Source organism: Lynx rufus, unplaced genomic scaffold, assembly GCF_022079265.1.
Source record: "Lynx rufus isolate CCGP_SWC_20201006 ecotype Redwood Valley unplaced genomic scaffold, mLynRuf1.p SCAF_14, whole genome shotgun sequence".
NCBI lineage: Eukaryota > Metazoa > Chordata > Mammalia > Carnivora > Felidae > Lynx > Lynx rufus.
In genome coordinates, this window is record NW_025814828.1 from 65698107 (window position 1) to 65770195 (window position 72089).

General features: G+C 41.6%; 1 protein-coding gene across 1 annotated transcript; it reads right to left on the reverse strand.

Annotated features, from left to right (window-relative positions):
- Positions 1 to 7526: 7526 nt before the first annotated feature.
- Positions 7527 to 45047, reverse strand: NXF3 (nuclear RNA export factor 3). The gene is given in 22 exon segments (XM_047075808.1): positions 7527 to 7713; positions 8259 to 8331; positions 8803 to 8845; positions 8939 to 9054; positions 9169 to 9227; positions 9347 to 9454; positions 9593 to 9648; positions 9734 to 9802; positions 10153 to 10189; positions 11975 to 12078; positions 12479 to 12567; positions 12721 to 12790; positions 12917 to 12997; positions 13122 to 13226; positions 13319 to 13402; positions 14047 to 14200; positions 14414 to 14588; positions 15514 to 15595; positions 17548 to 17658; positions 43296 to 43346; positions 44762 to 44932; positions 45024 to 45047. Coding segments are annotated over 22 exon segments (2049 nt in total).
- Between the last annotated feature and the right edge of the window lie 27042 nt (positions 45048 to 72089).

Below are 72089 nucleotides of genomic sequence, written 5' to 3' on the forward strand. Positions count from 1 at the left end.
TTATTTATTTTTTTAATTTTATTTTTTATTTTTTAAAATTTACATCCAAATTAGTTAGCATATAGTGAAACAATGATTTCAGGAGTAAATTCCTTAATGCCCCTTACTCTTTAGCCCATCCCCCCTCCCACAACCCCTCCATCAACCCTCAGTTTTTTCTCCGTATTTATGAGTCTCTTCTGTTTTGTCCCCCTCCCTGTTTTTATATTATTTTTGTTTCCCTTCCCTTATGTTCATCTGTTTTTTCTCTTAAAGTCCTCATATGAGTGAAGTCATATGATTTTTGTCTTTCTGTGACTGACTAATTTCACTTAGCATAGCTATTAATTTTAATAACAATTTTTGATTGATATGTTTCCTTCTCTATTGATTTTTCTATATATCAAGGATATCAATACAATGTGAGTCATATATGAGTGCATTTTTTGCTTGCCAGGTTCTCTTGTGCTCTATAATGCTGTTTTTCCCTAAATGAATTGTTTTTAAATTTGAATAGATTTGTATGGCTAAGAATGAATGCTGTTCTCTGCCTAAAAATATTTGACTAATATTTTAGAGGCAAAGAACACTATCCCTAGGTATAACAGAATAAGAGAACATCCCTCACCTGGATAGGCACACAGAACTGGGGCAGACACACAACCTGGGCTTTAGAGAGAGGTCTAGGATTTGAGTGTCTACCCCACTGTTCTCCAGGAGTCACTGGCCTTCTCTGACTCTCATTTTCTTTCTCTGTATACCAGTGATCAAAATACCTTCCTCGAATAGATTTTGCAGTCATTCAACATAACATGCTATGTCACTATTTATTAAGAAGAGAATCAGGAATCCTGAGTAGGAAACTACACACCAGTTGGTCTTTAGGTGGGTATCAGCTTAACGTTGGCTTCTCAGCCCCAAGAAGGCCATCCACTCAGTCAGAAGTTAACTCAGACTAGAAAATAAACACAACAATGATAATGAAGATGAACATGACCACACAGGGTTTCTTGTCAAGGCTGTGTTTTCAGGATCCTGGATCAGTCTGTATGATGACCTCCTCTGGGATCTTGTGCTTGACCTGGAGGAAGTGAGGAAGGGGAGTTGGGAGATCAGCAGAGCCAGGAACCCTGAGTCTCATCACCAGGCCACCCAATTTCTGTTCACTTGGCTTGAATTCCTGAACCTTACCTTGGCTTAAACGAGAACCGGCATATTCCTAATAGAGGTCATGAAGTTACCTAGTGTGGAGAAAGCACAGGTGATACCTATCAAACCTAAAATGGAGACAGTACTATTTCCGAATCTATGCAAAAGAAACACGTCCCTACGTTTACCACAACATGGGCAATGCAACGAGACCTGTGGCACAGTGCTTGCTGGGAAAACTCCTAAAACTCAAATGTCTGTTGATAAAGGAAGAGGGTCAAATAACTTCAAGAAGGAGATTCTGGGAAGATGGCGGCGTAGGAGGACGCTGGGCTCACTGCGCGTCCTGCTGATCACTTAGATTCCACCTACACCTGCCTAAATAACCCAGAAAACCGCCAGAGGATTAGCAGAACAGAGTCACCGGACCCAAGTGCAGACGAGAGGCCCACGGAAGAGGGTAGGAAGGGCGGCGAGGCGGTGCGCGCTCCACGGACTGGCGGGAGGGAGCCGGGGCGGAGGGGCGGCTCGCCAGCCAAGCAGAGCCCCCGAGTCCGGCTTGCAAAAGCGGAGGGGCCTGACGGACTGTGTTCCCACAGCAAGCGCGACTTAGCGTCTGGGAGGTCATAAGTTAACAGCTCTGCTCGGAAAGCGGGAAGGCTGGAGGACAAAGGGAGGGTGAGCTGCGGAGCCCCCGGACGACAGAGCTCAGTTTGGCGGGGAACAAAGGCGCTAGCCAGCGCCATCTCCCCCGCCCATCCCCCAGCCAAAATCCCAAAGGGAACCGGCTCCAGCCAGGGAAATTGCTCGCTCCGCGCGAACACCCAACTCTGTGCTTCTGCGGAGCCAAACCTCCGGCAGCGATCTGACTCCCTCCGGCTGCAACAGGGCCCCTCCTGAAGTGGATCACCTAAGGAGAAGCGAGCTAAGCCTGCCCCCCCTGCCGCCGTGCACCTTGCCGTCCCACCCCAGCTAATACGCCAGATCCCCAGCATCACAAGCCTGGCAGTGTGCAAGTAGCCCAGAAGGGCCACGCCACCCCACAGTGAATCCCGCCCCTAGGAGAGGGGAAGAGAAGGCACACACCAGTCTGACTGTGGCCCCAGCGGTGGGCTGGGGGCAGACATCAGGTGGGACTGCGGCCCCGCCCACCAACTCCAGTTATACACCACAGCACAGGGGAAGTGCCCTGCAGGCCCTCACCACACCAGGGACTATCCAAAATGACCAAGCGGAAGAATTCCCCTCAGAAGAATCTCCAGGAAATAACAACAGCTAATGAGCTGATCAAAAAGGATTTAAATAATATAACAGAAAGTGAATTTAGAATAATAGTCATAAAATTAATCGCTGGGCTGGAAAACAGCATACAGGACAGCAGAGAATCTCTTGCTACAGACATCAGGGGACTAAGGAACAGTCACGAGGAGCTGAAAAACGCTTTAAAGGAAATGGAAAACAAAATGCAAACCACCACGGCTCGGATGGAAGAGGCAGAGGAGAGAATAGGTGAACTAGAAGATAAAGTTATGGAAAAAGAGGAAGCTGAGAAAAAGAGAGATAAAAAAACCCAGGAGTATGAGGGGAAAATTAGAGAACTAAGTGATACACTAAAAAGAAATAATATACGCATAATTGGTATCCCAGAGGAGGAAGAGAGAGGGAAAGGTGCTGAAGGGGTACTTGAAGAAATAATAGCTGAGAACTTCCCTGAACTGGGGAAGGAAAAAGGCATTGAAATCCAAGAGGCACAGAGAACTCCCTTCAGACGTAACTTGAATCGATCTTCTGCACGACATATCATAGTGAAACTGGCAAAATACAAGGATAAAGAGAAAATTCTGAAAGCAGCAAGGGGTAAACGTGCCCTCACATATAAAGGGAGACCTATAAGACTCGTGACTGATCTCTCTTTTGAAACTTGGCAGGCCAGAAAGAATTGGCACGAGATTTTCAGTGTGCTAGACAGAAAAAATATGCAGCCGAGAATCCTTTATCCAGCAAGTCTGTCATTTAGAATAGAAGGAGAGATAAAGGTCTTCCCAAACAAACAAAAACTGAAGGAATTTGTCACCACTAAACCAGCCCTACAAGAGATCCTAAGGGGGACCCTGTGAGACAAAGTACCAGAGACATCACTACAAGCATAAAACATACAGACATCACAATGACTCTAAACCCGTATCTTTCTATAATAACACTGAATGTAAATGGATTAAATGCGCCAACCAAAAGACATAGGGTATCAGAATGGATAAAAAAACAAGACCCATCTATTTGCTGTCTACAAGAGACTCATTTTAGACCTGAGGACACCTTTAGATTCAGAGTGAGGGGATGGAGAACTATTTATCATGCTACTGGAAGCCAAAAGAAAGCTGGAGTAGCCATACTTATATCAGAAAACTAGACTTTAAATTAAAGGCTGTAACAAGAGATGAACAAGGACATTATATAATAGTTACAGGGTCTATCCATCAGGAAGAGCTAACAATTATAAATGTCTATGCACCGAATACCGGAGCCCCCAAATATATAAAACAATTACTCATAAACAGAAGCAACCTTATTGATAAGAATGTGGTAATTGCTGGGGACTTTAACACCCCACTTACAGAAATGGATAGATCATCTAGACACACGGTCAATAAAGAAACAAGGGCCCTGAATGAGACATTGGATCAGATGGACTTGACAGATATATTTAGAACTCTGCATCCCAAAGCAACAGAATATACTTTCTTCTCGAGTGCACATGGAACATTCTCCAAGATAGATCATATACTGGGTCACAAAACAGCCCTTCATAAGTTTACAAGAATTGAAATTATACCATGCATACTTTCAGACCACAATGCTATGAAGCTTGAAATCAACCACAGGAAAAAGTCTGGAAAACCTCCAAAAGCATGGAGGTTAAAGAACACCCTACTCACGAATGAGTGGGTCAACCAGGCAATTAGAGAAGAAATCAAAAAATATATGGAAACAAACGAAAATGAAAATACAACAATCCAAACGCTTTGGGACGCAGCGAAGGCAGTCCTGAGAGGAAAATACATTGCAATCCAGGCCTATCTCAAGAAACAAGAAAAATCCCAAATACAAAATCTAACAGCACACCTAAAGGAAATAGAAGCAGAACAGCAAAGGCAGCCTAAACCCTGCAGAAGAAGAGAAATAATAAAGATCAGAGCAGAAATAAACAATATAGAATCTAAAAAAACTGTAGAGCAGATCAACGAAACCAAGAGTTGGTTTTTTGAAAAAATAAACAAAATTGACAAACCTCTAGCCAGGCTTCTCAAAAAGAAAAGGGAGATGACCCAAATAGATAAACTCATGAATGAAAATGGAATTATTACAACCAATCCCTCAGAGATACAAACAATTATCAGGGAATACTATGAAAAATTATATGCCAACAAATTGGACAACCTGGAAGAAATGGACAAATTCCTGAACACCCACACTCTTCCAAAACTCAATCAGGAGGAAATAGAAAGCTTGAACAGACCCATAACCAGCGAAGAAATTGAATCGGTTATCAAAAATCTCCCAACAAATAAGAGTCCAGGACCAGATGGCTTCCCAGGGGAGTTCTACCAGACGTTTAAAGCAGAGATAATACCTATCCTTCTCAAGCTATTCCAAGAAATAGAAAGGGAAGGAAAACTTCCAGACTCATTCTATGAAGCCAGTATTCCTTTGATTCCTAAACCAGACAGAGACCCAGTAAAAAAAGAGAACTACAGGCCAATATCCCTGATGAATATGGATGCCAAAATTCTCAATAAGATACTAGCAAATCGAATTCAACAGCATATAAAAAGCATTGTTCACCATGATCAAGTGGGATTCATTCCTGGGATGCAGGGCTGGTTCAACATTCGCAAATCAATCAACGTGATACATCACATTAACAAAAAAAAAGAGAAGAACCATATGATCCTGTCAATCGATGCAGAAAAGGCCTTTGACAAAATCCAGCACCCTTTCTTAATAAAAACCCTGGAGAAAGTCGGGATAGAAGGAACATACTTAAAGATCATAAAAGCCATTTATGAAAAGCCCACAGCTAACATCATCCTCAACGGGGAAAAACTGAGAGCTTTTTCCCTGAGATCAGGAACACGACAGGGATGCCCACTCTCACCGTTGTTGTTTAACATAGTGCTGGAAGTTCTAGCATCAGCAATCAGACAACAAAAGGAAATCAAAGGCATCAAAATTGGCAAAGATGAAGTCAAGCTTCCGCTTTTTGCAGATGACATGATATTATCCATGGAAAATCCGATAGACTCCACCAAAAGTCTGCTAGAACTGATACATGAATTCAGCAAAGTTGCAGGATACAAAATCAATGTACAGAAATCAGTTGCATTCTTATACACTAACAACGAAGCAACAGAAAGACAAATAAAGAAACTGATCCCATTCACAATTGCACCAAGAAGCATAAAATACCTAGGAATAAATCTAACCAAAGATGTAAAGGATCTGTATGCTGAAAACTATAGAAAGCTTATGAAGGTAATTGAAGAAGATTTAAAGAAATGGAAAGACATTCCCTGCTCATGGATTGGAAAAATAAATATTGTCAAAATGTCAATACTACCCAAAGCTATCTACACATTCAATGCAATCCCAATCAAAATTGCACCAGCATTCTTCTTGAAACTAGAACAAGCAATCCTAAAGTTCATATGGAACCACAAAAGGCCCCGAATAGCCAAAGGAATTTTGAAGAAGAAGACCAAAGCAGGAGGCATCACAATCCCAGACTTTAGCCTCTACTACAAAGCTGTCATCATCAAGACAGCATGGTATTGGCACAAAAACAGACACACAGACCAATGGAATAGAATAGAAACCCCAGAACTAGACCCACAAACATATGGCCAACTCATCTTTGACAAAGCAGGAAAGAACATCCAATGGAAAAAAGACAGCCTCTTTAACAAATGGTGCTGGGAGAACTGGACAGCAACATGCAGAAGGTTGAAACTAGACCACTTTCTCACACCATTTACAAAAATAAACTCAAAATGGATAAAGGACCTAAATGTGAGACAGGAAACCATCAGAACCTTAGAGGAGAAAGCAGGAAAAGACCTCTCTGACCTCAGACGTAGCAATCTCTTACTCGACACATCCCCAAAGGCAAGGGAATTAAAAGCAAAAGTGAATTACTGGGACCTTATGAAGATAAAAAGCTTCTGCACAGCAAAGGAAACAACCAACAAAACTAAAAGGCAACCAACGGAATGGGAAAAGATATTTGCAAATGACATATCGGACAAAGGTCTAGTATCTAAAATCTATAAAGAGCTCACCAAACTCCACACCCGAAAAACAAATAACCCAGTGAAGAAATGGGCAGAAAACATGAATAGACACTTCTCTAAAGAAGACATCCAGATGGCCAACAGGCACATGAAAAGATGTTCAGCGTCACTCCTTATCAGGGAAATACAAATCAAAACCACACTCAGGTATCACATCACGCCAGAGTGGCCAAAATGAACAAATCAGGAGACTATAGATGCTGGAGAGGATGTGGAGAAACGGGAACCCTCTTGCACTGTTGGTGGGAATGCAAATTGGTGCAGCCGCTCTGGAAAGCAGTGTGGAGGTTCCTCAGAAAATTAAAAATAGACCTACCCTATGACCCAGCAATAGCACTGCTAGGAATCTACCCAAGGGATACAGGAGTACTGATGCATTGGGGCACTTGTACCCCAATGTTCATAGCAGCACTCTCAACAATAGCCAAATTATGGAAAGAGCCTAAATGTCCATCAACTGATGAATGGATAAAGAAATTGTGGTTTATATACACAATGGAATACTACGTGGCAATGAGAAAAAATGAAATATGGCCTTTTGTAGCAACGTGGATGGAACTGGAGAGTGTGATGCTAAGTGAAATAAGCCATACAGAGAAAGACAGATACCATATGGTTTCACTCTTATGTGGATCCTGAGAAACTTAACAGGAACCCATGGGGGAGGGGAAGGAAAAAAAAAAAAAAGGACGTTAGAGTGGGAGAGAGCCAAAGCATAAGAGACTGTTAAAAACTGAGAACAAACTGAGGGTTGATGGGGGGTGGGAGGGAGGGGCGGGTGGGTGATGGGTATTGAGGAGGGCACCTTTTGGGATGAGCACTGGGTGTTGTATGGAAACCAATTTGTCAATAAACTTCATATAAAAAAAAATAACTTCAAGAAGTAATGCACATCTGGTCAAAACAACTGCCTATCTTCTGTGTTAAAACACATAAACGTTCAGGGTGATAATGAGTGAAATACATAAGCAATACTAATTACCAGCAAGTTCCCGTTATTAAATCCTCAGCCCCTCCCATCACCCTCCTAACCGCATGCACTCCCAGCACTCACTTCTGAGACCGTTGGAGGTTCATCCCAGACTGTGTGGTGAAAGACTGAACCATTCCCTGCTGCTTCTGGGAAAAGGTGTTCGAGTAGCTGCAGGAGGGAGTGGGAACTGGGATAGAGAATGTGCTCATGGTATTCTTAGGGCTGATGATATTCACAAGCAGAGTATCATTCATGATGCATAGACTGGAGGAAAAATGGGACCTTAGACAACTGTACAGATTGACAAACTGACATCGCAACAATGATCTTGCTCCCACTGCCACTTAGCCATCAGATTCTTTCCATATCCCTGCTGTATCTCCCATCCATGTTTCTTATATAGTACCTCTACTTCTTCACCCCTCACAGAGCCAATATTTGGCAAGATACTTGAAACAATATGAAGACATTAAACCATTTGACCCTAAACCACGGGCAAGTTTACATCAATACTTACCAGGCACATATGACAAAGAGTTGACAGTCTAATCTCAATTTCCAGAGTAAGAAAGTGTGTCACAAAAAGATAATGTGTGATTTGGCAAAGGTCACAAAAATAGTGAGTGTTGGGAACAGGAAAAAAAATCTGATTACAGAACTCACACTCTTAATCACTAGGAGAGATGATTCCTGGGATGAACCTATTGCCTTTTCACAAAATTCAGAATATGCCAAAGATTGTAACACCTGATTTCCACAGAACTGAACTCATACTGAACTGGGTGATCCACCCACAACAAAGCATTCACCTGTAATTGTTGACAGGGTTAGCAATGAAGGTCCGGGTGAAGGCACGAACAGAATCCTGAGACATTCCTTCCACTTCAACAACAAAAGCAAATAACACCACCCCTTAGCATTCCACATGCTTTACACACTCACACAGCATTCCCAGTCATGGTCTGACTTGATATTCATTCGTGCTGGAGGGGACAATTTTTCTCTGGGAGTCAGAGTGTTCTGAATGGGGAAGGCAATCTGTTCCCCATGACAGGGATCCGACTATGTGCTGGGACCAATGAATACCCCTCAAAACTTACAGGTTCAGAGCCCAAGTTCACAGAGTAAGGATCTAGGGTGAGAGCTATCAAATTCCACAGACTGTGTCCCTAATGCCCAAGCTGTGTGGGGTAGACAGGCATATACCTGGTTCAGACCAGGGTGGTTTGAGGACAGAGTGAGGACAGGAGAACACAACAGGAATCAGGGAAGCTGGGAGAGTTCTGAGAGGGAGCCCAACCACCAGGGAAGGGGCAGTGGGGCAGCTGAGGAGGAGGTTCTACACACACTCACCTTCCTTGAACACTCCATTGACAGAGAAGCAGAGCATCAAGTCCTAAAAGGGAAGAGCCCAGGTGCTAAGTCACCTACACTTCCTACCCACCTGTGGCTTTCTGAGGGCTACCCTTGGGAGGAAGCAGGTGCTCACCATCTGGAACCATATGTCCACCACAAAGGAGCTGAGGTCATGCTGAGTTTTGGGCAGCACACAGAGGGAGTGCACAATGTCATGTTTTGTATGCTTCAGCAGCTGAACACGCAGGTCTATGGGGGGGGGCGGAGAAGCAAGTGAAGATCAGGGGTTGCCACACCCTGGGTCCTATGATTAGCCCCTCACATCTCCTTCCCCTGCCCAATCTTCCCCTATCACACACGCACAGGGGTCCTGGACCTTCTTCATGTTCCTGCTTTCCTTGAGGTACTCGCACAAGCTGCTTCTAGGGAGAGAAAGAGGAACAGGGAGTGGTGGTCTGGCCAGTGTGCATGCTTCCTGAGCTACCCTGTGTCTGCTGGGAGCCACAAAGCCCATGAACAGAGTCTGAGCTGTGCCACTCACGGGGCTGGCTCCTTGGGGTTGAAGGGAATGGTCAGGGAGAAGCAGGCCTCATCGTGGTAAGCACTGAGGAGACCCTGACGGTCTCCAGAGTCATAGATCAAGTAGTACCTGTGGGGAAACAATGAGGACAGTCTCTATCTGGGGTCTGGACCTCAAATGAGACTTCAAGACACAGTCAGCAGTCCTGAGCTTGAGTGGCCTCACCATCCTAGCCCTCCACTTTCCCAGGTTCCCAGGAGTACTTACTGCTGCAGGAATTGCAGGACCAGACTCTTCAGTGCATCAGATCCAAAGAAGCTTCCCTGAAATCACAACAGCCCTCAGGACCACAGATGATATCCCTTCCTCACACACCACCCAAAACCTGGCTTGATCTGCCCTCCTCACCTTGCAGGTTGGTAACCTCTTGTGGGCTGCAATACCAACGCTGGTTGGTGAAGGTGACTCCTGGCCATCCTGGGGAAAGGAAGAGGAAGTGAGTGTTGCTGACCAGGAGTGGATTATGGACAATCAGGAAAGGGATGGGCCCAGGAGAGGGTGAGGCTCAGAGGTCAGATATGAAAGGGACATGGAGATTACATGGGCAAGGCTACATTTGGGATCACTGTCTTGGGGTGCTTGATGCCTGTGGAGAACGTGGCTGAAGGAGATCCGGAGCCCTTGTTGGGTTTCCACATAGATCTGCACATCCATGAGGTTTAAGGGTCACGAAAATTGTAACTTCTTCAAGACCTAAATGGCCTCTGGGCAGGTTTGGGGTGACATCAGTGCCAGTAGAGGACTCAATGATCAAAGAATACACCTACCAGGCATAATAACTTGGAAAACAGTTCCAGGATGGAGCTGCAGAAATCCAGATAAAACAGAAAAGTCAGTGAAAGTTTGCAGGTGTCCATCATGGGAGCAAGCACACTTACACCTGACACATGGCCAGTACGTCCCACCTACACTGCAGTGCCCCAGGCTTGCAGGGCCCTTGGCACCTCCCTTGTGGACTGACTTAGAGGAAAAGCACACACTCTCTCTCCCCATCCCTTCTCATTCCTTTCTTCTGCCTGACCCCCTCCTCCCTCCCTTTCCCCCTGGGTGGCTCCCACCTAGATCATCCTGACTCCCATCTCCAGATTCACCAGAAGCAACATTTGGATCCCAGGGTCCAGGGCTGCCTTCCCCTCCCTGCCTCCCTTCTTTCCTCTAGGCCCGCACTGAATACTCCAGAGAGAAGAGGGAATGGGGTGATAGCCCAGGGTTCTGGTACCTCACTAGGGGCCCAGCATTCTGCAGGACCATGACACCCCCAGGGATGGCCCAGAATGCTGGGGCACGGAGGTGAGTGAGGCATGACCCAGGAGACAGGGAGGGAGAGGAATGGGGATGAGGACAGAAGGAGTGAAGGAAGGAGGGGAGAGGTGAGAGAGACAGGGGAGTAGAGACAAAGGAGGAAGAGAAAGCAAAGGGAAAAGAAAGAAGCTTTACCATGGTGGTGGGGCCAAGGAGGAAGAGAAAAGAAGGGGGAAATGTCTCCCCAGCTGCAGCGCATTCCTTCATTTGCCCTGGCTGGCCCTGGCATCCAAGGTAGGAATGGAAAATATGCAGGTGTTGGGCTGGGGGCCCATTGGATGCTGGTTGAAACTTTGTCACCTGTGTGAGCTCAGTCTGAGCTGGGCATGGGGAATGGGGCAGCCACAGGGGCAGAAGACCTTCCCCAGAAGGAGTAGAGTATCAATCCCCAGGTCAACATGGGGCTGAAGGTCTGTGGTCCCCCCTCTTATGATCACCACCTTCCCTCCTGATGGCCCCAGTGCACCTGTGCCTGTCCCAGTCGGTTCCTTCCCTGAGGCATTATACCCGTTGCCAGGCTACCCAGGGCTCCACTGAAGGAACAGTCTGGATGATGTGACATGTGGGGGTGGGGTGGGAAGGGGGTGGTGCCTCTGAGAGGCCTGTCCTTCATCTCCTCAAGCTCCTCTCCTCTCTGCCTTCCATTCCTGCCTGAGGAAGCCCTCTGCTCCCTGGCAGTCTCCCACTTCTGGCCCCCTGACTCAGGGAACCCTGGTTTCTCTCAAGGAGGGCCCAGCTCCTGGCATTGGGTCAGAGGAACAGATGTCATGATGGCAGCCCCCCAGGACCTCAGCCCTCAGCGTGGGCAGGAAAGCCACCATGGCTGCCTGGAATTGACGGGAGGAGGGGGGATACATCTGGTTCAAGGAAAGGAGGGTCCCTCTCAGAACAAGGGAAGGAATCCCTGTCTCAGCAGGGAGGCAGGACTGCCTGTCTCAGCATGAGGCCCTGGCCTGGATGGAGGACCCTTGTGAGTCCAGGTCACAGCATGTGGCGCACAGCAGTCACTCTGGTCCTAGTGAGGAAGGGGGGCCCTGATTCATGGATCACACTTTGGGGAGGGCATGCTAGAGAAGGCTGGGTGTAGATAGCCAGCAAACAGACCTCAGACCAAACAGGTGAGAGGATCAGAGGAAGGAACGGAGACCCCTAAGCACAGGCGACGGACAGAGAGAGAAGAGCATAGGGCCTCTGTTCCTCGCAGAGGAACAGGGATGCTGTCCCCTCCAAGCAGGCACCGTCAGGCATAGTTCAGAGTCCCACAGGGTGACGGAGAGTATAACTGACCTTATGTTGGTTGACTTATCGGGAAAGGTGGTGCACAGGGGACTTCTGTTTGCACTCATGTCTTCTCGCTGCAGTCTTTTGCCCTTGTCCAACTCCCCTGCAGACTTCAGGGGAGTAATTATTGGAAGGAAACGCAAGAATCAGAGAAAGATGTCCAGGATGACCCTGCACCCCCGGCCCTTTCTTTTTCCAACAAATCCACTTCCCTGACTCTCGCCACCACCCCATGAGCACTCTCACCTTCTTTTTAAAGAAAGATCTGGGTACCACACCTTACCTCACTGTTGGAGAGGTTCAAGTCCTCGATGCTGGAGGCATTCTGCATACTGTTGGATAGGCCATCCATCTGGTAGGGTTTCTTGTCGCTCAGGTTCGAGGGCAAAAGCTATGATGAGGAAAGTGTTAGAGTGAGGACCCCAACAGGGGTTATCTGAGACCAATCTGCCTCTTCTACCTAATCTCCCACCTTTGCCATCAATCCCAGCACTGGGCCTGAGTTCTCACCTTGAACATGTTCTTTTCATGAGTCTGCCGGGAGGCAGCCATGCTGTTTCTAGGATTTGGTACCATTTCAATATCTCGGGTGACCATGTCTCCGAGAAGCCGAGGGGAGGGAATCACAAGGCTGAGACAGACCCGGCTGGTTACAGCTTCAGGTTAACCTCCCCACATTACCATCCCCAAGTCTCCTTTCCAGACAGGCTTCTCTGATCTTACCTGCCCTAGAACTACTTCTGTAGACATACCAGGGGCAAAGCGGACTCTCTGGATGTTAAGAGATTGTTAGGAGACTACATATCTTTTGTTTGTGGTCAACTGCAGAGTTAGAGATGGGGTCAGTGGCTCTGAGTCTGAGGTAGAGACGGGGGATGGAGGCAATAGGTGTGGGAAGAAGATATGGGTCTGGATATAGATTCACAGCTGGTCTCGGGTCTGCATTACCTTTATCTGATCCACATTTTCTGGCTTCAGCTCCTTCTGCACAGACTGGGGTGCATCAGAGGGGTGGACAAAGATAGATATCTGTAGGGAACCCAAGAGGGGCTGAGTAAGCACCAGGAAATCTGATCCTTGGGATCAAGCAAGACCTTGCCCCTGTCCTGCCATCTTGCCCCTAACTAGCCCTGGCCATGCCCTTGACACACACCATTTCATTATTCTCATTCCAGATCTTGCCGTTGACACTCTTCAATGCGAAGGCAATGCCGGCATTCTCAACAAAGAACTGGGCCTGCATTTTCTCATAGTGAAACTGTAGGGTGAATGGCAAAAGAAACAATATGAGACCCAAGCCACTGCTCATTTGCCCTGTTTCTTCTCATCTGCCTCACTGTCTTCTCTTACTTCCACTGGGGTGAAGGGGACACTGCATTGCTTCTGAATCAGATTCAGCAGCCACTTCTCATCATATCTGATGCCAAATGGAATCTAAGAGTAAGAAATGGGAGAAGAAATGGGAGAAGAGATTGACACAATGGAACCCAAAGTTAAGATAAAACTCAAGCATGTCTTCCTTTCACACCTTTTGTGTGTGTGGGGGGGGAGGGTTCTTCAAAATAATTTCTTATGATAGGACAATATCCATTATTGTGAACTTTTGTACCAGTCATGGATTTCCTAAATAACCTTTCTTTCCATTCAAACACTTTCTTCAGATAATCAACTTAAGATGTTTAACATGAACTTCCTTATATAAAGTTCCAAGTGATCCTTGCTCAAGGAAGGGTGCCTTAGCCTGTCTGTCCAACAGAGACCCCGGAGACTCGACCCCCTCCCACACTCAGCTTGAGCTAAACTGAGACTTCCAGGGTGGAGCTGCTACTTCTCCTTGGCTGTAGTTTCCTTTGTTCTTAGACAACCTACCCAATTCTCCCTTTAGTCAATCTGTTCCCTTTACATTGCTTCTCTGAGTCTGCCCTTACCTGATCTAAGATGCTAACTCTTAGTAATAAAAAGATGGATTACCCACTCCTCTCCCCCAGAAAGGTACCTAGCATCTCTATATGAGTCCAACATAATTCCCTCTGTTCACCTCCTTCTGCACATTGGGTTCATTTTGCCAGGACACTCACTGTGATCTTGAACCAGCTCCTGGAGGTCTCATCCTGCTTCTCCCCCTCCATTCTTGTCTCTGGACGCTTTTGCTCTCCCTCCATGTTAGCTTGCGTTTGGTCTTGTATCTGAAAACTGCCTCTCCAATGACAGGATGGAATGGCATAGGGAGCACTGTGGGGAAGTGGAGAGAAGGAAGTAATCCACACATGCTTGGAAAGTCTTCTATTACACATTCGCCCCACTGTACAATAAAGTTTGCTCAACCATTAACCTGATTCCATCATCCTGCACTCTTCCAGGTTGAAGAAGAGAACGGCATATTCAGCTACAGGGCTATGTATTCCACTGGCTGGTACATTTCAGCTATGGTGACTGGTCACTTACTATCTTCCTCGGGTGCTCATGCGACTGTCATTTGTTGCTGGATCTCCATCTTGCTGCTGGTGGGATGAAGAATCAATGCCAGAACGGACATGCCCAGACCAATTGTTATGCCTCCGTCGGTAAATACCCGAGCATCTTGCTCTTCTTTGTAAGGAGTTACCTGTGTTATTATGCCCTGAAATTGAGAATAACACATCACTGGTTCCAATATCACAAAAGGTTCTGGGGAAACATCATGGCTAATGAAGAAATATCACTGACTTTATCGTCTAAAATGAAATGCAGCACAGTGCTAAAAAGTTTGAAAGACTTCCCTGGGGCTCCACTTCCCGGGAGATGAGAAGTGGGGAGCATGCACAGCCAAGAAGAAAAAAAAAAGCACAGAGGAAAGGGTTTGGGCCTAGGGTTTAACCTGTGATGTTAGCCCTTGCTCTGCCCTTTGCAGGCTAGGTGACCAGGGACAAGTTGCTTATCATCTCTAACTCACAATTCCCTTCTCTGCCCTAGGGGGATAACAAAATCCATGCTGGAAGTTTGGTGTTATGGTTCACAGGTCAAAGGTGAGTTCCCACCTGAAAAAGGAATTAGAGAAGTGAAAGTTACATCTGATGAAAATATCCAGAAAAACCTAGAGAGACATACTATGGAGAATACCAAAAGAGAGGGGGAGAGAATTAAAGGAGATGTCCCCAGAATGAAGGAGAGGGAAATGTGGAGAAGTGGCATTTGATGGGATCTCGCTTGAGAAGTTTCCCAAAGTAACAGGATAATCAAGTCAGTATAACAATACTAATAGGAGACAAAGTATGCTTTAAGAAAAAACATTCCTAGAGAAAAGATGTACATTTCACAGTGATGTTAATGTAGCACAAACTGAGAAAATTTGTGACTGGAGGAGTCAAACTAAAAGAAATATTAAAGGTTCTCCTTCAGGCAGAAGAAATAGGATCCCAGATGGAGGCACACAGTTGCAGGAAAGAAAGACTAATGGCATTTGTGAATATGTAGGCAAGTCTAAATGAGTATTGACTATATGGCACCATGACACTAATTTCTTCTAGGGGTTTAAATATACATAGAATTAAAATTCATGGCAATACATCGGGAGGGGGTGAGAGGAATCAAAGTGTCCCAAAGTTCCTTCATTGTCTGAAGAGCTTTGAAGAAGTAATTCACATCACACTGTGAAAAGGAAAACAAAAATTACATTATAGTCAGAAAGGTAAACACTAAAAGAATGGCTAAGGATGTTTAATTGTCTGGCCAAATGAGGTAACAATCTAATACTAAAAACAAACAAGCAAACAAACAAACAAACAAAAAAACAGTATTAAGTCATTCCAAAGAAAGGAGAGGAAAAGGGCAGGCAAACCATAAGATACTCTTAAATACTGATGGCGGGTGGGGGAGAGGGGAAAGTGGGTGATGGGCACTGAGGAGGGCACCTGTTGGGATGAACACTGGGTGTTGTATGGAAACCAACTTGACAACAAATTATATAAAAAATTAAAATAAATTAAATAAAATATTGACATAAAAATACATGTGCAGTCAATATGGCATACAGAAACCAAGTTATATATATATATATATATATATATATATATATATATATATATATATTTACATTAAAAGTTTCAGACTGGAGGGGCGCCTGGGTGGCTTGGTCGGTTAAGCGTCCGACTTTGGCTCAGGTCATGATCTCACGATCCGTGAGTTCGAGCCCCGCATCGGGCTCTGTGCTGACAGCTCAGAGCCTGGAGCCTGTTTCAGATTCTGTGTCTCCCTCTCTCTCTGCCCCTCTCCTGTTCATGCTCTGTCTCTCTCTTGTCTCAGAAATAAAATAAAAAAACGTTAAAAAATTTAAAAAAAAGTTTCAGACTGGATATTCCAAACAGAAACACAGATATTATGAGACTGGAAGGAAAACATTCCATCAAATGCTCCTTAAAAGAAACATCTGCAAAATTTAATGATCTAGAAAATTTGGAAAAAAAAAACACTTGGCAAAATGTATAGCATTTACTTACTGACCTCCCAAAAGCTGGTGTAACCATATTACTAAAAAGAAAGGTATTTTTTTCAAGAAAAAAAATTACTAGATTAAAGAGGAGGTTTCATTATAATAAAAGGTTCAATGCAATAAGAAGCCATCAATACAAAATCCTAAATTTGTGTGCGTGTCTTAACACAGAGTAAAAATGTGCAGAGCAAACAGTGACAGTAAAAATATAAATGGATAAATTCACGATTACAGCAGGAATATTAACACACCTCCTTGAGTAACATATAAAATGGCAGACATACAAAGCATAAGAGACTCTTAAAAACTGAGTACAGAGGGTTGATGGGGGGTGGGAGGGAGGGGAGGGTGGGTGATTGGTATTGAGGAGGGCACCTTTTGGGATGAGCACTGGGTGTTGTATGGAAACCAATTTGACAATAAATTTCATATATTGAAAAAAATAATAAAAATAAAAAAATAAAATGGCAGACATAAATTCCACTAGGTGGAGAATATTTTAAAATCAGAATAAAGCAAATTAATAAATGTACTTAATTGACATAGAACAGTGCACATAACCATTACACGTGGAACATTCCAGAATAAGTCATGTGCTGGGCTATAAAGCAAGCCTCAAGAAACTTCTATGGAGGTAATACAATCTACCCTGAATAGACGATGTAAGAGTTAAGGGTAATAGTGTGTTCTCTGCCACTCCTTCACCTGTAGTAGGCATCCAAAGAATATTCATTTACAGCAACCCCCCACTCCCTTGCCTCGCACGTGGCCAACCTAGGAGCCCCTCCCCACTCTCCAAACTGTGGACTCTCCAAACCGTGAGGACCACATAAAATCAGATCTATCCCTTCAATCAGTGAAAAAAAATCCACCTGAGCCATAACCACTTCCATAGGAGGGGAGTTTTTCCATGTGGAACCGGGATGGGAATGTCAGGGCACACCTGGCACATTTCCTCAAGAGATTAGAGAAGAGTGAGCCTGGGCCCTCATCACCCCTTCTCTAAAAGGGGGTTGGCTGGGTGTCCTGTGGGGTGGGGTGGGGGAAGGGACCCAGCAACCCTTGTAACTTCTGGGGATCTGAGACCAAGTCCTCATGCTGGCCAACTCACCCATGGTGTGGCCTGAAGGCAGTGACCTGTCACCAATGTCCTCACAGGCTGCTTATGAAGAGAACCTGTGGAATCTGCAGCTGGAGGTTTAGAGAAGATCAAGGAAAGCTGCTGAGGACGAAGAGAGCAGGCCCCAAATGACTTTGTCAGCCTCACACAAACAAGATGGAGTCCTTACAGGAAGTCCCCTCCTCAAAGCCATGGAGAAGAGAGCCCCGGGCACCAGAGGTGATTACTGTGATTACTGCCCCCTGAGTTTGCTATCAGCCTATCAGGGAACTGTTTCTAACTGAACCAGCCCTGCAGAAAAGGCCAACTAGAGTCAGGGGGCGTGGGACCCAGGCACTTGCAGCTACAAACACAGGGAACTCTGTATGCCAGCCTCTGTATTCACTTATAATACATCCTGTTCCCTCATTCTGCAAACCCAGAGAACTCTGAGTGCCAGCTGTAGGCCAGCCTCTGTACTTGCTACATTGCATCTTATCTCTCATGTGGTCCTCACAACGGGACTCTGAGATCACAGTCACAGGCTTTGCAAGGTTACTGAGACTTAATGAGGTGTTGGAGTTTTCCTGGAGTCATTCAGATGCTACCTGGAGAAACAGAGACTGCAACTGAGCTCCATGGAATGGGGGTGACATGTAAATGCATAGGTAGCCTAACTAAATTCTTGCTGCAATATGTGGGATTTGCTAAAGTTGGAGCAAGGTAACAGAATGTTTTGAAACTAATCACATGGCTGGCATTATCTCCCGTGCATCCCAGAGAGATAATAACAAACAAGCAAACAAACCACCGATCCCCCATCCCCCCAAAACAACAGCAAAAACCAACACACACACACACACACACACACACACACACACACACACCAGATCTGGAAACTATAAAGGAAAAAAAAACAACAACAGAGTTTCGTGGGTCACTGTAATGAGAGTAGAATGAAATATAGTCAGTGTAGGTAGATGCCCCTTTAGTGGTCAGAGTGAGAATTGTAGCTCTGAATGTCTCAGACCAGAGGGCTTTGCAAGGGGGAAGGAAGGAAGGAGGCACCTGGGCTCCAGTATATCAGCCAGGAATTTCTGGAATTTCTACTTCTTTCTGGAATTTTCTACTCTGTGCCCACAATCCCTTCCTAGATCTCCATGCCCTGAGAGAGAAACTTCAGTCCCTGAGAGAGGTGAGGAAAAATCTCCACATATGAGAGTGTGAACACTTGGGTTTAGGGAAGTGTAAGACAGAAACACACATACATACACAGATAAACTGTCAAGTCAAAGGGTGAAGTTTGTTATTTGCTTATTAAACACTATCATGTGAACATTTTCATAACGTGGTAAATATATATGAACTTTTCTTGTGAATTGGTTATTATATATTTTCAAGTGTTTCTCTCAACAAATTTGCCTAATCACAAAATGTTAAACATTAAAAATGTATACATAGAAAATGGAAATCATTCTGCACCTTCCATCTATATATGATCCCCGCGCCCCAAATAACTGATATCCAAGATGGCTTATGTAAATAGTTTGCTACACATTATCCAGATGTGTTTCTCTTTAAGTAATGTGTATACCTACCTTAAAATATCTGTGTAGTTATGTGGTTATAGATACACACTTTTTAAAATTTGCCAACACGTAAATAATGTTCTGCAAATTGATTTTTTCACTTACTTACTATACCATCTCCAGATTGCCATTTCTTCAGTTAATGTGGTGTGGCATCTTTCCAGATGTCTGGAGAAACATTTTGCTTTTTACATAAATTATTTGTTGTCATTTGTCCCTTTCTCCACCAATAGACAAAAGCCCTTTATTTTCTTCCCTGGTAGCACAAATTCTGCAATATTGTTGGCAAATATTTACCCCATCTTTTCAAACTTTTAATTTTTTTCTTTCGATAGTGCAGAAATTGCTTTAATTTTCATGGGGTTTCTTCACTTAAAAATAATACAGCTATGACAGAAAACAAAACAAGAAATACTTAAGGTTACATCGAATAATAGTCTAGTGGGAATTCTTGATCCAAAGCCTTGAAGGCTTCAGGGCACAGTGGAATAAAGCTTCAGACCGACTTCTACGTCTGCAAATAATGGGGATAATAACTGAGTACTTGTTAGGTTGTAGGAGATACCATGTGAAGTGCCTCTGGCTTAAAATAATTCTGTAAATGATCATTTCCTTCCCTTGGTGGAGGTTACTTTTCCTCTGCTTCTGGTTGGGCCACACACACCACCCCTAGGACAGTGCTATCCATGTGGCCACGCCTATCCAGGCCTCTAGGCCTGAGGAATGGGATTTCATCTCCACCATCATCTTCAAGGCAAAGACATTGGGGAGAGGGTTGTTCCAGTACCCTGTTGGGTACCATAACATGAACACCTGGGAAATTCAAAACCAACTATGTGACCCAAGGAAAGCTTTTAACTCTGTTACAAAATTAATTGGACAAATTAAAGGGATGTTAAAGAAAAAAACAAACAAACAAACAACTCTTCTATCCCAAATAAGAATGTCACGTATAAAGAGATGCATATTACTGGGAAAATACATGGAATATGTTTTAAAGGCAAATGTTTAATATTCTGTTATATAATAAATCTGATCAGTAAAAGAGTGTTATTAAAGTCTATTGAAATAATTCATGGCCAACAGGCACATGAAAAGATGTTCAGCGTCGCTCCTTATCAGGGAAATACAAATCAAAACCACACTCAGGTATCACCTCATGCCAGTCAGAGTGGCCAAAATGAACAAATCAGGAGACTATAGATGCTGGAGAGGATGCGGAGAAACGGGAACCCTCTTGCACTGTTGGTGGGAATGCAAATTGGTGCAGCCGCTCTGGAAAGCAGTGTGGAGGTTCCTCAGAAAATTAAAAATAGACCTACCCTATGACCCAGCAATAGCACTGCTAGGAATTTACCCAAGGGATACAGGAGTACTGATGCATAGGGGCACTTGTACCCCAATGTTCATAGCAGCACTCTCAACAATAGCCAAATTATGGAAAGAGCCTAAATGTCCATCAACTGATGAATGGATAAAGAAAGTGTGGTTTATATACACAATGGAATACTACGTGGCAATGAGAAAAAATGAAATATGGCCTTTTGTAGCAACGTGGATGGAACTGGAGAGCGTGATGCTAAGTGAAATAAGCCATACAGAGAAAGACAGATACCATATGGTTTCACTCTTATGTGGATCCTGAGAAACTTAACAGGAACCCATGGGGGAGGGGAAGGAAAAAAAAAAAAAGAGGTTAGAGTGGGAGAGAGCCAAAGCATAAGCGACTGTTAAAAACTGAGAACAAACTGAGGGTTGATGGGGGGTGGGAGGGAGGGGAGGGTGGGTGATGGGTATTGAGGAGGGCACCTTTTGGGATGAGCACTGGGTGTTGTATGGAAACCAATTTGTCAATAAATTTCATATATAAAAAAATAAAAAAAAATAAAGTCTATTGAAATAATTCAAATAAGAACTATACATTACAAACTTATAAGATTTAAACATGTGTAAAACAATTATATATGCATGTATGTTTGTGTGTACATATATTTCCATATATATATATATACATATTGTGAGCAAAATTTGGGAGAATATATATGTTCATGTAAATGTACTTGCATAGTACTATGCACAGGGAAGTATATCTGGGGAATATAAACTAAATTACCAAGGATATACATCTTGTTATGTAACAAGATAAAGAGAATATACAAAAAAAATTACTCAAATACACATTTCTGCACTGCATTTGATTTTGAAATAAGCACATTAACTTGAAATCCAAAAATAACTGATATAAGAACTTATGTCATTGTAGTATATAGCTGTTTGGAAAATTCATTACAAAAATCATATGTATGTATGTTGCCTACCTGTGTATATCTCTATCTATCTATCTATCTATCTATATTATTTTTTTCCCACATTATGTTTGTCTCTCAATCACACACACATATGGGTTTCCTGTCATAGTTGAGAGGGGAGAGCTGGAGAAAAGTTCTTGCTACTGGGTTTAATGTACATGGGCTCTGAGTCACCCTTAAGGCTTCATTTTCCACAGAATCTTCCAGAAGTTTCCCTCTGACCAGGACCTTCCTCCCTTTCCCCTTCCAAGGCTCTCTGCTAAGTGATGATCAACCTGCCTCTCTAGATATGTTCAGATGGTCAGATGGCACAGACTTCCAATTTCTGAATTTTCTCCAGTGAAAAATATTAAAAGTTATATTTTGTGTGGCGAGTGATGAAACAGTATGTAAAATGAAATCATGCTCCAACTGCTTTACCTAACCATCTTTTTCTTCTGCATGGTTTTGCAGAGAAAAATCATAGTACAATATCACACACCTCTTAGAGGGCTGGTGGATGTTATAGGTCTTAGGTGGGAGCAGAGAGGGCAGAGGGGGTTCAAGAACTTTCTAGAATTGTCTTGTTAAGTATTACAAAGTTTTGCTCAGCATGCCAAACTGCTGTGTAAAGGATTTCCACACTGGACCCCCCAAAGCGATGAACCAGGTTATAAGGTATTTCCTTCTTGCTCTATCTGGTTAGTCTCCACCCTCTCCTCTCCTGCTGGCTAATGCTTCCTTAGCCTCCAATCTCAGCTTAAGCATTCGCTTCCTGTGAGAAGTCTCAGACACACCCTTCTTGTTTGATTACCATTAGTCATGTAGTAACCCCATCACCTTTACCATCATGGGATACACCTTTCATGTGAAAGGGGACAAAAGACCGTGAGCTCAAACGTTCCCATGGGCTGTGGCTTCACACAGCGGACTGAAGATTCTGAAGTTTTTCCAAGTATTTTACCTTGAAGATTTGCCACAAGTTTGCCTCTTCTACTTTTGAGGGGAATGTCCAGGACACAAGTCAGTTCAGAAATTGAACTGTAGAGTTATCCCACAGACAACAACTAGGGCATGTACTTCAGAGAAGCTGTTGAGGCTGCAGACTGATGCTTCCTTCTCTAAAAGATCCAATAAGAGTACTGTAATGGCAATCTGTAATTTTGAGGAGGCATGGATTTGCATGACACAGAACAAATGAAACTTCCAGAGGTAGAACTGCCAAGTTAGAAAGTTGTTGTTCATGGTGGTGGTGATATATATTTATATCTATCTATATCTATCTATCTATCTATCTATCTATTTATATTTAATTGAAACATAATTAACATACAGCATTATATTAGATTCATGTTTATAATATAATGATTCAACAGTTCTGTACAGTACTCAGTGCTCATCACAATAAGTGAGGTCTTAATGCTCTTTATCTATTTCACCCATCCCTTCACCCACCTCCTCTCTGGTAACCACCAATTTTTTCTCTGTATTTATGAGTGTTTGTTTTGTTTGGTTTTGTTTTGTGGTCTGATTCTTTCTTTTTTCTTCTTCTTCATTCGTTTGTTTTGTTTCTTAAATTCCACATATGAGTGAAATACTATGTTATTTGTCTTTCTCTGACTGACTTATTTCACTTAACATTTACCCTCTCGGTCCATCCATATTGCTGCAAATGGCAACATATCATTATTTTTAACGGCTGAGTAATGTTCCATCACACACCTACACACACATAAACATGCATACACGTATATATAAGCCCCATATATGTCTACACCATATATATATGTATATATATACACACACACACGTATATGTATACATATACATATGTATACATGTATATGTATATGCATATGTATACATATATATGTGTGTGTGTATGTGTGTGTGTGTGTGTGTGTGTGTGCGTGTATATATATATATATATATATATAGGATCACATGGCAATTCCATTTTAAATTTTCTGAGGAAGCTCCATACTGTTTTCCACAGTGGCTACACCAATCTGCATTCCCACCAAAAGTGCACCTTTATCCTCCACATCCTTGCCAGCAAGTTTGGAAAGTTTTTAAAGAATTTGCTTTGTGGAATGCTCTGAAATATATTTCATAGTATTTAAATGAATTTCAGAAATCAGAAAAGGCATTAAAGAAGGAAGCAAAAATTTCCATTAACCCCTGGGGAGATGGCATCTTTCTTTATATTCTCATTAATGGTGTGTATAATATGACACTGGCTGATATTTTAATCTACATAATAACATTTAATCCCTTTGACATAACCACAAAGTCCACATGGTGATTCCTTCTTTACAGATGAGGAAACTGAGCCTCGGATTCCAGGCACAGCTGAGGCTGAAGCGTTTGTGTAACCTTCACTGCCCTGTGATTTCAATAAATCCTGGCAAAGACCCTATGAGGAAGAGAATCCTCACTCCTTGAATGGGGAAGCTGGGACTTGGGATCTCAACATCCCACACTGCCACATGTCATGCTTCTACTCATTGGATGAGCCCAGACTGGAAACCAGGTCTTCTGAAGCAAAAGCCTTTACTCTTCCTACTGCTTCACCTGGCCTTGCCTTAATTATTGGATGTAATTTTATAGGCTTTGTTTATGAACATAATGGAAATTCCCCCTCAGTTTAGACAGTGTGGAAAATGCATGAAAGGATGGAGGAGGACATGCAAATAATTAGTAACACCACAGAACACTCACAAACCTAGTAAACTTTTAAGGTTCCCTTTTGGATACCTGAAAACTATTCAAAAATCTAGCTTCAATTTACTGTGACTATTTGAGACAATTCTTTGTTTTTATTTCTGTTGTTTATCACCTGGATATCTATCACCCAGATGTTGCTTTTAACAGAGAAGGAAAGCTGTATATCATTTCTCAATGAAAACAAGTTAACAATTGTAAGAATGCCATTGTCAATCCCTGGAGGAAATATGTGTTTCTCAAAACGGATTTGTTTTCTCCCAATTAAAGAGATACCATATGGTTTCACTCTTATGTGGATCCTGAGAAACTTAACAGAAACCCATGGGGGAGGGGAAGGAAAAAAAAAAAAAGAGGTTAGAGTGGGAGAGAGCCAAAGCATAGGAGACTGTTAAAAACTGAGGACAAACTGAGGGTTGATGGGGGGTGGGAGTGAGGGGAGGGTGGGTGATGGGTATTGAGGAGGGCACCTTTTGGGATGAGCACTGGGTGTTGTATGGAAACCAATTTGACAATAAATTTCATATATTGAAAAAAAATAAATAAAAATTCATTAAAATACTCAAAAAAAGAAAAAAAAAGAGTTTCATTTTTAATAATTACAATTAAAATCTGCATTATGACATGTTTGCTAATATGTAACGCAAACTACGGAGTTTGATGTTAAAATGAAGATGCCTTCATACACATACATGGGTACTTTGTTTTTTTTTATTTTTTTATTTTTTTTTATTTTTATATATATGAAATTTATTGACAATTTGGTTTCCATACAACACCCAGTGCTCATCCCAAAAGGTGCCCTCCTCAATACCCATCAAACCATCAAAACCTTAGAGGAGAAAGCAGGAAAAGACCTCTCTGACCTCAGCCGTAGCAATCTCTTACTCGACACATCCCCAAAGGCAAGGGAATTAAAAGCAAAAGTGAATTACTGGGACCTTATGAAGATAAAAAGCTTCTGCACAGCAAAGGAAACAACCAACAAAACTAAAAGGCAACCAACGGAATGGGAAAAGATATTTGCAAATGACATATCGGACAAAGGGCTAGTATCTAAAATGCCTGGGTACTTTGAATGAAACCCTTGAACTTGACTAATTTGGCGGCACACCAAAATCCAGTTTAAGTACCATCCATTACTTTCTCAAAACAAATATGGCCAATACAAAGCAGTCCTTGACCTCCCATCGAGTCAATCCATTTTCAGTAGCTGGGAAAAGAAACTATTTGGCAGAAGGCACAAGCACAGCTGTTTGTTAAAACTGCAGAGGTGAAGGTCCATAGTGGAAGGGAAATTGACTTTCTACTGGTGAAAGTACCATGTACCCATTATACAGTATATGGAGCGCTAAAATCAACATGAGAAGAAAATGGTTGAAAACCTCAAACATGACAAGCTCTCCCCCTGTAGAAATCCTAGGAGGTATGTGTGATAATGCATTGCTGTGAGCATAGACAGCCACACCTCACTTACTCCAAACTGGGCCTCACCTTTCACTGGCTACCACAGTCTAGGATCTGCCTGTTGTCTCACTTCCTTGTGTGAAAATGCCTCCCCCCGCCCCCCGACAAATTTAGTCTTTTCTTCTGTGCTGGCCTCATCTTTAAGAGAGGGTAGAGCCAGATCTCACTGGTTATACACCTGTGCACAGGAGTGAGGCAGATCTAGATTTGAGCCCTGTTTCCATTACCTCTTAGCACAGTGGCACCCAAGTTTGCTCACTATGCACTCAAATGAAAAAATATGTATAATACAATATATATTAAATATTATATATTTGATTTATTATATAATATTTAATATATAGTGTATATATTTATTTATAATATATAAATATATTTAATTTAATTTATTATATAACATTTATTATATATATTATATTATATTATATTATAGAGAAGGAGTGCAAGAGAAAGAACCTTTGTATCTGTATAACTGGTGTGGTCATCCTCACTGGCTCCGTCTACACCTGGTTTTGTCCACACCAGAAATCTCTGTCTCTCTCATTGAGAATATAAGTCTCTCAATTTTTTCTTGCTGCCTACACAACCATTCTCCATCACGAAATCACCTGACACTTACAGCTGGGTTATATTGTTCTCATGTTGAACATCACCCATCAAAAAGAACACCAATATCAGACTAAGCCACTCTGTGACCATGATGAAATGAGATAAAAAAAAAATAAAAAACAAGATCACAGTGAATAAAGTAAAGTTGCAGGATGCACATTCCGCAATTAGTTGCACGTCTATACACTAACAGTGAACCATATGAAAAAGACATCAAGAAAACAATCCCATTTACCATAGCATCAAAAGCATTAAAGTACTTATGAATCAATTTAATCGAGAAAGTGAAATATCTATATGCCAAAAACTATAAGACATTGATGAGAGAAACTGAAGAAGACACAAATAAATGGAATGATACCCCACGTTCATGAATGGAAAGAATTAGTATTGTTAAAATATCCATACTACCCCCAAAATAGTCTATAGACTCAATGCAATCTCTATCAAGATACCAATGCCATTTTCCACACAAACAGAACAAAAAAGGCCTTAAGTTCATATGGAATCACAAAAGACCCAGAATAGCTAAAGCAATTTGAGAAAGAAGAACAAAGCTGGAGGCATCACACCTCCTGATTTGAAAGTGTATTACAAAGCCATCATAATCAAATGGTATGATATTGGCATAAAATATACACATGGACCAATGGAACAGAACAGAGAGCCCATAAATAAACCCGTGAATAAATGGTCAACTAATATCTCATAAGAAAGCCAAGAATATTCAATGGAGAAAGGATAGGCAGTTCAAGAAACGGTGCTGGGAAAACTGGACACTCACATACAAAAGAATGGAATTGGACCCCTATCTTATACCATTCACAAAATTCACTGAAAATGGATCAAAGATTTAAATATAAGTCCTGGGACCATAAAACTCCCAGAAGAAAATACAGGGGGAAAACTCCTTGACAATGTTCTTGGTAATGATTTTTTTTGCAAATGACACAAAGGCACAAAAGCAGCAAAAGGAAAAATCCACAAGTAGGGCCACATCAATCAACAATTAAAAGGCAACCTGTGGAGTGGGAGAAAATATTTGCAAACCATATATCTGATAAGGGGCTCTCATCCAAAATACATAAGGAACTTACACAACTCAATAACGTAAAAGTAATAACCTGATCAAAAAATGGGCAAAGGACCTGAATAGACATTATTCAAAAGATGATATATAAAGGGCCAACAGGTATATGAAAAGGTGCTCAACATCATTAACCATCAAGGAAATCAAATCAAAACCACAATAAGATATCATCTCACACCTGTCAGAATGGCTACAATCGAAAACAGGAGAAACAAAAAGTGTTGGCAAGGATGTGCAGAAAAGGGAACCCTCTTGCACTGTTGATAGGAATGCAAGCCGGCTCAGCCACTCTGGAAAAGAGTTAAAAAGTTAAAAATAGAACTGTCCTAAGATCCAGTAATAGCATCACAGGGTATCAACCCTAAAAATACCAAAACACGAATTTGAAGGGATACATGCACCCCTATGTTTATAGCAGCTTTATTTACAATAGCCAAATTATGAAAGCAGCCCAAATGTCCATCAATAGATGAATGGATAAAGAAGGTGTGTGTGTGTGTGTGTGTGTGTGTGTGTGTGTGTGTGTGTATGCATATATTTTTCATCCATAAAAAAAGAACAAAGTCTTTCTATTTGCAATGGCATGGATGGAGCTAGTGAGTATAATACTAAGTGAAATAAATCAGTCAGAGAAATACAGATACCAAATCATCTCACTCATATGTGGAATTTAAAAAACAAAATAAATGAGCAAAGGGAGAGAGAGCAAGAGTGTGTGTGAGTGTGTGTGAGTGTGTGTGTGTGTGAGAGAGAGAGAGAGAGAGAGAGAGAGAATCAGACACTTAACCATGGAGAACAAACTGATGGTTACCAGGGGAAGTGGTGGTGAGTGGAGGGATGAGTAAAATAGGAGATAGGGATTAAAGGGTGCACTTGTTGTGGTGAGCACTAGGTGATGTATGGAGTTTTGGAATCACTATGTCATGCATCTGAAACTGACAGAACACCAGGTTAACTATACTGGAATTAGAATAAAAACTTAATAAAAAAAAAAAAGGAACTACACTGTGTATAAACCATCTCTCAAGCAACATCTTCTTTATTAAGATAGAAATTAAACTTATGTGTAGGAGCATACGGGAATAGCTGTGTAGGAGCATATGGGAATAGAAACTATACTGTGTATAATGCGTCAACCCAACAACTTTCTGTAAGATAGAAGTGCTTTTCAACATAGGTGTAGAGGCATTTGGGAAAAGCTGTGTGATTAACTACTTGAAAATATACCGAGTATAAACTGCCCTTCAAAACACACACACACACACACACACACACACACACACACGATGAGATTTCGCCTCATGCCTGTTAAGATGGCTATTATTAAAAACACAAGAGATAACCGGTGGTGACAAAGATGTGGAGAAAAGGACATCCTTGTGCTCTGTTGAAGGAAATGAAACTTGGTACAGCCACTGTGGAAGACAGTATGGGAGTTCCTCGAAAAGTTTAAAATAGAACTACCATAAGATTCAGCAATTCCTCCTCTGGGTATATATCTGAAGGAAGTGATATCACAATCTTGAAAAGATGTCTGCATCTGCATGCACACTGCAGCATTATTCGCAACAGCCACAACATGGAATCAAACCAATTGTCCATCAATGGATGAATGGATACAGAAAATGTGATGTATATATACACAATGGAATATAACTCATAAGAAAGAAGGAACTCCTGCCATTTGCAACAGCATGGGCGAAACTTTAAGGCATTCTGATAAGTGAAATAAGACAAAGACAACTACTGTATGATCTCACTTGTACATGGAATCTAAAAAAGCCAAATCTGTAGAAACAGAGAGACGAATGGTGGTTGCCAGGGGCTGGAGGTGGGGAGAATGGGTGATGGTAGCCAAAGGGTACAAACTTCCAGTTTTAAGATTAATAGGTTCTGGAGACCTAATGTACAGCCTGCTGACTACGGTTCCCAATACCGTACTGTATACATGGAAGTTGCTAAGAGAGTAGATTTTCAATGTTCTCACCACACGCACACACAAAATGATAACTATGTGAGATGACGTGTGTGCCAACTAACCTTATTGTGGGAATCATTTTGTAATATGCACATATATCAAATTGTCACGTTGTACACCTTAAACTCGCACAACGTTATGTCGATTATATCTCAATAAAGCTGGGGGTAAAAACAACACAAAATCACCATGCGAACCACAAAAATGACCAAGCACCCTCTTCTCCTGGTTAAAATAAGTAACCAATGCTTCTTTACCGATTACAGCTTTAATCTTGCTCTATGCTTCTCTCCTTTCAGATAAAATTTATCACTGTACCCAATTAAAGAATCACTCCCACTTCCTGACAGCATTCAATATGGACCAGCTCCCCACTTCCTTGAACCTCCTCCACAATCACTGAACACAAGTCCAAATCTTATAATACTTCATTCCTTTTTTAATGAATATAAATTATTGTCAAATTGGCTTACATAAAACACCCAGTGCTCATCCCGACAAGTGCCGTCCTCAATGCCCATCACCCATTTTCCCCTCTCCCCCACCCCCCCATCCACCCTCAGTTTGTTCTCCGTATTTAAGAGTCTCTTGTGGTTTGCCTCCCTCCCTCTCTGTTTGTAACTAATTTTCCCATTTCCCTTCCCCCATGGCCTTCTGTTAAGTTTCTCAGGATCCACATATGAGTGAAAACATATGATATCTCTCCTTCTCTGACTGACTTATTTCACTCAGCATAATGCCTTCTAGTTCCATCCACGTTGCTGCACGTGTCATAAGTTCATTCTTTCTCATTTCCAAGTAGTATTCCACTGTATATATAAGCCACATCTTTATCCATTCATCAGTTGATGGACATTTAGGCTCTTCCCATGATTTGGCTATAGTTGAGAGCACTGCTATAAACATTGAGGTACACATACCCCCATGCATCAGCACTCCTGTATCCCTTGGGCAAATTCCTAGTAGTACAATTGATGGGTCACAGGGTAGTTCTATATTTAGTTTTTTGAGGAACCTCCACACTGTTTTCCAGAGCGACTGCACCAGTTTGCATTCCCACCAACAGTGCAAGAGGGTTCCCGTTTCTCCACATCCTCGCCAGCATCGGCAGTTTCCTGATTTGTTCATTTTACCCACTCTGACCGGCGTGAGGTGGCAACACAGTGTGGCTTTGATTTGTATTTCCCTGATGATGAGTGACACTGAGCATCTTTTCATGTGTTTGCTGGCCATCTGGATGTCTTCTTTGGAAAAGTGTCTATTCATGTCTTCTGCCCATTTCTTCACTGCGTTATTTGTTTTTCGGGGTGTGGAGTTTGGTGAGTTCTTTATAGATTTTGGATACTAGCCCATTTTTATCTTATTATTATTATTTTTTTTTTAAAGTTACATCCAAATTAGTATACAGTGAAACAATGATTTCAGGAGTAGATTCCTTAATGCCCCTTTAGCCCATCCCCCTCCCACAACCCCTCCAGCAACCCTCAGTTCTCCATATTTATGTATACTAGCCCTTTATCTGATATGTCATTTGCAAATATCTTTTCCCATTCCATCGGTTGCCTTTCAGTTTTGTTGACTGTTTCCTTTGCAGCGCAGAAGCTTTTTATCTTGATGAGGTCCCAATAGTTCATTTGTGCTTTTAATTCCCTTGCCTTTGGAGATGCGTCGAGTAAGAAATTGCTGTGGCGGAGGTCAAAGAGGTTGTTGCCAGCTTTCTCCTCTGGGGTTTTGATGGTTTCCTGTCTCGCATTCAGGTCTTTCATCTTTTTGAGTTTACTTTTGTGTATGGTGTAAGAAAGTGTTCGAGTTTCACTCCTCTGCATATTGCTGTCCAGTTCCGCCAGCACCATTTGCTAAAGAGACTGTCTTTTTTCCATTGGATACTCTTCCCTGCTTTGTCAAAAATTAGTTGGCCAAACACTTGTGGATCCAATTTTGCGTTCTCTATTCTGTTCCATTGGTCTATGTGTCTGTTTTTGTGCCAATACCATACTGTCTGAATGATTTCAGCTTTGGAGTAGAGGCTAACGTCTGGGATTGTGATGCCTCCCGCTTTGGTCTTCTTCTTCAACATTACGTTGGCTATTTGGGGTCTTTTGTGGTTCCATAAAAATTTTGGGATTGCTTGTTCTACCTTTGAGAAGAATGCCAGTGAAATTTTGATTGGGATTGCATTGAATGTGTAGATTGCTTTGGGTAGTATTGACATTTTGACAATATTTATTCTTCCAATCCATGAACATGGAATGTTTTTCCATTTCTTTGTGTCTTCTTCAATTTCCTTCATAAGCTTTCTACAGTTTTCCACGTACAGAACTTTTACATGTTTGGTTACGTTTATTCCTAGGTATGTTAAGGTTCTCGGTGCAATTGTAAATGGGATCAGTTTCTTTATTTCTCTTTCTGTTGCTTCATTATTGGTGTATAAAAATGCAACCATTTTCTGTACATTGATTTTGTATGCTGTGACTTTCCTGAATTCATGTATCAGTTCTAGCAGGCTTTTGGTGGAATCTGTCTGGCTTTCCACGTAGAGTATCATGTCATCTGCGAAAAGTGAAAGTTTGACTTCATTGTCGCCCATTTTGGTGCCCTTGATTTCATTTTGTTGTCTGATTGCTGATGCTAGGACTTCCAACACTATGTTAAACAACAGCGGTGAGAGTGGCCATCCCTGTCGTGTTCCTGATCTCAGGGGAAAAGCTCTCAGTTTTTTCCCACTGAGGATGATATTAGCTGCGGGCTCTTCTTTTTCTTTGTCTTTTTTAATTTTTTTAATGTTTTATTTATGTTTAAGACAGAGAGAGACAGAGCATGAGTGGGGATGGGGCAGAGAGAGAGGGAGACACAGAATCCGATGCAGGCTCCAGGCTCCCAGCTGTCAGCACAGAGCCTGACATGGGGCTCGAACTCACGACCCGTGAGATCATGACCTGAGCCAAAGTCGGATGCTCAACCGAGTGAGCCACCCAGGCGCCCCAGCTGTGGGCTTTTCATAAACGGCTTTTATGAAGTTTAAGTACGTTCCTTCTATCCCGACTTTCTCGAGGATTTTTATTAAGAAAGGATGTTGTATTTTGTCAAATGATTTTTCTGCATCTATTGACAGCATCATACAGTTCGTATCCTTTCTTTTATTAATGTGATATACCACATTGATTGTTTTTGCGAATATTGAACCAGCCCCGCAGCCCAGGAATGAATTCCACTTGATCATGGTGAATAATCCTTTTATATGCTGTTGAATTCGATTTGCTAGTATCTTGTTGAGAATTTTTGCATCCATGTTCATCAGGGATATTGGCCTGTATTTCTCCTTTTTTTGTGGGGTCTTTGTCTGGTTTGGGAATCAAGGTAATGCTAGCTTCATAAAATGAGTCCACAAGTTTTCCTTCTGTTTCTATTTTTTTGGAACAGCTTGAGAAGGATTGGTACTAACTCTGCTTTACATGTCTGGTAGAATTCCCCCGGGAAGCCATCTGGCTCAAGACTCTTATTTGTTGGGAGATTTTTGATAACTGATTCAATTTCTTCACAACTTATGGGTCTGTTCAAACTTTCTATTTCTTCCTGTTTGAGTTTTGCTAGTGTGAGGGTGTCTAGAAAATTGTCCGTTTCTTCCAGGTTGTCCTGTTTGTTGGCATATAGTTTTTCATAGTATTCTCTGGTGATTCCTTCTACATCTGAGGAATTGGTTGTGATAAATACATTTTCATTGGTGATTTTATCTATTTGGGTCCTCTTTTCTTTTTGAGAAATATGGCCAAGGGTTTGTCTTTTTTTATTTTTTTTCAAAAAACTAACTCTACTTTCATTGTTCTGTTCTACTGTGGTTTTTTTTCAATTCTATATTGTTTATTTCTGCTCTGCTCTTGATTATTTCTCTTCTTCTGCTGGGTTTGGGGCTTCTCTGTTGTTCTGCGTCTAGTTCCTTTAGGTGTGCTGTCAGATTTTGTATTTGGAATTATTCTTGTTTCTTGAGATAGGCCTGGATGGCAAATTTTTCTCTTAGGAGTGTCTTCACTGTACCCCAAAGGGTTTGGATTGTTGTCTTTACATTTTCATTTGTTTCCATATGTTTTTTTTTTAATTCCTGCTTTAATTGCCTCGTTGACCCATTTGCATTTGGAGATTTTCCAAACTTTTTCTTGTGTTTGATTTCAAGTTTCATAGCATTGTGATCTGAAAGTGTGCATGGTATGATCTGAATTATCTTATATTTATTGTGGGTTGTTTTGTGACCCAGTATGTGATCTATCGTGGAGAATGTTCCATGTGCACTCGAGAAGAAAGTATATTCTGCTGCTTTAGAAAGAAAAGTTCTGAATATATCTGTCAAGTCCATCCGGTCCAGTGTATCATTCAGGGCCATTGTTTCTTTACTGATTCTCCGTCTAGATGATCTGCCCATTGTTGTAAGTGCAGTGTTACAGTCCCCTGCAACTACCACATTCTTACCAATAAGGTTGCTTATGTTTGTGATTAATTGTTTTATATATTTGGGTGCTTTTGTATCTGGTGCATAAACATCTATAATTGTTAGCTCTACTTGATGGATAGACCCTGTAATTATTATATAATGCCCATCTTCATCTCTTGTTACAGCCTTTAATTTAAAGTCTAGTTTGCCTGATGTAAGTATGGCTACTCCAGCTTTCTTTTGACTTCCAGTAGCACGATATATGGTTCTCCATCCCCTCACTTTCAATCTGTAGGTGTCCTCACGTCTAAAATGGGTCTCTCGGAGACAGAAAATTGATGGGTCTTGGGTTTTTTTTTATACATTCTGATAACTTATGTCTTTTGATTAAAGCATTGAGTCCATTTACATTCAGTGTTATTATTGTAAGATATGAGTTTAGTTAGAGTCGTCTTGTTGTCTCTAGGTTTCATGCTTGTAGTGATGTCTCTGGTACTTTGTGGTCTTTGCAACACTCACAGAGTCCCCTTTAGGATGTCTTGTAGGGCTGGTTTAGTGGTGATGAATTCTTTCAGTTTTTGTTTGTTTGGTAATACCTTTATCTCTCCTTCTATTCTGAATGACTGACTTGATGGATAAAGGAGTCTTGGCTGCAGTTTTTTTATTTTCTTCTTTTCATCACATTGAAAATTTCGGGCCACTCCTTTATGGCCTGCCAAGTTTCAGTAGATGGGTCTGCTACAACCCTTATGTGTCTACCCTTGTAGGTTAAGGCCCGTTTATCCATAGCTGTTTTCAGAATTCTCTATCTTTGTAGTTTGCCAGTTTCGCTATGATATGTCATGCAGAAGATTGGTTCAAGTTACTTCTGAAGGGAGTTCTCTGTGCCTCCTGGATTTCAATGTCTTTTTCCTTCCCCAGATTGGGGAAGTTCCCAGCTATGATTTGTTCAAGCACACCTGTGGTCCCCTTCTTCTTCTTCTTCTTCTTCTTCTTCTTCTCCTTCTCCTTCTCCTTCTCCTTCTCCTCCTCCTCCTCCTCCTCCTCCTCCTCCTCCTCCTTCTTCTGGAATTCCTATGATACGGATATTGTTTTCTTTCATTGAATCACTTAACTCTCTAATTCTCCCCTCATGATCCAGAATTTTTTTTCTCTCTCTCTTTCTCAACTTCCTCTTTTCCATAATTTTATCTCCTATTTCACCTATTCTCTCTGCCTCTTCAATTCTCCCTGTCACCACCTCTAGTTTATTTTGCACCTCATTTACAGCACTTTTTAACCCACTCTGACTATTTTTTAGTTCCCTGATCTCTGCAGCAATAGATTCTCTGCAGTCTTCTATGCTTTTTTTTTCAAGTCCAGCAATTAATCTTATGAGTATTATTCTAAGTTCTTGTTAAGTTATATTGTTTATGTCTGTTTTGAGCAATTATTTAGCTGTCATTTCTTCCTGGAATTTCTTTTGAGGGGAATTCTACTGTTTCATCATTTTGGCTAGTTTTCTGTCCCTCATGTGTTTTAAAAGTTTTTTATGTGCCCTGCACCTGCAAGCACTATTATATTAAAGAGGGGTCATACACTGCCCAGGGCCTGGCCATTCAGGATGCGTTTTGTGGAGAGTGTTATTTGCTGTCTGTTGTTGCGACTTTGGTTACTTTATCTCCCTACTCGTAGTGATGTTTTGAACCCTCCCTTAGGTGTGCTTTTATTTGTTCATTGAAGTAGAGGTGGAAAGGAAAACAAACAAACAGAAAGCTGAAACATGCGCGCACACACACACACACAAAACCCAAAAACAAAACAAAACAAAACAAAAAACCATGAAACACCAGCTACAAGTAAACAACAGGGTGGAGGCAGTGCTGATGGAAGAGGACTTATCCCATATAAAGAGAGAAATGACATGGGCGGGGAAAAAGAAAAAAATAATAAAAATTGACCAGACATAAAAACTATACAGCTTAATCCAGAGAGAGAGAAAGGAAAATAAAAAAGAGGCGGGGAAAAAAGAAAAGAAAATAACGTTGTCCAGACAGAGAAATGACAGGGCTTAATCCAGAGAGAGAGAAAGGAGATGTGGAACATGTATCAAGAGAATGGATTAAATATGTCTGCTTAAACCAAATCAACAGCCAGAGTAACCAGACTAGAGGAGGGAAGAGATAAGAAGGAGAAAAGGAAGGAAGAATATATCTATATAATAAAAATTGTCTGAGAATTAAATCAGACAATGCAACAGTGCTGGTCTGGGGGAGGGGCTGTCTGGTTCGTCAGCATCAATCCCGCTCCAGTAGATATGCAGTTACCAGGCGAGGAGGGTCATGGTTTGGTGTAGGCCTGTCCCACCTCCACTGTGGGCCCTGCTCTCCAATCCCTGAGAGCCTGCCTTAGTGGTGGTGGGGAGGAAAATGGCGACACCCCAGTCTCTCCTCCATGGACCAGGTGTCGCAATCCACTCTGAGCCATCCTCACTGTGCCACAGGCACCAATGAAGCAGTTTGTCTAGTTCTGCCGAGTCCCGTGCCCTGGCGCTTGGCTGTGATTCAACCTCTCACTCTGCCTGCCCTGGTACCAGGGAAGCACTGCTCTGCACTGCCCGATATGCGGTCTCTGGCTGGAGGATGCAAGCGGGCTTTGTCCTGTCCCACAGCACTCCAGGGAGGGGATCGCTTTTTCCTACTGCGGACCGCACCCCTGACCTCGCCACTGAGCCCAGGGCTGGCTTCCCTCCATCCCAGGTGTGCTATTGGAGCAGCCGGCCCCAGTCAGGAGAAAACCCCTCGGTTAGAGATTGAATCTTTCTCCATCCCGGTCCATGGTTTTTCTCTTGTCCAGATACAGTCCTATGCTTCCCTAGCCTCTCTTTCTCTTCTCTTTGTCTCTCCGCAGAAGGGGATCTCTCCCCTCCGTTCATTTTATCTCTCCCAGTTTGCAATCATGCACCTAAGGCCCATCAGGTTGTCCCAGTGGGTCCCTGGATGTGACTGTCTCTTTGTCTCCCGGACTCTCAGAGTTCAAAGTCCTTTAGCTTCAACACTGCTTTCTTTGAGAGACAAGGGACTTCCCAATCCCCCTACTTCTCCGCCATGTTGGTCCTTCCTCTCTCCTTATAATATTTCATTCCTAGTGTTCTCTTATTGAGACACCCCATGGGTGTCCATGGTGTGCCTTCTGCCTCACTGCAATGAGTAACAAGCCCAACTTTGTTTGGTTACAGATGTGTTTCCGGTGGTCTTTTGGCTAGAGAACATTGACTGTGGAGTGGTCTTGAATTGGTTGGCCACCCCAAGGGGGGCAATGCAGATTATTCTTAAAGTCCTATCACTCTTTGTTTCCACAGTATCTGGTCTCCAGGCTGGTCAACTATCTGTGAAGAGCAGAGTCCATTGTAGATGCCTGTACCAAGGAGTATGTGGAATGTCTATGATATGGTATAGAGTGTGAGGTGGGAAGACTGTTTATGGCAGAGGGTAGCAGATGGGAGTCTGGACACGAAGGTCCAGCAGCAGCTGCTCTATTCTTTTCCCTATGCTGAGGCACACTCGGCTTACAGATAGGGTGGCAGAGAGGCTGGGGCTGTGGAATTCCATGTGGGCTCAGCTTATGAAATCATAAAAGAGGCGTTATTTCCCATATGTACTTCTCTTCCTGCCCATCAATTACAAAGACATCAAGTACCTGGACCACTTCCAATGAGGTGCACTTCTCACAAAGGCTGCTGGTGGGGATGGGTGGTGGGACCCCTCCTCCCTGTCCCCCATCAGGGCCCAGGAGCCTCTGTGAGGAAGGAGGGGCCTAGAAGCAGGTGCAGAAACTCCAGGGAGAGTGGCCTGATGGTGTCCTTTTCCATACCTCATCTCCAACTAACTTGTGTGCCAATGTGTTACTCTCTGCTCCCAATACTTTGTCCCAGAAGTGATCTCTGACTGATCAGATACCCTTAACCCTGGGAGCCCTGCCTGTGGTCCCCACCCCCAGTCCCAGTTCATAACTGCTACTTATCTTCCCAAAACATGGATTCCATTGATCCCACAAGACTTCTCATAAGCCTTTAGTGGTATCATGCCTTTAATGACCTCAAAATCCCCCTCCATTCACAGCCCCGTGTCATACCACCATCTTATAACTCTTGTGCTGAAGAAAGCCAGTGGTTGGATGTGAACACTTCACCCCCTCAATGGCCATATCCAAAGGTGGGAACCTCATACCTAGAGCAGACAAGGTTAGACACTGTCCCCACCCCTTCAAAATAAAATAAAGTACGAAGAAGTGATGCCTGGCTGTTCTTAGCACCCTAGCCTGCATCAAAAAAGGTGGTGGTGAGGTAATGGTAGGGGGACATGCTTCTAACCAAGTATCTCCTAGGTCAGGCAAGGCTTGGATCTCACCAAGACTTCCTGGAAGGTCATGTAATATCACAAGGAAACAAATACATAATGATGCTGCAATTGCTCCTTAAACCAGGATGGCCTCAACCCCTTGGAGTGTCCAATCAGTTACCTCTGAGCCACGTCTTCTCACCTGGGAGCCCCCACTCTTCACCAAGTCAGGCTGGACTTCCCATCCCCTCCCTTCCACCCAGCCCCCATTAGTCGTGCTCACTGTTCCAGGCACAGCTCATCTTTGGGGGAGTCTCTGACGACTCCAGTGAGCTCTTCCTCCTCTGTACACATTAAGAAGATTCTACAGAGGTTAGCTCCACAAAGACCTGGACCATGTGAAACCATTACCATGATCTCTGCAACCCCTGGGCCACTGGAGGTGTGAGGAGTGACAGATGCTCAGTGAACACCCATGTGACAATGTAGGACATGCAGGGGAAGGAACTCACCCTGGGATGGCTCAGGCACTGAGACCCAAGAAGAGCTGCTGACCCACATTCCAGTATCCCTCCCAGCAGATCCCCAGTCACCTCTTCCTGGGTATAAAGATCTTCCCAGACACTCAGGTCATGTGCAGTCCTGATGCGAACATAGAGAGTAACAAATGAGGATAGGAAAAACATAATTGTTACATGGAGAGAATAAGGACTTTGTGCCAGCACATCTCCATTACACTGCATGTCACAGAGATGGCACTGAAATACCTATGTCAAGTGGATGGATATGTGCGGTTTCCTTCTTCTTACAGTCTCAAATACTTGCCAAAATGTGGTGATGCTATTAAGGTAAGAAACCCCATCGCAATCAAAGATTGGAGCAGTTGGGATGGGAAGACAGCAAATATTGGCATTGTGGATGATATGCCAAGGCTCATGCTGGGATCTTGAAGGTGGTTTCCCCTTGAACTCCTCACAATGCTCCCTTAAGGTAGAAACCAGGATTTCCATTCACACACCAGAAAGGTGAGGCTCAATGAGGTTACTTATGTTTCTAGGTTCACACAGCTTTTTAGAGATAGAGCCAATATCATCTAGCCTGTTTGCCTGACTCCAAGGCCCATCTTTAGAATCAGGAACACAACCTGCCCCTTCAGATGTGTGATATGGGCAAGGAGAACTGACAGGTGCCCCTGGTGAGTGTACAGCCACTCTGGGGGGCAATATGGCAACACCCACTAAGTGTGTGGGAAAGCTGAAAGCGGCCAGCTTGCAACATGAAGCACATGTATTAACCAACAAAGAGATGGATATAGGACCGCTACAGAGAACTCACTGAAAAAATGTACACGCACAAAAACATTGTTGAATTCCAAAGCCACAACCACCAGTGAAATTCATAGAATAATTAATATGAATAACAATAGATGGGAAAGGAAGCTAAAGACGTGTATGTGTAACATACTATAATTTTGAAGAACATGTGAATAGGAATATGTATATATATAATATACACATATATAATGTATATATATACTATACACATATATAATCTGTACATGCAAGTTAAATCTCTACCTACAAATAACCATCTCTGGAGAGTATGTACCCTTCTATTGACAGAGGCCCCTTTCGGTCAGAGGATGGGGATTAGAAAATGACAGATACCAAGTAACGTTAATTTATAAATACACATTCACATATTGTTTGAAATGTTACATCAGGAAAATCATCAATGTAATAATGTGGAGACAAGGAATTTAGAAATGGATTGACAAAGGAAAAAGTACATATGTACTTACTATTTTTGAAACATGTACAAAATAGAGTGCTCGTGGGAGGGAAAGCAAGTTCAAAACTAATTGCTTGGACATGGTAGATTGTGTGTGTGTGTGTGTGTGTGTGTGTGTGTGTTTCTATGGCTGAAACACAATATTCTGCGAGTCTGTGTTTTTATGTCGCAAGCTCTATCATCCCATACACATGCTCAAAGTGCAGCTTTCTCTCCAACTCAGACAGGGATGGGCTTTCTGTTTTGAGACTTACAGATAACAAAAAGTGATGGATGCAGAGGGACTTCTGCCAGTGGGTAGAAACTTCCAGAAGGCTCTTTTTAATTTGTTTTAATGTTTATTTTTGAGAGAGAGAGAGAGACAGAGTTGGAGCAGGGGGAGGGGTAGAGAGCAAGGGCAACACAGAATACGAAACAGGCTCCAGGTTCTGAGCTCTCAGCACAGAGCCTGATGTGGGGCTCAAACTCACGAACCACGAAGTCATGACCTGAGCCAAAGTCAGACACCTAACTGACTGAGCCACCCAGGGGCCCCTGGAAGGCTCTTTCTGGTCCCACCAAACCCAGGTCCTTTTCTGCTTCCTTCCCACCACTCTGGCTGTGTCCCCATCCAAGATTTTTAGAACTGCAATTCTCGATGTGACCAGCAAAGGGGCATCTGTCTCCATTGTGCTTTTTGCTTTCTTTAATATTAAAATTCCTAATTTTTGAAAGGAGAAAAAAAGATGTGTTATTCATTAGAATAATTCATGAAACAGTATGGAGAGCATGCCACCAATTCTGTTTGGAAAAAGTCCTGTGTATGTGGAAAGACTAAACACAAGCTTTATTTAGTGTTTTGACCCCATATCTGTATTTGGCTCATTAATCTATCCCATTTACTCACTGTCTTCCCTCATCAGTGTCACCTAACATGTCCACACTGTGGAACGAGCCCCTCTGGGAGAGCAGGCTGCTCCAGAACCCAGGACCCCACCCCTGGAAGGGCTTCCCAGACCTATTCCCACCCCCTTCTCATCTTCCCCTCTCCAGGATGCTGTGGACACAGCTGACCAGAGCAGTGTCTCTGAGTCCTGCTGTGGTCTCAGAGGGAGACTGTTGCATAGAAGCAGAGCCTGAGAGTCAAATATATCCCCTGGAAGGAGCAGCAGTCCCGGTTAATGCTGGTGATATTAGGAAAGTGGATAAAGACAATCGCTCTTACAAACACCCTCAAAGGCAGCCCACCTCCTCTCCCTGCCAAGGCCCCACATCCTATGGACCCAGCCTGTATGTCTAGCCCTTGTGTGCCAAGCCCTCTGTGCCCTGAGCAAACTGCACCATTGACCAATCCCTCCATATTCCAATCACTCCAGTGTCTAAGGGGTTATATTTGCATGGGCCTTGTTTTATGCACACACAGGGTGGGGTTACATCTTCAGAACCACCCCGTAAGGGAGTATTGTCAGTCCCCCCTTTTTGGTGATGAAACTGTGTCTTCAAACCAGTAAAACCTGGCACTGGCCTTTGTGTCTTTTTTTATTTTTTTTAATTTCTTTATATTTGACATATACATAAAAACTACATGTATTTAGGGTGTGCAAACTGATGTTTTGGTATATGTGTGCATTGTGAAATGATTACCACAATAAAACTAGTTAACCTATCCATCTACCCCCATATTTACCACTCTTTCTGCGTGTTTGGTGATTACACTTGAGATCTACTCTCTTAGCAAATGTCAAGTATACAATACATTATTGTTAGTTATAGTCGCCATGCTGTACATCAGATCTCTAGAACTTATTCATCTTGTAACTGAAAGTTTGTACCCTTTGGTCAATATCTCCCCTTCTTCCCATTTCCAGACCCTGGTAACCACCATTCTACTCTCTATTACTAAGACTTTGACTTTTTTTTTAAAGGTTTCCACAGGTAAGTGAGTGTGTATATATATTTGTATATATATATGTATGTGTGTATGTGTACACACACACACACACACACACACACACACACACACACAGTGGAATACTATTCAACCTTAAGATAAGAAGGAAATCTTGCCTGTCCTTTGAAGGGCAAGGAGTGCAGTGCTTCATGAGGAGAACACAGAGCTGGGATTCAGCAAACCTAAGCTCTAGTTCAAGTTTATGAAACATGTAAATGGCTCAAAATGCCTCAGTCCAACATCTCGCTCAGCCAAAGTTGATGATCTTCATTCTCATTTTACCAAAGAAGTGGGTGCTTCTTTCTTTAGGAGACAGCCACCAATGGGGCGCCTGGGTGGCTCAGTCATTTAAGCACCCTACTCTTGGTTTTGGCTCAGGCCATGATCCCATGGTTCATGAGACTGAGTCCCACGTCAGGCTCTGGGCTGACAGTGGGGAGCCTGCTTGGGATTCTCTCTCTCCCTCTCTTTCTGCCCCTTCCCCACTCGCATGTGCATGCTCTCTCTGTCTCTCTCTCTCTTTATCAAAAACAAACATTTTAAAAAGAGAGAGAGACACCTACCAAACAATACAACATTCCTACATCCATGCTAAACCAGTATTTTTATTATGCTCTAGCTCTGTTTTATAAACTAGAAATAGGAGTAGAATTGTATCCTGTCATTATCTTATCTCTGAAATTAATTGTGTGATTTTATTCTCTTACTAGAATTACATATTAGATTTTCTTTTACTTTTATTAGTGTAGAGGAGATGCCAAGATTAGATTAATGTGTTGAGGAGTATTACTACATGAATAGGCAAGTCTAATTGGAAAGAGATGAGCAATAAACGTTAGTTGCCCATAGGGGGGAAACAGAGAGAGACAGAGAAAAAGGGAGAAACCTATGCCGACGTAGCTTTCTGTCCTGTCCCTCTCTCACCTGGAGGACGCTGTCCTGGCCACAGGTAGCGGGGTCTCAAAAGTAGCTCTGACTGTCTATGTTCTTCAAAGGAGTCTGCCCTCCCAACAACACCCCTTCCACACCATGTGAGGCCCTACACTCACATACCAGGAGCTGCCTACAGAACTAGGTTCCAAGGCCCACAAACATGGAAGTATCATCCCCACACAGGGATTTCTCATGCCTCTGAGAAAGGAGCATGTGCCACCCCTATTATTAGGCATCACATTCATAACTGGCCAACCTGATCGAGGGCCCCTGATTTGCACTCATTTCTTCCATCAGCATCCTATATGCTAAGGGTTTCCTTAACAGCTAACACCTCCCTAGCATTCCTCCCTCTCCTTAATGCCCAAGACGCACATGCCCTTAGAGCGTCATGGAACACATCTTTGTCCACACAAAATAGCTCAGGGAATGAGAGAAGTAGAGGCAGACCCTGGCTCCACGCTGGGGTCACCATCCCCAGTTGATGGTATCTTTTTACAAGTAGGGCATCATCAGTCATTTGCGATCTCTTCTCTTGATCCGTGAAGTTTGGGGTCAGGGATTAAAATCAACACACCATGTCCACTTAAGTAAGGAATTTTGTGTCCTCTCAGTTTACCTGCGGGTTAACATCAAAGAAGCATGCATTCTCTTTGAGCTCCTGGAGATACTGCAGAGGGACAAGAGCTGTGATTCTGTAAGTTTGACAACCCTCTCAGAAGACTCTCCCATGAGGCATGTCTAGGGAATATGAAAAGATTGGATGAGCAAGAAAAACAAAAGCTAGTAATACCTGGCCTTGCTGGAATGAAGGGGAAAAGTCATTCCCACAGGTTGTTGGTGCCAAATGATGCTTTATTTGTTTTCTGGGGCCCATTTGGTCATGGCTTAATAACCTAAGTGGCCTTTGATACAAAAGCCCGATTTCCACCTTTTAGGGAGATTCAGAGAAGGGTTAAGGAAAGAATCAGCAAGGTGATTCTGAAGCACCCAAGTTAAGGGGCCCTGGCTGAGAGGGCAGGACAAGTTGCCTCAGGAGTTCCCGGCTCCAGGGAGGAAAGACAGCTAATCTTTACAGAGGAAACTGCTTACAAGGCTCTGACTCCTGTTTTTCATTCAGTGGCTGGGTTAAATCTCAGGATAACCCTGGTAGTGAGGTATGGCTATCCTTCCTTCATGGGTGTGTGTGACTCCAAAGCACAGACACACATGGCGAGGAGGTTATGCCTCTTTCTCCAGATCTCTGCAAAGAGTGGGTCTTACCACATTATTAATATTAATCCCTAATGTAATATCACCCCGTTAGAATATTAGAATGCTTTCATTTTTCCCTATCTCACTTCTCTTTTAATGACATATTTTTCATACACATTCCTAAGTGTTTAGCTAATGGTCCCATTTTATGCCTCATAGTATGTCCTACAATAATTCTAGAGTTTGACAAGCAAACCTGCTCAGTGAGTTTCTGTTTATGCAGCATCCTGTTTAGATGGAAATTGGTTGTAACAGGATAATGAGAACTCCATATACTGCTGGGGGAGAGCTAATTTGGTTCTTTGCAACTTCTTTGCAGAGACATTAGGCAGCTTCTGTCAGAGAGGAAAGTGGGGTCCCATCAGCAGCCCCACTCTTATTTCTGACCTGCAGAGAACTTGGGAACCTGTGCCCGAGGAAGCATGTGTAAGAAGGGCCATGGAAACATGGCTGGTCATATCAAAACAGCCCCACCGTCACCTTATTAGAGAAATCTCAGAAACACTGTTTTCAGAGAAAAGAGGATGCCAAAGGGCACTTACACCACGATAACACTTATATGTTTGTAGCTGAAACATGCACACAATTATATATGTGCAGTATTCTCTCACAAAAATTCTCTGAGGATGGCATCATTATACTCATTTGACAGATGATAAACTCAGACTCATCACAAAGGAAAGTCCATCTTCCAGAGTCACCTAGGCAGGAACAGGAATGAGATTCTACCTCTTACACTCCCCAAAAGACAACCAACAGTCTCCTTGATAGATGAAAACCTTCTAGGGCTTGAAAACTTGCAGTTTTACACATTTCCAGTATTGTGCCCACGTGGATACACACTCCCCAGCCCTTCTCTTTGAAGAAGCTGATGGTGAAGCTGATGGAATTCCGGTGCATGGTCCCGTAGGGTGTAATGGGTCTGGTGTCCGGGTCAAGGGCTTGTGATTCCTGCATCCTCTTTATCTGCACTCTCTCTTCATTTGGGGGCTCCACGGGAAACTGTTTTTCCAATATCAATGTAGAAAATAAACATAGAAAAGGGATATGACAATGAATTAAAGGGCACAGCTTGATGATCTTCTTTTCTCACCCCCAAATCCCTCAGCAAAGCCATCCTGCAACACAGAAATGGCCCTAAAGGTTCATTCATTATGTGAGTAGGGGATACTTACTACCACATTTCCGGGTGGTCTCTGTGGGAGTTATGTTGTTCGGTTTTAGGTAATAGTCATCACTCTCTGGGAAGGAGGAGAAAGATAGGACAGGACGCACATTTCTTGAAGTCTTCCTATGTGTCATGTACTCTGTACCAGGTTTCCCATTTACCTCCCCCCTACAGTTCTGTAAGGAAAGCATTGTGGGTGTCCTTTTACAGATGACCAAGGGTAAGCCAGTAGAGCCTAAGTAAGATTTCCACATATCATAAACCATATAATTGGGTTCCAGCTTTTGTGCTCATCACAATAATCAATCCATACTTAACAGATATTAACCCCAAATGACCTAAAAATGAGGTTTTGAAGGTAGGAAGTTGCTATCCTTTATGTTACAACAGTTTGCGACACTGCAAAGGACCACAGTACTTAAACACTTGGCATTTCACCTGTGGTATTAAAACTTCACGTCCTAAGCAAAAAGGGATTGATAACGGGAAAAGTCTAAAAGCCCTCTGTGGGTGAGAGGGGACAAAATGAAAGAAGAGTCAGGAATATTTCATATATCCAGCAACCTGTTATGTAGATGATAGGCCACCAAGGATTTATGATTGGTCATTTTACACTCCACCATGGGTGCTCACTCAACAACCACTCTTGGAGGTGATGATGATGATGATGACAACGACGATGACGACGATGACGATGACGACGATAATAATGGTGGTCCAAGTGAAATTTTGCCCCTGGGGCCGAGAGACCTGGGAATGGGAACCATGCGAATTGACTGTTTTTCAAGGCAGTAGACAGACACGGAGGAGTCAGAGGAACAGGCATTTCCTCCAGGAAAGATGATCTAGAAGGTGGGAAAATCAACACTGGCAAAGCTAATATAAGCAAATAGTACTGAAAATTGTATCTCCTTTTATCCAAACTCTTATTCAAGTAAACTATTATTCAGTTCATGGTTTAAGTCAAGATATTTGAAGTTAGGAAAGGCTAAGGGATTTGGAGAAACTGCTATGTGAATGTCTGCTCAGTCATGAAACCTGGAATTATTCTAGTTTCTTCACTGTGCCTTGAAGCCACCAGGGCTCCAATTGCCCTAAGTGTATTTTGGCACTGACATTTGACACTTCCCAAGCCAATGGTGAATTTTTTATACTGACCTGTAGTACTTTGTGTTTGCTTTGAATATAGTTGACACACAATGTTACATTAGTTTCAGGTGTTAGACATAGTGATTCAACAACTCCATATGTTATGCTATGGTCACCACAAGTGTAGCTGTCATCTGTCACCATACAACGCTCTTAAAATACCATTGACCATATTCCCTATGATGTGCCGTCTATTCCTGTGACTTAGTGACCTGTAGTACTTTTAAATTATCATGTTTTTGACATTTTTTTAACACTGTGAATGGCAATTTCTTATTATTACTGCCTGGTGCCCCCATTTGGAACTTGGGGGCTGCAGGAAGTAGGTGGCTGTCAGGACAGATCTGAATGCATCTTTGAAAGTGTCGGGAATGTTGGAGACCCACAGCTCTAGAAGACCACTCCTTCTGCAGTTCTGAAACAGCTCCAACCATCTTTCCTAATATAAACCATTAGTACTCGGCTATTTCAGGGGCCTCCAGGGCTTGAATCAAGGAAGTAGAACCATTGTCTCTGCTGAGGAGAAAGAAGGATGTGGGATATGCAGGGACTTAAACCGTGTGTGAGAAGGCAGTATCTTAAGGAATGAGAAACATTCAGTGGAACTGGAGGATTTCCCTCTTCATCCATGACCAAAACCCTTGGTGGAATCCCAGGGCTGTGAAAACAGAGTATGATTATGTGAACCTCTTTCCCTCGCTCCCCTCCCTAACTCCTTTTCCCCTGAGATCTCTCACTCTCTATCTAAACTCAGTCCTTGCCAGAGCATTGAAATGAGTGAGCTGCAAGCATAGGCATTCTGTGTCTAGGGACACACGCATGTGCTTAACCGCTTCCTGAGGAGGCATTACCAGACAGGTGATGGCAGGCCCAAGGACGTGTAATCTTTGAAAGATTTCCCATGTTTATTGCCAAGCAAACACGTGGAAAAGTTTGGCAGTTAACATTCCATGAACTTGGTTTGAGATGACTGCCTGAATTTCTGAGTCAGGGAGGAGCACTGCCCTCCTGAGATTGGGGCCCAAAGTGAGTGAACTAACTCTGGTGTAGAAGGGAGGGGGAGTTGACGAGAGCTGTACTCAGTATGAGGGGGACAGATTGAGGGGAAAGCACAGGACTTGAGGTCAGCAGGCCTGGATTTCTGTTGTAGTCTCCCCAAGTGTATGTGAAGGCATGTCAAGGTCTTGGCTCTGGAGACACCAGCTATTCTTATGCAGCAAATGAGTCCCAGGCCAGCATCCTATTAGTCAGCCTTGATCCTAGTCCTTGCCAACATGCAGCATAAGAGACAGGGAGGGCCTTTGCCTCCTGTGTCATTTCAACCCGGTCCTGAAGGTAGAGACACATATTTTATTGAGCAGTGTTTTTTACTTCTCTTTGCAGAGGGCAAAAACCTCTGTTAAAGTACCAATCATAAGGATACTCACTAGGCTTGAGAAAAAAAAAAATTGAAGACATCAGCGAGACCCTTACCACAGAGATAAAAGAGTTAAAGAAGGATCAATCAGAGATGAAGAATACAATAAATGAGAGATTGGAAACAGGCCTGATGCAATGAACAGCAGGATGAAAAAAGCAGTGGAATGAATTAGTGACCTAGAAGACAAAATAATGGAAAATAATGAAGCTGAACAAAAGGGAGAAAGAATTATGCAACATGAGAATAGACTTAGGGAACTCAGTGATTCCATCAAACATAATACCATTCGTAATATAGGAGTCCCAGAAGAAGAAGGGAGAGAAAAGGGGGCAGAAAATCTATTTCAGGAAATAAGGGCAGAAAACTTTACTAATCTGGGGAAGGAAACGGACATCCAGATCCAGGAGCCACAGAGAACTCCCATCAAAATCAGCAAAAGCAGGCCAACACCAATTAATTAATTTTGCAAAGTGTAATTATAAAGAAAAAGTCTTAAAAGCAGCAAGACCAAAGAAGACCTTAACTTACAAGGGAAAAACCCATAAGGCTAGCTGCAGATTTCTCAATAGAAACTTGGCAAGTCAGAAGGGATTGACATGATATATTCAAAGTGCTGAATGGGAAAAGTCTGCAGCCAAGAATACTCTATCCAGCAAGGCTATCATTTAGAATAGAAAGACAGATAAAGAGTTTCCTAGACAAACAAAAATTAAAGGAGTTAATTAAAGGCTGACCACTAAGCCAGCCCTGCAAGAAATATTAAAGGGGACTCTTTGAGTGGAAAGGAGAGACCAAAAGTGACAAAGACAAGAAAGGATCAGAGAAAATCTCTAGAAACAATGACAAAGCAGGTAACAAAATGGCAATAAATACCTATCAATAATTACTTTGAGTGTAAACAGACTAAATGGTCCAATCAAAACATATAGGGTGTCAGAATGGATTAAAAAAAAATCCATCTGTATGCTGTCTGCAAGAGACTCATTTTAGACCTAAAGACACCTGCAGATTGAAAGTGAGGGCGTGGAGTAACATTTGTCACATAAACGGATGTCAAAAGAAAGCCAGAGTATCAGTACTTACATTGGACAAACTAGACTTTTTTGTTCTTGTTTTTATCCTGCTTTGGTATCACGATAAAATGGGCCTCATAGAATGATTTTGAATGTGTTCCCTCTATTACATTATTTGTAAGATTTTGGCAAAGATTGTCATTAATTATATATTTTTAAATGTTTGGTAGAATTCACCAATGAAGCCATGTAGTCTTGGGCTTTTCTGTTCTGGGAGATTTTTGACTCCTAATTCGATTTACATTCTTGTCATTGGTCTAAGAAGATTTCCTATTTCTTGGATTCAAGATTAATGATTTCATCTTGGTAACTTGTGCATTTTTAGGAGTTATCTGGTTTTTTTCTACGTTATCTGATTTGTTAGTGTATAATTGTTTATACTGATCTGCTATCACACTATGCATTTATGAAGTATCTGTTCTATTGTTTTCTCTTCCATTTCTCACTTTGGTTTCTGAGTCTTCTCTCCTTTTATTCTTAGGACATTCAGTTAATATTTGTTATGTCTCTTTTTACATGATTTAACCAGGGGACTCTTCTGTGTGTACTTGAGGAAAATGTGCATTCTATTTTTCTTGGATGGAATGTGCCATATATATATATATATATATATATATATATATATATAGTTAGAACCATGTATTCTGGGGGCACCTGGGTGGCTCAGCTGGTTTAGTGTCCAACTCTTGATTTCAACTCAGGTCATGATCTCATGGTCGTGAGATCAAGCCTTGCATTGGGCTCCACACTGGGTGTGGTGCCTACTTAAGATTCTCTCATTCTTCCTCTGCCCCTCCACTGAATGTTCCTTCTCACTCTCTCTCTTTCTCCCTCTCTCTGAAAAAATAAATTGAAAAAAGAACCATGTATTCTGAAGTATCCTCCAAGTATGCTCCAAGTTAAAAACAAACAAACAAAAAAAACATTTTTGTTGATTTTGCATCTGGATAATAAAATTTGTCAAAAAAATTTTAAAGATTAATAAAAAAAAATAATCGCTGAACATTCCATGTTCTAACAAGGAACGGAGAGACTGATGTAGAAAGCTGTTAAGTATCTCCAAGAGCCCTGCTTTACACCCTTCTTTGCAATTGTTTCATGTGTATCAGAATGGCCTATAAAGCTCACTATTGCTGGCAGGACCTTATGGGCACTTACCTTGCTCTTTCACAGCACAAGATCACTGCGTGAGGAGCATGTTAGATATTGAGTAGACACCTACTTGTTGGTAAGTGGACCACAGAATAGGGAGATGAGTCACTGAGTGGAGATAATGGAGTCAGACACCAGAAATAGGAGTAACACACCAAATTCCCTCCAAAACTGGGGCTCATTCTGCACCCTATCACTTAATGCTTCTAGTGCTTTCTTTGAATACTTGTATTATTTCATTTTTAAACTTACAAGCATTTGAAGCATTTGAAATTCTTCCTGGTTTAAGACAGAGAAATGGGTCCATTTTTACCTATTTACCTGAGTGAATGGATATCTTGTTATCACCACACCACTTCATTTTTCTTAATTGTTTTTAAATTTAAATTCCAGTATAGCTAACATATAGTGTTATATTTGTTTCACATGTGTAATATAATGATTCAATAATTCTATATATTACTCAGCACTCATCATGATAAGTATAGTCTTTAATCTCTATCACCTATTTCAACCATTACCCCACACACAACTTCCCTCTGGTAACCATCGGGTTGCTATCTAGAGTTAAGTGTCTCTCTCTCCTCTCTCTCTGTCTCTCTCTATCTCTCTCTTTCCCTCCTTCCCCCCCTCGTTTTTCTTTGTTCACTTGTTTTGTTTCTTATTTTTTTTCTTTTTTTAATATAATTTATTGACAAACTGCTTTCCATACAATACCCAGTGCTCATCCCAACAAGTGCCCTCCCCAATGCCCTTCACACACTTTCCCATCTCCCCCACCCCTCATCAACGCTTAGTTTGTTCTCAGTGTCCAAGAGTCTCTCATGGTTTGCCTCCCTCCATCACTGTAACATTTTTCCCCTTCCCCTCCACCATGGCCTTCTGTTAAGTTTCTCAAGATACACATATGAGTGAAAACATATGGTATCTGTCTTTCTCTGACTGACTTATTTCACTTAGCATAATACCTTCTGGTGCCACCCAGGTTGCTGCAAACAGACAGATTTCATTCTTTCTCATTGCCAAGTAGTACTCCATTGTATATATAAGCCACATCTTTTTTTTTTTTATTTTTCAATATATGAAATTTATGGTCAAATTGGTTTCCATACAACACCCAGTGCTCATCCCAAAAGGTGCCCTCCTCAATACCCATCACCCACCCTCCTCTCCCTCCCACCCCCCATCAACCCTCAGTTTGTTCTCAGTTTTTAACAGTCGCTTATGCTTTGGCTCTCTCCCACTCTAACCTCTTTTATTTTTCCTTCCCCTCCTCCATGGGTTTCTGTTAAGTTTCTCAAGATCCACATAAGAGTGAGAACATATGGTATCTGTCTTTCTCTGTATGGCTTATTTCACTTAGCATCACACTCTCCAGTTCCATTCACGTCACTACAAAGGGCCATATTTCGTTCTTTCTCATTGCCACGTAGTACTCCATTGTGTATATAAACCACAATTTCTTTATCCATTCATCAGTTGATGGACATTTAGGCTCTTTCCATAATTTGGCTATTGTTGAGAGTGCTTCTATAAACATTGGGGTACAAGTGCCCCTATGCATCAGTACTCCTGTATCCCTTGGGTAAATTCCTAGCAGTGCTATTGCTGGGTCATAGGGTAGGTCTATTTTTAATTTTCTGAGGAACCTCCACACTGCTTTCCAGAGTAAGCCACATCTTCTTTATCCATTCGTCAGTTGATGGACATTTAGGCTCTTTCCATAATTCGGCTATTGTTGAAAGTGCTGTTATAAACATGGGGGTACATGTGCCCCTATGCGTGAGTACTCCTGTATCCCTTGGGTAAATTCCTAGCAGTGCTATTGCTGGGTCATAGGGTAGCTCTATTTTTAATTTTTTGAGGAACCTCCACACTGTTTTCCAGAGCAGCTGCACCAGTTTGCATTCCCACCAACAGTACAAGAGTGTTCCCATTTCTCCACACCCTGGCCAGTATCTATAGTCTCCTGATTTGTTCATTTTAGCCACTCTAACTGGCGTGAGGTGGTATCTCAGTGCGGTTTGATTTGTGTTCCCTCATGAGGAGTGACGTTGAGCATCGTTTCATGTGTTTGCTGGCCATCTGGATGTCTTCTTTGGAAAAATGTCTATTCATGTCTCCTGCCCAATTCTTCACTGGATTATTTGTTTTTCAGGTGTCGAGTTTGGTGAGTTCTCTGTAGGTTTTGGATACTAGCCCTTCATCCGATATGCCATTTCCAAATATCTTTTCCCACTCCGTCGGTTGCCTTTTAGTTTTAATGATTGTTTCCTTTGCAGTGCAGAAGCTTTTTATCTTCATGAGGTCCCAAAAGTTCATTTTTGCTTTGAATTCCCTTGCCTTTGGAGATGTGTGAAGTAAGAAATTGCTGCAGCTGAGGTCAGAGAGGTTTTTTTCCTGATTTCTCCTCTAGGGTTTTGATGGTTTCCTATCTCACATTCAGGTCATTTATCCATTTTGAGTTTATTTTTGTGAATGGTGTAAGAAAGTGGTCTAGTTTCATTCTTCTGCATGTTGCTGTCCAGTTCTCCCAGCACCATTTGTTAAAGAGACTGTCTTTTTTCCATTGGATACTCTTTCCTGCTTTGGCAAAGATTAGTTGGCCACACATCTGTGGGTCCAATTCTGGGTTCTCCATTCTATTCCATTGGTCTGTGTGTCTGTTTTTGTGCCGATGCCATACTGTCCTGATGATCACAGCTTTGTAGTAGAGGCTAAAGTCTGGGATTGTGAGGCCTCCCGCTTTGGTTTCTTCTTCAATATTGCTTTGGCTATTTGGGGTCTGTTGTGGTTCCATACACATTTAGGATTGCTTGTACTAGCTTTGAGAAGAATGCTGGTGCAACTTTGATTGGGATTGCATTGAATGTGTAGATTGCTTTGGGTAGCATTGACCTTTTGACAATATTTATTTTTCCAAACCATGAACGTGGAATGTTTTTCCATTTCTTTGTGTCCTCTTCAATTTCCTTCCTAAGCTTTCTAGAGTTTTCGGCATACAGATCTTTTACATGCTTGGTTACATTTATTCCTAGGTATTTTATGGTTCTCTGTGCAATTGTGAATGGGAACAGTTTCTTTATTTATCTTCTGTTGCTTCATTATTGGTGTGTAAAAATGCAACCGATTTCTGTACATTGATTTTCTACCATGCGATTTTGCTGAATTCATGTATTAGTTCTAGCAGAGTTTTGGTAGAGTCTGTCTGGTTCCCCAGGTAGAGTATCATGTCCTCTGTGAAAAGTGAAAGTTTGACTTCATCTTTGCCCATTTTGATGCCCTTGATTTCATTTTGTTGTCTGATTGCTGAGGCTAGGGCTTCCAACACTATGTTAAACAACAGTGGTGAGAGTGGACTTCCCTGTCATGTTCCTGATCTCAGGGGAAAAGCTCTCATTTTTTCCCCACTGAGGATGATATCAGCTGTGGGCTTTTCCTAAATGACATTTATGATGTTAAGTATGTTCCTACTATCCTGACTTTCTCGAGGGTTTTTACTAAGAAATGATGTTGTGTTTTTCCAAATGCTTTTTCTGCATCTTTTGACAGGATCATATGCTTCTTATCTTTTATTTTATTGATGTGACGTACTACATTGATTGATTTGTGAATATTGAACCAGCTCTGCAATCCAGGAATGAATGTCACTTGATCATGGTGAATAATTCTATTTATATGCTGTTGATTTTGATTTGCTAGTATCTTCTTGAGAATATTTGCATCCATATTCATTGGGGATAATGGCCTGTAGTTCTCCTTTATTGTGGGTTCTCTGTCTGCTTTGGGAATAAAGGTAATGCTGATTTCATAGAATGAGTCCAAAAGTCCTCCTTCCATTTCTGTTTTTTGGAACAGCTTGAGAAGGATAGGTATTAACTCTGTTTTAAATGTCTGATAGAATTCCCCTGGGAAGCCATCTGGCACAGTACTGTTATTTGGTGGTTTTTTTTTTTTTTTTTTTTTTGATAACTCATTAAATTTCTTCACTAGTTATGTGTCTGTTAAAATTTTCTATTTTTTCACCTTTTGAGTTTTGGTAGTGTGTGGATGTGTAGGAATTTTTCCATTTCTTCCTCGCTGTCCAGTTTGTTGGTATATAATTTTTCATACTAGTTGCTGATAATTCCTTGTATTTCTGAGGGATTGGTTGTAAGAATTCCATTTTCATTCATGATTTTATCTGTCTGAGTCTTCTCTCTTTTCTTTTTGAGAAGCCTGGCTAGAGGTTTATCAATTTTGTTTATTTTTTCACCAAAACAGCTCTTGGTTTCATAGATCTGTTCTACTGTGTGTTTTTTTAATTCTGTATTGTTGATTTCTACTTTGATCTTTATTATTTCTCTTCATCTGCTGGGTTTGGGGTGTGTTTTCTGTTCTGCTTCTAGTTGCTTTAGGTGTGCTGTTAGACTTTGTATTTGCAATTTTTCTTGTTTCTTGAGATAGGCCTGGATTGCGATGTATTTTCCTCTTAGGAGTGCCTTTGCTGCACCCCAAAGGTTTGGGATTGTTGCATTTTCATTTTCATTTATTTTAATATATTTTTTGAATTTCTTCTCTAATTGCCTGGTTTACTGATTCACTCTTTAGTAGGACGTTCCTTAACATCCATGCTTTTGGAGTTTTTCCAGACTTTTTCCTGTGCTTGATTTCAAGTTTCATAGCATTGTGATCTGAAAGTGTGCATGGGATGATCTCAATTCTTTTATATTTATTGAGGGCTGTTTTGTTACCAAGTATGTGATCTATCTTGGAGAATGTTCCATGTTCACTCAAGAAGAAAGTGTATTCTGTTGCTTTGGGAAGCAGAGTTCTAAATATATCTGTCAAGTCCATCTGGTCCAATGTATCCTTCAGGGCCATTGTTTCTTTACTGATTCTCCGTCTAGATGATCTGTCCATTGCTGCAAGTGGAGTATTAAAGTCCCATGCAATTACCATATTCTTATCAATAAGGGCACTTATGTTTGTGATTAAGTGTTTTATATATTTGGGGGCTACCGTATTCGGTGCATAGACATTTATAATTGTTAACTCTTCCTGATGGATAGACCATGTAATTATTATATAATGACCCCCTTCATCTCTTGTGATAGTCTTTAATTTAAAGTCTAGTTTGTCCGATATAAGTATGGCTACTCCAGCTTTCTTTTGACTTCCAGGAGCATGATCGATGGTTCTCCATCCCCTCACTTTCAATCTGAAGGTGACCTGGGGTCTAAAATGAGTCTCTTGTGGACAGCAAATAGATAGGTCTTGGTTTTTATCCATTCTGATACCCTATGTCTTTTGATGGGGCCAGTTAGTCCGTTTACATTCAGTGTTATTATTGAAATATACGAGTTTAGACTCGTGTTATCTGTAGGTTTCATGCTTGTAGTGATGTCTCTGGTACATTTTGGTCCTTGCAACTTTTCAGTCACAGAGCCTCCTTAGGATCTCTTGTTGGGCTGGTTTACTGGTGATGAATTCCTTCCGTTTTTGTGTGTTTGAGAACAGCTTTATCTCTCCTTCTAGTCTCAATGGCAGGCTTGCTGGATAAAGGATTCTTGGGGGCATATTTCTCCTGTTCATCACATTGAAGATTTCCTGCCATTCCTTTCTGGCCTGCCAAGTTTCAGTAGATAGGGCTGCTACTACCCTCATTTATCTACCCTTGTAGGTTAAGTCCCATTTATCCCTAGCTTCTTTCAGAATTTTCTCTTTATCCTTGTATTTTGCCAGTTTCACTATGATATGTTGTGCAGAGAATCGATTCAAGTTATGCCTGAAGGGAGTTCTCTGTGCCTCTTGGATTTCAATGCCTGTTTCCTTCCCCAGATTGGGGAAGTTCTCAGCTATGATTTGTTCAAGTACACCTTCAGCCCCTTTCTCTCTCTCTCTTCTTCTTCTTCTGGAATTCCTATGATACGGATATTGTTCCGTTTGATTGAATCACTTAATTCTCTAATTCTCCCCTCGTAATCCTGGATTTTTTTAATCTCTATTTTTCTCAGCTTCCTGTTTTTACATAATTTTATCTTCTAATCTACCTATTCTCCCCGCTGCCTCTTCAATCTGCTCTGTGGCCGCCTCCATTTTATTTTGCACTTCATTTATAGCATTTTTTAATTCATCACGACTATTTCTTAGTCCCTTGATCTCTGTAGCAGTAGATTCTCTGCTGTCCTGTATGATTTTTTCAAGCCCAGCAATTAATTTTATGACTATTATTCTAAATTCTTGTTCAGTTATGTTGCTTAAATCTGTTTTGATCAATTCTTTAGCAGTCGCTACTCCCTGGAATTTCTTTCAGGTGAATTCTTCCGTTTCGTCATTTTAGCTAGTTTTCTGTCCCTTATGAGTTTTAAAATTTGTTGTGTGCTCTGCACCTGTGAGCACTGCTATATTAAAGGGTGGTCATACACTGTCCAGGGCCTGGCCCCTCAGGAGGTATTTTTTTGGAAAGTGTTACTTGCTCTCTGTTGTGACTTTGGTTAGTTTAGTTCCCTACTCATAGTCATGTCTTGGACCCTCCACCAGGTGTGCTTTGATTTTTTTCCTTGACATACCCCTGTAAAGGAAAGCAAACAGACAGTCAAACAGGAGACAAGAACATGCAAACACACAAACATATAAAACAAACAAACAGACAAAAACAAAAAACAAAAACAATCCAACAGCAAAAGTCCAGAAACACCAGCTAAAAGTAAAGAACAGGGTGGAGGCGGTGCTGATGGAAGAGCACATACAAAGAGAGAAATGACAGGGGCGGGGAAAAAGAAAAAATAAACATTAACCAGGCAGAGAGACTAAAAGACTTAATCCAGAGAAAGAGCAAGGAAAATAAGGAAGGAGGTGGGGAAAAGAAATGAGAACAAAATTACCCAGACAAAGAAACTATATGGCTTGATTATTCCAGAGAGAGAGAAAGGAATGTAAAGAACGAGGTGTAGAACATGTATCAAGAGAATGGATTAAATATGTCTGTGTAAACCAACCAATAACCAGAGGAATCAGCCTAGAGGAGGGAAGAGATAAGAGGGAGAAATGGAGGGGGGGGGATAATATATCTATATAGCAAGAAGTGTCCCAGAATTAATCCAGGCAATGCAGCAGCACTGGTCAGGAGGAGAGGTCTGTCTCGTCCTACAGTGTCTACCCAACTCCAGTAGATACACAGTTACCCAGCGTAGAAGGACCTGGTTTGGCGTAGGCTGGTCCCGCCTCCACTGTGGGCCCTGCAGACGGATCCCTGAGGCCCCACCTTGGTGGTGGTGGGGAGAAAAATGGCAAACCCCCAGTCTCTTCTCCATGACCCAGTGTCCCGAATCACTCCTTTGGAGCCGTCCTCCCTGTGCCACAGGCGCAGACAAGGCTGTCTGTCTTGCTCCTCCAACTCCTTTGCCCTGGAGGCTTGGCTGGGAGTTAAACTCAGCTTCCGTGTGCCCCAGTACTGGGGAAGCGCCTCCCGATATGAGGTCCCGGCTGCTTTTGTCCTGTGCCGCAGCCCTTCAGGGGAGGAGACCGGTTTCTCCTAATGTGGACAGCGCCCCTGATCTCCCAGTGAACCCGGGGGTGGCTCCCTTCCTCCCCAGGTGTGCTAACAGGGCAGCGGACCCCAGTCCAAAGATGAGATCTGCAGTTAGAGATCCTCTAACCTGCAGTTAGAGATGGGATCCCTCTCCGTCCTGGTCCGAGGTTCTTCCTCTTGTCCAGATACAGTCCTACACTTCCCCAGCCGCTCTTTGTCTCTCAGCAGAAGGGGATCCCTCCCCTCTGTGCCTACACAGCCCATTTTATCTCCCCCAGTTTGCAATCATCCACCTATGGTCTCTCAAGCTGTCCCAGTTTCTCCCTTGTAGACTCAGTCTCTTTTCCTCCCAGACTCTTGAGGTTCAGAGTCCTTTCACTTCAGTCCTTCTTTGTTTGGGAGACATGGGAAATACAGATCCCCTACTTCTCTGCCATGTTGTGAGCCTCATTTGTTTCTTAAATGCCACATATGAGTGAGGTGATATAATATTTGTCTTTCTCTGACTGACTTATTTCACTTAACATTATGCTCTCTAGCTCCATTCATGTTGTTTCAAATGGCAAGGTTTCATCTTTTTTATGGCTGAATAATATTCCTGTGTGTGTGCGTGTGTGCGCACGTGTGTGTGTGTGTGTGTGTGTGACTTCTTCTTTATCTATTCATTTTCTGGTGGGCACTTGGACTGCTTCCATAATTTGACTATTGTAAATAATGCTGCAATAAGCATAGGGATGCATGTATCCTTTTGAATTAGTGTTCTTGTACTTTTTCATAAATACCCAGTAGTGCGATTACTGGATTGTAGGGTAGTTCCATTTTTAACTTTCTGAGGAAACTCCATACTGTTTTTTACAGTGGCTGCACCCGTTTGCATTCCCACCAACAGTGCAAGAAGTTTCCTTTTTCTCCACATTGTCGGCAACACTTGTCATTTCTTGTGGTTTGGATTGTACCCATTCTCATAGGGGTGAGGTGATACCTCATTGTGGTTTTGATTTGTATTTCCCTGATGATAAGTGATGTTGGGCACCTTTTCTTTTTTTAATTTTTTAATGTTTATTTATTTTTGAGAGACAGAGAGAGGAAGAGACAGAGAGTGAGCAGGGGAAGTGCAGAGAGAGAGGGAGACACAGAATCCGAAGCAGGCTCCAGGCTCTGTCTGTTGGACATCTGTATGTCTTCTGTGGGTAAATGTCTGTTCGTGTCCTCTACCCATTTTTAAATTGGATTATTTGACTTTTGGATGTCACAACAGCACTTCTAAATCATCAGTCACATCTCCAATGATTTGAAATGCTGCTTTAATCACATCTTAATCTTGAAAATATAATTAGGTTGTATTAGTATCATGTTTTCTGTTTCATTAGTCATGCTGTCAATTCATGAGTCAACATCATCTTCTTGTATTGTACACTATGTATTGTGTGCTTTAGTATCTGATAGGACCAACTGTCACATCCTCCCATTACACTTATTTTCCAGATTTATTTCACAATTGCTGTTTATTCTACCAAACAATCTGACAATCAACTTATCTAAGCCTATCAAAACAGCTAATGGCATGTAAATGGGATTGCATTAAGTTAGTAAATTAACTTAGGGTCATTGGGACCATTATGATCTTGAGTTCTTACCTAAGAATATTATATGTCTTTCTACTGCCTCAAGTTTAATTTTGTGGGGTTTTTCTTTATGCATTGTCCATTGCTAGCTGAGTTTATGACCAATCGTTTCCTTCTCGCCCATTATGCCGCATAATGATTTGTTTGTTTGTTTGTTTGTACATAAGAAGGTTATTGAGTTTTGATGTTGACAGCATAACCTGCTACTTTCCTAGATTCTCTTTTTGTTTGTTGTACTTTTCCTAGCGTTGGAGGGGTGGGTGGTTTCCAACATGTAATCATATTATCAACAAATACAGAGAATTTTAGCTCGTCCTTTCCTTCTAATTGCTTGCCCTTGTCGGTTGTATTCATAACACCTCTCACACGGTGTCGAATACTGGAGGAGAAAAGTAGGCATCGTGTCTTGCTTTTGGCTTCATAAGGAAAGCCTCTAGTGATTCTCCATTAAGCAGGATGCTGGGGCTTTGTGTGTATGTGTGTATGTGTATGTATGTATGTGGGAGGCCGGACCCCGGTGTCAGGCTGAGACCGGGTTGAGCAACGGCTCCCTGTTGACTCAGCCAACCCGGTGGTTCCCCCTCCCATTCCCCCACTTGCAAAGGCATACAAAAGCCTTGTCAAGGCTGAGGAAGCTAATTCCTGAAGCCTGTGGTCTGTGGGTGTTGGCAGTAATGTTACCCCCCTTTTCTACCCCGGGTCAAATAGAAACAAACATGGGAACTGTGTTTTGCTAGCAATCTATCAACAAGGTCTTGTTGTGACCCGTTTAGAAAGTTCACAAGGTACACAGAACTAAATGTTTTGGTTGGCAGCGATCATGTGAAACCTGTTTATTCTTAGAATGACCTGACCCATAAGAGTCTTGATATAAAAGATTGTGTACAGCAACAATAAAGCCGTCACTTGGGCCATCAGCCCAGGGGACCCTCCTGTTCCTAAACTGGCTTCTCTTCTCTTTTTTTTCTTACATTCCTCTACCCTCAGGACCCTGATCTCGGTGTTTGTTGCGCTGGTCGCAACATATGTATATATGTATATACACAAATATATATACATATTATCCTCTGCTTTCTATCTTCTTGAGTTCTATAACATGAATGGATCAATGGATGAATGTGAATGGGTATTGATGCTGTCAAATGCCTTTTCTGCATCTGTGGAGGTGGTCATGTAATTTTTCTCTTCAGCTCTATTAATACAACAGTCATATTATTAGATTTCACGACATTACACCTTTGCAGTCTTAGGATAAACTGCACCGTGTCATGAACTGGTGTGTGTGTGTGTGTGTGTGTGTGTGTGTGTGTGTGTATGCTTGTGCCATAGGATTGTGTTTGCTGATATTTAAGAAACTTCCTTCGTCATATTCTTCTGTGCAATTAGGCTGTAATTTTCATTTTTGGTGAAAATTTGCTAGATTTTGGAATCAATTATGTACTTGGTTCATCATCTTATCATTCAACGTTTGGTAGAATTTGCCTGAGGAAAGTACCACTCCAGTCACTTTTCTTTCTTTCTTTTTGTTTAATATAATTTATTGTCAAATTGGCTTACATAGAGTGTGTAAAGTGTGCTCCCGGTTTTGGGGGTAGATTCCCGTGGTTCATCGCTTATGTATAATACCCAGTGTTCATCCCATCAAGTGCCCTCCTCAATGCCCATCACCCATTTTCCCCTCTCCCCCCAACAGACACATGATAAGATGCTCAACATCACTCACCATCAGGGAAATACAAATCAAAACCACACTGAGCTACCACCTCACACCAGTCAGAGTGGCTAAAATGAACAACTCAGGAAACTACAGATGCTGGCAAGGATGTGGAGAAACGGGAACCCTCCTGCCCTGTTGGTGGGATCCAGTCGCTTTTCTACGGGAGGAGTCTTGAGCCAGTTCATCTATTTCTTCCAAGCAATGGGTTTGTTTAGACCTTCTGTCTCAACTGGGGTCAACTGGGGTAAGTTGTAATTTTCTAGAAATACGTCCATTTCATCTATGTGTTCAAGTGTAGTTGAATAGAGTTGTGCAAGTTCTTCATTTGAGAGTCTTGAGATCTTCCTTTGTTTTGATGACAATTTCCCACTTGTTACTTGAAATGTTCTGTGTCTGTCCTTTCCTGCCTGTTTTCTTGATTACTATACCATTGATTTGTGCATCTTGTTGATCCCTCCTGAACAAGCCTGCCAATATCTTTATGCATAAGTTCTATTGTAGTTTTGTTTTCTAACCCTTTTATTTCTACTTTCACTTTTAATGATTTTCTCTGTCTACATTCTTTTAGTTTCCATTGTGGTCCTTTATCTGGCTTTTTGACTGAATGTTTTATTTATTTATGTTGACACAGGTATTTTTACCATAAAATTTACTCTGACAATTGTTCTAGCTTCCAATTCTGATATATTGCATTTTCATTATCATTACTCCCATCAAATTCTGTAGTTTTAACCTGAATTTTCCACTTATTTCTAAGATTTGTTTAACAGCCTCAGAAAGAGTCAGTTTTCACGAATGTTCCATGTTCGTCTGAAGAGTAGATGTATTACCTAATGTAAAGCTTCAGAATTCAGATGTCTATCTATAAGGTGTGTCTTTTGCATTCTGATGTTTAGATCTTCTGTATGATTATTACATTTTTGGGGGGCAAATTGATCATTCTTGGAATGAGGGACTTGTGTTAAAATCATTGATCATCAGTGTCTTTCTTCCTATTTCTCCTTATACTTCCTACAGTTTTTGCTCTATGAATAGTTTTGCTGTGTGACTGGGTACATAATTATTCATAACTCACATCTTCCTTGTAAATTTTATCCTTTAGTTTTATCAATGGTGCTCTTTTTGTTCTCATCTAAATCATTTTGATGTCAATTCTATCTTCTTGAATGTCAGGATTGTAAACACTGCTTTCTTTTTTATTTGCAATTGGCTTAACCATGTGAATGACATTGTTTTAGGTGTATCTCTTGAAAGAGAATGGTTTTGGATGTTGCTTCAATGGCAATCCTGAAATATTTCTACCATTTACACTTTTTGATAGGATCACTATGTTTGGTCATTTGGCTCTGATCTGTTATAATGTTCATACACACATATAAACTATATATGTAACCTCAGTAGGTCTTTCACTAGGTTGTCCACTTCACTCTCTCCTTTTTGTTGGTGTTCAGAATTTTTTTTTCCAGTAGTTACTTCCATTACTCCTTAATAGCCTACTTAATATTCTTGATATGGAATGGACACTTATTTGTAAATAAATAGGTGGGCAAAGGATATCAATACATAATTCACATAAAAACAATACACATACAAACTGTCAGTTATATGATTGAATTAGTTCTGGAGATCTAGTGTACAGCATGGTGACCATAGTTAATAGTATTGTATTGCATACTTGAAATTTGTTAAGAGGCTAGGTCTCAAGAGTTCTCATTAAAGAAAAGTAACCATGTGACGCAACGGATGTGTTAATTAGCTTGATTGTGGCAATCATTTTGCAATGTATACGTATATCGAATCATCAAATTGTACACTTCAAAATATATACAATTTTAATTTCTCAATTATACTTCAATATGGCTGAGGAAAAAACCAACTGCATACCCACTGCCCTTTTAACATATGCTTAATCAAAATAATTAGAGAAATACAAATTAGTACCCTGGGCTATCATGCTAAGTGCAACAGGCACGTTACTGAAAAGAATATATAATGCTATCTCAATTTTGCAAAAGGATATATGTATGTGAATATGTTTTGTGTATTTCAACACACATGCGTACACACGCATCTCTAAGTAGGTGAATGTGTACACACACACACACACACACACACACACACATGCACGTCTCTAAGCAGGTAGATGTATGGGATCGTGTATGGGATGAGTACTGAGTTCCTGAGTTCCTTTCATAAGCCTGACTGACCTCAGTTGTCTGTAAAATCGTCATAGTAATACTTACCTCACAAAGCTGTTATGAGTAGAGAAGACAAAAACTATAGAAAATGTGTGACCCATAATGCTTAAATAAATTAAAGTTTGTTCTCCCCTGTGTTCTTCCTCTCACAAAAGGGCTCATTTAAGCATGGATATCTCATAGAGGTACCTGGATCAGAGGCAGCAAGAAACAAAATGTATACACACTTATATGATAAATGAGCTTTGCTGTCATTTATTTGTAGGAGGAGATACCAACACATGGTGTGGGAGAGGAAGCAAATCATCCCCTAACTACTTTTTATTTGATGTGTGTTATCCTACTTGCCACAAATATGCCACTCATAGATCATTCCTGCTAATGTTTTCACCTGCATTGTATTCTTCCAAAAGTTTTCTTATGCAGGTATTTAGATATTTCTGCATGCATGTATTTATATGTTTATATTCAAAAGATGAGGTCTCAGGTTTCATGTAGTCTTATAAACTTATATCACTCTAGTGGATTTATTTGTGCCCCCCAAAAGGTATGTCCAAATCCTAACCCCCATATCTGTCAACATGACCTCATTTCAAAATAGAGTCTTTGCAAATGTGATTAAGTTAAAGATCTCGAGATGAGATTACCGTGAATTTAAGGTGTCTCCTAGATTCAATGACTGCTGTCCTCCTAAGAGAAACAAAAGAGAGATTGCACACACACACAGGGAAGAAGTTGAGTCGCACTGCCACAAACCAAGGAAAGCCAGGAGCTACCAGAAGTTGGAAGAGGTAAGGAAGGATTCTCTTCTTGAGGCTTCAGGGAGAGTGCGGCCTTACTAACACCTTATTTTAGACTTCTGGTCTCCATAACTGTGAGACACTAAATTCCCCTTGTTTTAGGTCACAAATTTTGTTATATTTTTTTTTAATTGAAGCCCTAGGAAACTAATACACCTATTAGCAACATACTTCAGTGTCATCGGTTGTGAATTCATGTCAGTCTATGTCCTTTTTTTTTTAATTCCTGTGGGAATGGTAATATCAATTATGATATGTAAAAATAGATATGGCTGAAAATTTCTTATGTGCTAATATTTTATGAATTGTTTCATTTAATGGCCACAGCACTCCTACGAGGTAGATACTGCTGCCAATTCCTATTTTGTAGGCAAAAAGTTGAGGGACACAAAGAACAAGGACTTGGCCAGGACCGCACATTTAAGGAGCAGGACAGCTTGGGTTTGTACCCAGTACTTCATGCTCCAGAGCATGCCCTATGCCTAGGAAACTGTCAAAGATTTGCTGTTCATTAACAGAAGAAGTGTGCACAAATATTATTATTTTAGGAGGTTATTTAAATGAATATTCAGTATGTGTCAATATACGTATATGAAAAAAGTTGGACCTGGTGACAAAAGATGGCTTGCGATCTTGGTGAAAGCACATTCATTGCAATTATGGGGAAGGAAGACACAGTGCAGTGAGGTAAGGAGTCAATGGGAAGTGAAGAATGATAACAGGAAATGCAGGAAATGACTTCTGTAACTTTGTCTTTGAAGGAATCAAGGAAAGAGGAAGAGACAGAGAGAGGGAGAGAGAGAGAGAAAGGGAGAAAGAGAGAGGAAAGGTGAGAGAGAGAGAAAGAAAAGAAGAGAGAGAGAGGGAGAGGGGGAGAGAGAGGGAGAGAGTGAGAGCGCGCCACCTCTGGCTTAAAGGAGATGACGGGTCCAAGGAGAGACTTTTTTTCTTGTTTTTAATCTTTAATGCCTTGAAAGGGCTAATTTAAAAGTTCGTGTGAAGGAGCCATCTCATCTCAGATTTAACACTTGATTTTGCCCACATATTTATTTCCCTTCTTAGTCTCTTGTTTTAATTATAGAGTTAATGAAATGACTCTAATGGAACAGTATGAGTTTTAAGTTGAGTACCACATATATTTAATTATCAGTGAATGAAATAAATGAATAATTGTGTATCAAAGAAATGTTAGCAATTTGTAGGTTTTTGCCTCTCAGGGAGGCATCAGACAGCTGAAATCCTGGTGGATGTGGTGAGGTAACATATGAAATGAAGACCCCTGTACTGATGACTGCACAAAAGGTCCAAAATTTTCCTATAAATGTATTAGCATTCCGAGCAGTCCAGGAGCAGCAGTTAAGCTAATACCACACTGTTTCCCTGGTGTCATTTCTCACTGAGTTCATCAGGTGAGTCAAAAACAAGCCTGTCTTTCCAGCGTGGGGAACTGCATTAGGTTCTGCTCAGAGGCAGGATGGTATTAAACAGCCCTTTGGGGCTTCTGAGTCACTGAAGAAAGTAGAGAACCTTCCCTCCAATATCAAGGGCACTCAAAGGCAATTTTATTGACTTATTTTTTTTAATGTTTATTTATTTTTGACAGAGAGAGAGAGAGAGAGAGAGAATGAGCTGGGGAGGGACAGAGAGAGAGGGAGACACAGAATCTGAAGCAGGCTCCAGGCTCTAAGCTGTCAGCACAGAGCCCGACACGAGTCTCAAACACGCTGACCGCAAGACCATGACCTCAGCCCAAAGCTAAGACTGGACGCTTAACCGACTGAGCCACCCAGGCGCCCCGATTATTATTTATTTTTTTAACTGAGTGTGGGTCACGGTTATGGACTGAATGCTTCTGTCCACCTCCCCATGCCCCCATGCCCCCATGCCCCCACACCCTGGCCAAATTCATGTGTAAGTTCTATCCACTAAGATGATGGAATTTGGAGTGGGGCTTTCAGGAGCTCATTAGGATTGAATGAGGTCATAAGGGTATGACCCTCATGATGGGATTAGTGTCCTTAGAAGAGGAAATACTAGAGATCTTGCCCTCTCTCTCTCTCTCCCTCTCTGCCAACTGAGGACTCAGCAAGAAGACAGCCATGTATAAGCCAGGAAGAGAGCTCTTCCCACATACCAACTGTGCTGGAATCCTGGTCTTGGACTTCCAGCCTCCATAACGGCAAAAAAAAAAAAATATGCATTTTTGTTGTTTAAGTCACCCAGCCTATGGTATGTTGTTATGAGTGCCCAAGCTGATTAATGTGTTCACCTTTTCCTCATTTGTATGTCTTGTAATATTTTCGAAAATTAGACCTTTTACATAATACATGTTTGCAACTCTGGCTTCTGATATTTTTCAACAATTTTGCTGTTCCTAGATCTATATTGTTTGTTTGTTTAGCCATATGTCTGGAAGAAACCTTTGAAATTTGCTTCCTTTGTCAAATACAGCAGATGATGCCTTGTTTAGTGTGTGTGTGTGTGTGTGTGTGTGTGTGTGTACTTTTGTGCACATGTAGGAGCATGTCTTGCTCAGTTTTGTTCTTGCTTCTATTTATAGGTCTGTCTTATTAAGGGCATCCACTGGTTCTGTGTAGTCTAAGGATGAATAAATGATTGGATAGAGTTTGTGCTCCAACAACTCCAGCCAGTAAGGCTTCTGTGCTCTGTCATTATATCTGTGTGTGGGTAGGGGAGCGCATTCAAAGTTCTGGGTTCTTGTCACATCTCCTCTGTCTGTGAATGCTTGGGTCTCTCAGGGCTGGGGCCCTGGCTAGGGTTTGGGTTAGGTCTCAAGAGGGGACAGGGCCTGGACCCTCAGCAGTGCAGTAGTCTCCCCAGAGGGCTGAGTTGAGGGCACAGGTTAGGATGCGGGTCAGGCTCAGTCTTTGGGTTCAGGTTAGGATGCAGGTCAGGCTCAGTCTTTGGGTTCAAGTGCCAGCCTCTGGTGTGGGCCAAGCTTAGCTTTGACCTCAGCATCCCCCTTGTGCAGCTCCATCCCTGCTTTAGAGATGGCATGACGACTTTCCAGGTTCCAGCTCAATAATCTTGCACCGGTTCTGGGCTCCAAATCCATTCTGTTCTCAGACCTAGGAATTGGGCCCCCATAAGGAAAGAGCCTTGGCTAGGGATAGGGTTAGATCCCAGGAGGGTTCAGGGGCTGAACCGACAGCAGTCCAGTGACTTCCCTGGAGGGCTGAGTTGAGGGAGCCTGTTAGGGTGTGGGACAGGCATAGGGTTTGGGTGCAGTGGATGACCGATTGTGTGTCCCATGCTTAAGTTTGGGCCCCAGATCCTCCTCTGAGGCTCCATTCAGGCCCTGGAAACTCACCACTAGTCAGGAGTGTTTGGATAGCTGGGCCCTTTCTGATCTCTTATATGCATTCATGTAGCTGCAGCCAGGAACATGCTCACCACAACCATGACCACGAGCTCAGGCTAGCAGAGTCATTACAGCTCCCACCTATCCACTTCAGAGATCATCAATGCCACCAACAGCTTCCCAAATTCAGCCAATCCCTTTAAGCACATCAGAAAACCTCCTGTTCCTCCTGACCTGCCACACTGTAGAATTCCATACCTATCAAGCTGGGGGATGGAATGAAATGGAATGGGAGCAGCCCCACCCAAACATCACAGAATCCCACTATTTTATGTAAAGTTCAGCAGTTTTCAAAACATTCAGATTATTGTACACCTCTGGTCACTTTCCAAGGCATGGAAATGGCTGGTTATTAAAATGTTGTCCAGCATGATAGTTGCTTTTTTGGGGACAGGAGCTGCCAGTCCTCTCAGTGGCCATAGCCAGAAATCCTCCTCCTTTTTCTGAACCCGACCTTCTTTCACAATTGTAATATTGCTCTTGTTGGCTCCTCTCTGAGCTCCCAAAATAGAGAAACACTTTGTGATGTCAGCTTTGGGTCTGGGCACTCCACTGTGGCTACTGCTTTCCTCCTCATGCTCTAGTGATGACTCAGCCTACAAAGCTGTACACTCTGGCCTCTTATTGAGTAAGAGTTGCCTCAAGTCCTCATTAAAACAGCATATGTATTTTGATTTAATAGACACCAACCGTCAGTGGCTTGTAAGGAGATAGGGACTTATGAGGAAGGCTTTACACATTCCCAGGCCCTTGTTTATAATCCCAGTAAGAAAAACCCCTGACCTCCCCTGCTTATAGGTAATGTGTTGGCTGAAGGTCAAAACCTGAAATAAATATTGCAACTGGTGTTCATGACTTCAACTAGTAAGAAAGACTGCACTCTCTACAAGGCCAGCTTCCACACATAAATCTGCACTTATTTTATTTATTTATTTATTTATTTATTTATTTATTTATTTATTTTATCGGGGGGGGTATTACTTTAGTTAGTAAAAACACAAGCCCTCCTCCCTGAGAAATTTCTTGACTTCATTTTTTAAAGGCATATTTTTTTAAAAGTAATTTTAGGCTTACAACAAAATTTGGAGGAAGGTAGAGATTTTCCAAATACTTTCTGCCCTCACACATGCGTAATCACCCTCATTATCATCTTTCACCAGAATGATACTTTTTTTTTTAACCACTGATGAACCTACATTGGCACACCATAGTCACCCAGTACCCATAATTTGACCTCAGGCTCACCATTGGTGTTGTACATTACGTGGATTTAGACAAATATATAATGACGCATTTCTATCACTATAATATCACACACAGCATTTTTATTGCTGTAAAAGTCCTCTGTGCTCTGTCTATTCATTTCTCACTCCCTCCACACACACACTATCGCCTTTACATTGAGTCCATAGTTTTGCCTTTTCCACACTGTCATATAATTGCAATCCTACACTTTTCAGATGGCTACTTTCACTTAGTAATATATATTTAAGGTTCTTCCATGATTTTTCATGGCTTGATATCTCATTTCTTTTTAGCACCGAATAAATAAATATGCCATTGTCTGGATGTATCATAGTTTATCTACTCACAAACTGAAGGACATCTTCAGAAACTTGATTGCTTCCAAGTTTTGGCAATTGTGAATAAAAATTCTACAAACATCTGTGTACAGGTTTTTGCGTAGACATAAGTTTTTAACTTCTTTGGATAAATAAACAAGGTACATGATCGTTAGGTAGTATGGTTAGAGGATGTCTAGTTTTGTAAGAAACCACCAAACTGTCTTACAAAGTGGCTGTACTATTTTGCATTCCCACCAGCAATGAAGAAGAGTTATTTTTGCTCTACATCCTTGCCAGCGTTTGGTGTTTTCAGTGTTCTGGATTTTGGCCATTCTAATAAGTGCATAGTGGTACTTCACTGTTGTCTTAATTTGCATTTTCCTGATGACATATGATGTGACTCATCTTTCATAGGCTCATCTACCATCTACCTACCTTCTTTGATGAGGTGTCTGTTAAGATCTTTGGCCCATTTTTGTAATCAGGCTATTCGTTTCTTATGGTTGAGCTTTAAGAATTCTTTGTATATTTTGGATAGCAGTCCTTTGTCACATGTGTCTTTTGCAAATACTTTCTCCCAGACGGTGGCATGTTTTCTAATTTTCTTGACATTGTTTTTCACAGAGCGGACGTTTTCATTTTAATAAAGTCCAACATATCGGTTATTTATTTCATGAATAGTGACTTCTGAATTTTATCTGAAAAGCCATCACCATACCTAAGGTCATCTAGTTATTCTCCTATGTTATCTTCAAGAAGGCTTATAGTTTTGCATTTTACATTTATGTCCGTGATCCATTTTAAGTTAACTTTTATGAAGAGTATAAGGTCTGTATCTAGATTTTTATTGTTTCGTATGTGGATGTCTGTTTGTTCCTGCACTATTTTTGAAGAGACAATTTTTACCCATTGTATTGCCTTTGCTCCTTTGTCAAAGATTGGTTGACTACATTCATGTAGATCTACTTCTGTGCTCCTCCATTTGATATAATTTTATATGACTTTGTCAAAATTACACTGTCTAGATTGCTGTAGATTTATAGTAAGTCTTGAAGTTGGGTATCTTGAGCCCTCTAACTTTGTAGTTCTCCTTCAATATTGTGTTGGCTATTCTGGGCTTTTGCCTCTCCATATAAACTTTAGCATTCATTAGTTGTTTTTTTTTTTTTTTTTGAAATGGGTTTAGACAAGTTAATTACCAAATACATTGGGCAGAACAAGCATCAAGCATAATCAATACATTCTGGAAAAGAAGTATCATGGGAGGGGATGACAGGTAGTCCTAACAGATACTAAAGCATAGAATATGCACTATACAAGAGTGTGGCATTTCCCATGAATAGACAGAAAGATTAATAAAACAGCACAAAGAATACTTACAACCAACTACATTTGAGAATTTAAAATATAATTAAGGCAGTATTTCTAATCAGCAGATATATCACAGATTATTTACAAAATGGTATTGTGATAACTTGATGCCCATAAGCATAAGGCCATTCCACATAGAACAATTCCTGACAGCAGAAGACTAGAAACAAGACTAATGTCCACCAATAGGTAGATAGTTGAATAATCCAACATACATCCATGCTAGAGAGTACTATGTCACTATGAAAACAATAGAGACTCCGTCTCTTTACTGCTATGCAGTGTTCTCTAGGTTATACTGTTAAGTGAAAAAAGAAAGGTGCAGAAATGTGTGTAGAGATGCTGCATTCCAATACGGTATCTACTAGCCATGCATGGCTATTTGTATTTAAATTTATTAAATTTAAAAGACACTCAAAATTTAGTTATTCCAGGGTTAGAGGAATAGCAAGGATGGAACTTATGATGTATATTTTCTGAAAAATATAATACATATTTACTGGCTCCATGAACTGAGAAGGCAAGAAACAGTGGTCAATCCAGTAGTACTGAGCAATTCTAGTACCCAGGCTGATTCCTCTAAAATAATTTCCCACTGAAAGAAAGCCAGGATTCCTTGGAGAAATGGTGGGTTCCAGGTCTGGGGTAGAGTTTTTCACAGGAGAGTCTGGACCAAACTATCATTCCTGAAATCATGTCAAAACCAATCAGAGGCCAACCTAAAGAGGCTCCCACTGGCCAAACATAGAACAATTTGAGCATCAAATAAAATAATGACTACAATGGATCAAAACACAACACACATACAAATATTTATGAACTCCGCATGACAGTCTAAAAGCAAAGCAAAACAAAACAAAACAAAACAAAACAAAAAAACAAGCTCATTGCTCATCTTTGGAGGCTCCTAGAGAAACAACTCATTATTGTGAAAAGTGGAAATGTTCCCAGAGAATTAAGCAGTCATCCTACCCTTCTTGTGCATACCATATGCAGTGTGATCTAATAGCCGATGAAAGGAAGTTTCTTGTATATATGGATTCCAGCTAATAAATGAAGAGGTAATTATAGAACTAGAATAGCGCCCTTTTGCAACATTTAATGAAATGCAGTTCTGGCAACTATCTTCAGACTGCAAAAAACATGTGGTAAAAAGGAGATGGAAATTTTATACTAGATGTATCAGGCTGAGAACACTCAAACCCAGCAATCAACTTTAACGTCAGAGAAGAGACAAGACACAATGAACATTCTGGTGCAACTCTATAGGAAGTTCAAGTTTGCTGTCAGAGGGCAAAAACCGTAGATTACCTCACTGGGTCTCTGTGTACTGATAATACTCTCATAGTGTCTCTTTTTTGTTTCTTTGGGTTTTTTTTTTCACACAACACTGTATAAGTTTACAGCATGCAGCATAGCGACTTAACATACAAAGACACTTCAAAATGATCATCACATAAAGTTAACATCCATCAACTCACATAGTTACAAAAAATTTTTTCCGTGTGATGAAAACCTTTAGGATTTACTGTCTTAGCAACTTTCATATATACCATACAGCATTGTAAACTATAGTCACGATGCTATACATTACATCCCAAGACTTTTTTATCTTATAGCTGGAAGTTTGTATTTTTTTGACCATTTTTACCCAACTCCTCCTTCCCCTCCCCCCGCACCACCACTGCTTTTGCTAACCACTAATCTGTTCTTCGTACTTAGTTCAAGTGTGGTTTTTGTTTGTTTGTTTGTTTGTTTGTTTGTTTGTTTTAGATGCCACATGTAAGTAAAATCATATGGTATTTGTCTTATTTGACTTATTTAATTCAGCATATCATAGTGTCTGTTTTTTAAACCACACAAAATCCTTGACAACAGGGAAATGTTTTGCTTCACAACACTGAGCAGAGTTCTGCCAATTGCCTGGGTCCAAATCTAGTGCCTCTAGTATGCTCTTGCAGTCAGTGGTGTGAAGAGCCAAGGTGTTTTGTTTTCAGCAAAGAGTTAGGGACCTAGGGCAATGCCA